Raw genomic sequence first — 55,398 nt, 5'->3', positions numbered from 1 at the left:
GCTGACTAGTATTCTATTGTGTATATATACCACATTTTCTCTGTTAATGGACACCTAGCATGATATCATATCTTGGCTGTGTGAACAATGCTGCAGTGAACATGGGAGTACAGATATCTCTTCAGTGTACTGATTTCAATTCTTTCTAATATATACCCGGAAGTGGGGTTACTGGATCATATGGTATTCTAATTTTAGTTTTTTGAGGAACCTCTGTACTGTTTTCCATAATGGCTGTACTAATTTACATTACAACAGTATACAAGTGGTCCTTTTTCTCCATATTCTTGCCAACACTTGTTATCTTTTGTCTTTTTGATGGCAGTCATTTTAACATGTGTAAGATAATCTCTCATTGTGATTTTAATATGCATTTCCTTGATTATTAGTGATGTTGAGCATTTTTAAATTAATCTGTTGGCTATTTGTATGTCTTCTTTTAAAAAATATCTATTCAAGTCCTTTGTCCATTTAAAAATCAGGTTATTTGTTTTCTTGCTATTGAGTTTCTTATATATTTGGGATATTAACCCCTTATCAGATGTGTGGTATACAGATATTTTCTCCTACTCTGTGAGTTCTCTTCACTCTGTAAATGGTTTTCTTTGCTATGCAGAAGCTTGAGCTCTCCACATTTGTTTCTTTCCCACATTTGTTCCTTCTCATCATTATTAGAGACTACATTGGGGATTTAGAGTGACATCTCATATACACCTAGAAAATCAGTGCAGAATCATTTTAGGGTGTTGTTTCTGGTTAAAAATCAGATATTTGGGGGTCTGAAAAATAGTAGGCTTGCAAAAACCTAACCTTTCAGTCATGGAAAGGGATGAACTGTTGGCATGGAAGGGTGTCTTAAACGGGTCTTATGACAGTGTATTGGAACTGACCCTGGAAACTAATGAAAGAGTAATCCTCCCTAAATCAACCCAAAGCTGGTAATCCCCAAGGCTGCATGTTGGTGATTAAAAAAGAAAGGTAGGAGCAGCTGTCTTTTTGTTCAGTTTAATTATGACCCAGTACCTGGGTGAGTGCTAATTTCCTGGTGGCACTGGAAGTGGGTAGGAAAAGGTGTTAGGTTTCTACAGGCTGCGGGGACTAAATGTGCAGACGTGGATTCTGCCTGGTGTATGTCTAGGGATCCGGCCACAGTTCAGGGGAGCTCAAGCTTGTGAGGTCAGGTTGCATGGCTTTTAATTTCTGCCCTTTAAATTGGAGACATGGGCTGCTGTGTGCCAGAGGACACAGCAGTACTATCAGGTGTCAGCTAGACTGCACGCCTTAATTAATAGCTCTTTTGCCCCCCTCAACAACTAGCTACAGGACAGCTGCTGAGCCTGTGAGATAGAACCTACGTTATTAAGCAGAAGAGAAACATTTAGCCTTCCTAATCATTTCAGCAGGGTTCCAGCCCAGAGGTCACAGCACTGGGCATCTCCTTTCCCTGGGTCCCCGTTCCCAATATTCAAGTTGGTGTCCACGGGTGTGTTTATAGCCAGCCTGTGAACTACAGAATGTTCATCGAAATTAATGCCCCTGCTCATGGTGAACATGCAACATCATTCCTCCTGATTCTTCTTGTGTTCTCTGTCCTGGAGAATGGTCCTGCCGTTTGCCCCCTTGTCCAACTGGATAGCTGAACAGTCATCCTGGATACCTTCTCCCTTAATAGCCATATCCAGTGATGGCCAATTTCTATGGATTCTACCTTCTAAATAGCTCTCACACCTGCTATGCCCTTTCCTGCATTGCACCTGCCTGTTCCTTGCATGGTGCTGAGGTTTGAGGTATGATTGATCCGTCACCCAGGTAGTGAGCTTAGTAATTGATAGTTTTTCAACCTCTGCCCCGCCTTCCTTTCCTCCCTTCCCCTTTCATCTTCCATCTTTTGTGGTTTTCAAGTTTTACCACCACTATTACTTTACAGGCATTTCACACTACTCTCTGTTTAGTTTTACTCTTGTCCTAAGCAACATTCTCCTTAAAGGCATAGGTTTCAAATTCTAGTTGCATTTTTCTGCTGTAACTATTATAGTAACAAATGTTAGTTCATATGCCAACTAAAATTATTTCTTTGTGGGAAATATGGAACATTCCAAGCCCTTAATCATTTCCTCTCTAGTCTGATATTCCACTGGCTGAACTTGCTGCTATTTGAATACTCAATGAGTTAATGCCTCCTGAGCTTTTCCTGGAATAGTCTCCTTTTCCTGGAATGTAGTTCCTCCCTGGCCCAAGGCAGACATCTACTTCAAAACTGAGCTTGTATGTTCCCTCCTCTGTGAAGGTGTCCCTGGTTCCTGCAGAGAATGGCAAGCTTTCTCTGTTCTATGCTTCCTTCCAAACTTCCATTGCAGGAAACTTGTTGGTCTCCTCACTGTAAGCTCCCTGAGGTCCAATACGCCTGGCACAAAGTGAACACTCAGTGGGTGAATGAATGGGTGAAATGATGCCAGGAAAGTCACTCCTATCCTTGTTACCATGAGCCCCATCTCTAAAATCAGAGGATGTTTGGGAGAACTCAAAGATTTCTTTTCAGCTCTTTCTAGTATGTGGAGAAAAAGGTACAGCAAAATTAATTGTCTGCGGACACAGGATTATTTGTGGCAGAATCCAGAACCTGCATTCTTTTACTGTTTCCTGTGGACTTCAACATTTCAGATTCCTTCCGATAAGGTGGCCCACATGGGGAAGGTGGGTACCTGCAGGCCCCAAGCTGAGGAGAAAGTCTCAAGTGAGTGGGGTTCCTGCCTGGGTTCCCGCATGACTCTTCCACTTGCAAGCTGGAGCTCTCTGCATAAGCAACTGAAAATGCATCTCAGATATTTTCATAAATAGCTAGACTTCTATAGGAATAAAACTCAGTTGTCTAACGTGAGACTCAGACATGCTTGTGCTGGGAGAAAAGCAGTTCTAGACCTCATTGTGCCTGGCTATTTGATTCACTCATGTAGATCATTCTTGGGGCCTTCCCAAGTGAAGACTTTACTTCTCCTTCTTGTCCTGCAATGTTTCATTCAAGCCACAATTTTAAGGTGCTCAGAGTTTTGCATGACATCTCAGGTCTTCCATCTCCAACCTAATAGTAAATCACCAGGGCATAGCTTCTTCATAGTCTAAATAGACTGGGAATTGTCAGTATTTTTTTTTTTTTTTGAGATGGAGTATTGTTCTGTCGCCCAGGCTGGAGTGCACTGGCGCAATCTCGGCTCACTGCAAGCTCCGCCTCCCGGGTTCACGCCATTCTCCTGCCTCAGCCTCTCCGAGTAGCTGGGACTACAGGCACCCGCCACCACGCCCGGCTAATTTTTTGTATTTTTAGTAGAGACGGGGTTTCACCGTGGTCTCGATCTCCTGACCTTGTGATCCGCCCGCCTCGGCCTCCCAAAGTGCTGGGATTACAAGCGTGAGCCACCGCGCCCGGCCAGTATTTTTTTTTTTTTTAATTGCATTGATTTTTTGGGGGGGGGATGTCTGTGTGTCTTGTTTTTATTTGATTGGACACTTTGTTGAAAGTGGAACATTCCCAGAGTCTGAGAAGAAGCATGTAACATTTGACTTAAAACATAATAGTTTTATTATTCATTACTGAAAATGTTTTCTGATTTCTGAATGGGAAGTTATCTTTTAATGTTTTCACATTTGGGCTATCTCAAATACAGCAAAGGTGTATAATTTTTTTTTTCAGAGATAGAATCTTGCTTTGTTGCTCAGGCTAGAGTATAGTGGTACAATCATGCCTCACTCTAACCTCTAACTACTGAGCTCAAGGGATCCGTTCCACGCAGCCTCTCAAGTAGCCGGGACTATAGGTATGCACCACTATAAACAGCTAATTTTTCTTTAATTTTTTATAGAGAAAAGGTCTCACTATGTTGCCCATGCTGGTCTTGAATTCCTCAAGTGATCCTCCCGCCTTGGCCTTCCAAAGTGTTTAGATTACAAGGGTGAGCCACCGTGCCTAGTCCCAAAATATTTAAAAATAAAAATGTTCTTGAAGAAATCTTTATAAAATATCAATTTTCTCTTAAAAATGCCTCAATAAATATTATGATGCCTCTAAATGTTAATTTTTTTCTTAACATCAGTTTTTGCCTCATTACACCTTGATAGATTAAGCAATAACAATAAAGGACCTACTATGTGCCAGCTACTGATCTTTTTTTTTTTTTAAAATATGAAAAACTTCATGAATTTGCATGTCATCCTTGTACAGGGGCCATGCTAATCTTCTCTGTATCATTGCAGTTTTAGTAGATTTGCTGCCAAAGCAAGCACAGCTGTTGGGTCTTACAGTTAAAAGTAATATGGGCTTATTATATTGTAGGCAAAACAATTTAGTGATTTAATCCTAAGATGCAGGTATGAGTCTCTATTTTCAAATATTGAAGATATATTGTATAGCACATTGTCTAAGATTTAACTTTGTGTTCCATGGAAGTACTGTGCTGCGAAGACACCTGAAGAGAGAAAAAAATGAGTGACTTGTTCCCTAAGATGCTCAGCCAGGACCTACTTACAAAATATGCCAGGAACACAAATGTGAAGCTCTTAGAAAATAATTCAGAAAGCCAGTAACCCACTATAATAGAAAGCCAGAACATCATATCTGAGGAAGATGAAGCTTCCATGAAATGTTATAAGCTTTTGTTTGTTGAGACTTTGAGACAGGGTCTTGCTCTTTTGCCCAGGCTAGAGTGCAGTAGCGTGATCATAGTTCACTATAGCCTCAAACTTCTGGGCTCAAGTGGTCCTCCTGCCTCAAGCTCCCAAGAAGCTAGGACTACAGGCAGATACCACCATGCCCAGCTAATTTTTAATTTTTCTGTAGTGATGGGATCTTGCTATGTTGCCCAGGCTAATCTTGAACTCCAGGGCTCAAGCGATCTTCCCTCACAGCCTCCCAAAGTGATGAGATTATAGGTGTGACCTACCATGCCTTGCCCACTTAAAAAAATATATATATACAATAATTCGCCCCTCACTAATAAGTGAAGTGGCAACAGTCGTGTAGTACCATCTGTCAGGTTCCAACCTGAGCTGGGGTGTGAAGGGAGTTTGTGGACGGGTGGCAGGTAGTGGAAAGAACAGTCAAGGAACCGTAGGCAGTTGGGACATGGCTTTATTCTCTCCCCTCCTATAGAGTCAGCAGTGCAGTTATATTACAGACGATAATGGCTCAAAGCCTCATATGAGCTCACACAGGCAGGTTACATCAAATGGCTACATAAATGTGATTACGTAATGCACGGGGCTGTGTGCCTGTGCTCCAAACCTGCTGTGTCAGGCTGTACCAGATGTCTACCTCAGCCTACTCCTGATTGCCGCACAGCCATTTACCTTACACTCCACCCTCTAGGCCGAGGGAGTCCTTGTAGTGGGGATACGTGCCCACAGGGTGGAACTTTGGACTCATAGGCCGCAGCAGCAATATAGGGAGCAACAACTCACTACTAATATTCCTGCTATGCTGCCCATAATTATTAGGGTCCAGCATAGGCCAGAGCCTAAAGATGCTCACCATGTCTGTAGGGGGTCATCAGTAAGGCTGTCAACTGCCTTGATTTCCTGAGAAACTCTTGTAAAACTGCTGTTATGTTTTGTTCATTGTCAGGGATGAAGGCACAACATTGTGTTCCCAAAAGAGCACAGGTGCCACCTTGGGCAGCAGTTAATATGTTGAGGGCCACCCAGTTCTGCAGTACCACCTTCCTGGTTTGATCAACCTCATCTGTCAACAGAAGGAGGGCAACTCAGGTGTAATTCAAAGCTCAAGCAGTGTGCTCTGCAAGGGCCATAACTTACATTTCTACAGATGACACCTGCTCCAGGGATGGTTAATGCTAAGGGGTAGAGCCACCAGGGGGTTCGTCGCACTCAAAAAACTGGGAATGTAGTGCTTCCCAGTTAGGTGGGCATCTAGGTAATGTGGGAATAATAGTGGCAGGCACATAAGGGCCCCCCTAGGTACAGCAGCCAGTCCAATTCACTGGCAAAGATGACCATCCCGTGTCTTCATAGGTCTATAAATTTCCAGGGGGCACTAAGTCCACTGGGGCCCAGCATTGATGAGGCCGCCTATTCCACTGCACCTTTGGTGTGGTGACATATGTTATATTTGTGCAGGCTATGGCAGATAACCAACCCATGACGACATTGCCCCAATGCTGCTCTATACATCATGGTACCTGTGGTGGGGGCACCACATGTTCTCCCACTAACCAGCCCCATCCATCATAGTCACTACGGGTCAGCCAGCGGGTGGACATGCTATGGGTTTTGTGGCATCCCCTATCCAAAGCTTGTCATGTTGCATTCCAAACGTTGGCCATGGGACCCCAAATGTCTAACCATGTCCAGTTTTCCATAGAAGCTAGATGTATGTGCCAGGGCACATGGTAGGGGTCCCTGGGCCTGCCATTTGTGGGGCTCCAACAGCTGTTCATGCTCTATTTTCTGGCAGACAACTGGGCGAGCCTGCAACAGGGGTTCTTCCTCCTAGGTATCAGAACAAGCCAGGGTCTCTGGCTGGGATGGTGGGCCCAGGCCCACACTAATGGCAGCTCCTAATTCTCATTCCAAGCTGTGTATCCGGGCCTCCTGGCACTCTGCTTGTGCCTGGAGGTCCCTTTACCTGTGTGCATCCCGCAGGGACCGAGCGTGTGCTTCTCGTAGTACAGTCAAAAACACCCATCCAACTCTGCCGGCAGAGCAGCTCCTTCTCGGTGCTCTGTCCTTCCAGGTGCTTCCGCCCCTTCTCCATGCTCATGGGGGACCTGTCCACCACTGCCCATGTTTCCACTGGGGCCCATCCTAGCAGCACAGCTGCCACCAGGTACCATAACTCATGCTGGGGCCACATGGCCCACCCGGGATCATCGGGGCCAAGGACTCACTCATCTTGGGATCCTGCTGATTAGGCCAATTGTCAGGTTCCAGCCCTAGCTGAGGTCCAAGCGGAGTTGGTGGATTGGTGGTGGGTAGCTGAAAGAACACTCAAGGGACCATAGGCAGTTGGGACATGGCTTTATTCTCTCCCCTCCTACAGAGTCAGCAGTGTAGTTATATTACTCACAACAATAATGGCTCAAAGCCAGGTACGATCTCACACAAACTGGTTACATCAAATGGCTATATACATGTGATTATATAATGCACAGGATTGTGTGCCTGCACTCCAAACCCACCGTACCATGCTGTACTGGATGTCTACCTCGGCCTCGTCCTAACTGAAGCACAGCCATTTTCCTCACACCATCAATACGTATCAGAGGAAATGCTAGATTGTTAGAGTTGGGAAATACCTTAGACATTATTTAGTCCAGAGATTTGGAAACATTTTTAAAAACTTGTATATCTAATTTAAAAAATATGAAAACACTTTCCCACGTATTTTTTCTTCATAACAAAACCTTCCATGGCAGCCCAATATACAACAGGTAGAAAAGAATGTTTACGGTTAAGGGAAATACAGTGGGATGGAGGAGCTCCACCTGCTAGTTTTCTGTTAACCCAGCCTGACAAGGGAATTGAGACCACTAGTGAGAAAGTCTTTCTTGCTGGTTCCCTAAAAGTGACATGATTTGTACACCTTGGTACTCTGTGCTCAGATGGAGATTAATTGGCGGGGGGAGTCATTCTTTTTTTTTTTTTTGAGATGGAGTCTCGCTCTGCCACCCAGAATGGAGTGCAGTACCATGATCTCGGCTCACTGCAAGCCTCCTGGGTTCAAGCTATTCTCCTCCCTCAACCTCCTGAGTAGCTGGGATTACAGGTGCCTGCCATGACGCCAGGCTAATTTTTTTTTGTATTTTTAGTAGAGATGGGGTTTTACCATGTTGGCCAGGCTGGTTTTGAACTCTTGACCTCAAGTGATCCACCTGCCTTGGCCTCCCAAAGTGTTAGGATTACAGGCGTGAGCCACCGCACGTGGCTGAGTCATTCCTTTTCTAACTCTTCTCCTGGTTCATTGAATATTGGACAAGTCCTTTTTTCCTTTCTTACCAGTTTTTTTCATCTATATTATGGAGATAATTAGAATCTCCTGATTTTCTCGTTGTGTCTCTGAATGAATGAATTCCTGGAAATCGAAGGGTTAAAATCAGGTCTATCTGTTTGGACTCCCTGGGCTTAAATGCTTGCCTTAGTAGTCATTGTCTAGATACTTGTGGTCAAGTTACTTAACCACTGTGACCTTCAAGTTTCTCACCTATAAAATGGGTATAATTATACCACTTACCTTATAAGATTGTTATAAATGAGATGTAAATATGGTCAGCATGTTTTATTATTGTCAACACTACTTCGAAAAATATTTATTATCTGGAATTTTAATTGTTTAAACTTATAAAAAAATAAATACATAAGAATATTAGATTGGTTAAAAAATGGCTCATTTATAAGATGGGATAATTTGCAAGTGTCAAAATAATGTAGAAAATTATTTGGTGACATGGGAAAAATATTCTTTATATGTCGTTAAATTTAAAAAATTAGATTATAAAATCTTGTTTTATTTACTCATAGGGCTAAAAGGCAGTCATTTTCTTCGCTTTAAAAAATTGTTTAAAAATATTTTATTTTTAGGCTGGGTGCAGTGGCTCACACCTGTAATCCCAGCACTTTGGGAGGCTGAGGCGGATGGATCACTTGAGGAGAGGAGTTGGAAACCAGCCTGGCCAACATGGTGAAACCCTATTTCCACTAAAAATACAAAAATTAGCCAGGCATGGTGGTGAGCACCTGTAATCCCAGCTACTCGAGAGGCTGAGGCAGGAGAATTGCTTGAACCTGGGAGGTGGAGGTTGCGGTGAGCCAAGATCATGCCACTGCACTCCAGCCTGGGTGACAGAGTAAGACACTGTCTCAAAAAAAAAAAAAAATTAATGTTATGGGTACCTAGTAAGTATATATATTTATGGGGCACATGAGATTTTGATATAGGCGTATAACACCTAAAAATCAAAACAGGGTAAATGGGATATCCATCACCTCAATCAAGCATTTGTCATTTCTTTGTGGTTATAAACATTTCAATTATACTCTTTTAGTTATTTAAAAATATACAATAAATTATTATTGGCTATAGTCAACAATACAACTAGATTTTATTCATTCTATCTAATTATATTTTTGTACCCATTAACCATCTCTACTTCCTACTACTCTCCCACTACACTTCCCAGCCTTTGGTAACCAGCATTCTACTCTCTGAGTTCAATTGTTTTAATTTTTAGCTCTCATACATTAGCGAGAACATGCAAAATTTCTCTTTCTGTGCCTGGCTTAGTTCACTTAACATAATGACCTCCAGTTCCATTTATGTTGTTGCAAATGACAGGCTTTCTTTTTTTTATGGCTGAATAGTACTCCCTTGTGTATATGTACCAGATTTTCTTTATCCATTTGTCTGTTAATGGACACTCAGGTTGCTTCCAAATCTTGGCGATTGTGAAGAGTGCTGCAATAAACATGGGAGTGCAGGTATGTCTTAACAAAACTGATTTCTTTTCTTTGGGGGTATATACCTAGAAGTGGGATTGCTGGATCCTATGTTAATTCTACTTTTAGTTTTTTGAGGAACCTCCGTACTGTTCTCCATAGTGGTTGCACTGATTTATATTCACACCAACAGTGTGTACGGGTTCCCTTTTTTCCACATCCTCGCCAGCATTTGCTATTGCCTGTATTTTGGATAAAAGCCATTTAACTGGGATGAAATGATATCTCATTGCAGTTTTCATTTTCATTTCTCTGATCATCAGTGGTGTCGAGCACTTTTCATCTGCCATTTGTATGTCTTCTTTTGAGAAATGTCTATTCAGATCTTTCACCTATTTTAAAATCAGATTATTAGATTTTTTTTTTCCAATTGAGTTTTTTGAGCTCCTGATATATTCTGGCTATTAATCCCTTAATAATTCTGGTTTGCAAATATTTTCTCCTATTCTGTGGGTTGTCATTTCACTTGGTGGATTATTTCCTTTGCTGTGCAGAGGTTTTTATTAATAACTCAATGTGATCTCATTTATCTATTTTTGCTTTGGTTGTCTGTGGTTTTGTGGTATTACCCAAGAAATCTTTGCTCAGACCAATGTCCTGGAGAGTTTCCCCCATGTTTTCTGTTAGTATTAATAGTTTCATAGTTTGAGGTCTTAGATTTAAGTCTTTAATCCCTTTTGATTTGATTTTTGTATATGGGGAGAGATAGGGGTTTAGTTTCATTCTTCTGCATATGGATATTCAGTTTTCTCAGCATTATGTATTTATTTATCATAACATTCTTTTCTGTTGACCCCACATTTTTATTTTATTTTTTAATTTTTTTCTTTCCAACTTTTAGGCTCAAGGGGTACATGTGCAGGTTTGTTACATGGGTAAATTGCATGTTTCAGGGTTTGGTGTACAGCTAATTTTGTGACCTAGGTAATTAGCATAATGCCTGATAGTAGTTTGTCAATCTGCACCCTCTTCCCACCCTGCAGCCTCAAGTAGGCCCCAGTGTCTATTGTTCCCTTCTTTGTATCTGTGTGTACTCAGTGTTTAGCTCCCTCTTATAAGTGAGAACATGCAGAATCTGATTTTCTGTTCTGTGTTAATTCACTTAGGATAATGACTATCTATGTTGCTGCAAAAGACATGATCTCATTCTTACGGCTGTATAGTATTCCAAGGTGTGTATGTACCACATTTTCTTTATCCAGTCCACGACTAGTGGGAATCCAGGTTGATTCCATGTCTTTGCTATTGTGAATAGTGCTGTGATGAACATTCGTGTGCATGTGTCTTTATGGAGAATGGTTTATATTTCTTTTGGTATACACACAGTAATGAAATTGCTGGGTCTAATGGTAGTTCTATTTTAAGTTCTTTGAGAAATCTCTAGACTGCTTTCCACAGTGACTACACTAATTTACAAAATTCCCACCAGCAGTGTATAAGCATTCTCTTTTCTCCACAATCTCGCTAGCATCTGTTACTTTTTGACTTTTTAGTAACAGCCATTCAGAGTGGTGTGAGATTGTATCTAATTGTGGTTTTGATTTGCATTTCTCTAATGATTAGTGATATTGAGCATTTTTTCATATGCTTGTTGGCTGCTTATATGTCTTCTTTTGAGAAGTGTCTGTTCATGTCCTTTGCGCATTTTTTAATAAAGTTTTTTTTTTTGCTTGTTGATTTATTTAAGTTCTTTATAGATGCTGGATATTAGACCTTTGTCACAAGCATAGTTTGCAAATTATTTTCTCCCATTCTGTAGGTTGCCTGTGTACTCTATTGATAGTTTCTTTTGCTGTGCAGAAGCTCTTAAGTTTAATTAGGTCCTGCTTTTAATCTTTTTTTTTCTTTTTTTGAGACAGGGTCATGCTGTGTCACCCAAGCTGGAGTGCAGTGGCATGACCTTGACTCACTGCAACTTCCACCTCCCAGGCTCAAGCAGTCCTCCCACCTCAGCCTCCTGAGGAGCTGCAAATACAGACATGTACCACCATGCCCAGCTGATTTTTGTATTTTTTGTAGAGATAGGGTTTTACCATGTTGGCCAGGCTAGTCCCGCATTCCTGGGCTCAAATGATCCACCTGCCTTGGCCTCTTAAAGTTGTGGGATTACAAGTGTGAGCCACTGCAGCTGGCCAATTTTTGTTTTTGTTGCAATTGCTTTTGAAATCTTCATCATGAAGTCTTTGACAGCACCAATGTCCAGAATGATATTTCCTAGGTTTTCTTCTAGGGTTTTCATAGTTTTAGGTTTTACCTTTAAGTCTTTAATCCAACGTGAGTTGAATTTTATATTTGGTGATAAATAGTGGTCCAGTTTCAATCTTCTGCATATTGAGAAAATTGAGGTAACTAGCCAGTTATCTCAGTACCATTTATTGAAGAGGGAGTCCTTTCTTCATTGCTTGCTATTGTCAGCTTTGTTGAAGGTCAGATGGTTGTAGGCGTATGGTTTCTGTTTCTGGGTTCTCTAACCTGTACCAGTGATCTCTGTGTCGACTTTTGTACCAGTAACATGCTGTTGTAGTTACTGTTGTAGCCTTGTAGTACAGTTTGAAGTTGTGTGGTGTGATGCCTCAAGCTTAGTTCTTTTTGCTTAGAATTGCTTTGGCTATTTGGGCTCCTTTTTGGTCCCAAATGAATTTTAAAATGATATTTTCAAAATCTGTGAAAAATGTTGGTAGTTTTACAGGAACAGCATTGAATCTGTAAATTGCTTTGGACAGTATGGCCATTTTAACAATATTGATTCTTCTTATTCGTGAGTCTAGACTGTTTTTCCATTTGTTTGGGTCATCTTTGATTTTTTTTTTTTAAGCAGTGTTTTGTAATTCTTGTTGTGATCGTTCACATCCCTGGTTAGCCATATTCCTAGGTGTTTTAGTTTTTTTTTGTGGCTATTGTGAATGGTATTGCATTCATTATTTGGCTCTCAACTTGGACATTGTTGGTGTATAGAAATGCTAGTGACTTTTGTACACTGATTTTGTGTCCTGAAACTTTGCTGAATTTGTTTATCATATCTAGGAGCCTTTGGGCAGAGACTGTAGGGTTTTCTAGGTATAGAATAATATCGTCTGCAAAGAAGGATACTTTGACTTCCTGTCTTCCTATTTGAATACCTTTTATTTTTCTTTTGCCTGATTACCCCAGCTAGAACTTCCAGTACTGTGTTGAATAGGAGTGGTGAGAGTGGGCATCCTTGTCTTGTTCTGGTTCTCAAGGGAAATGCTTTCAGCTTTTGCCTCTTCAGTATGATGTTGGCTGTGGGTTTGCCATAGATGGCTATTATTTTGAGGTATGTTCCTTTTTGATGCCTAGTTTGTTGAGGATTTTTAACATGAAGGGAGGTCGAATTTAATCAAGAGCCTTTTCTGCATCTATTGAGATGATCATGCGGTTTTTGTTTTTAGTTCTATTTATTTGATGAATCACGTGTATTGATTTATGTATGTTGAACCAACCTTGCATCCCAGGAATAAAGGTTTCTTGATTGTGGTGAATTGGATTTGGTTTGCTAGTATTTTGTTAAGGATTTTTGCATGTATGTTCTTCAGGGATATTGGCCTGAAGATTTTTTTTCTGCCAAGTTTTGGTATCAGAATGATGCTGGCCTCGCAGAATGAGTTAGGGAGGAGTTCGTCCTCCTCTATTTTTTGAAATAGTTTCAGTAGGATTGGTACCAGCTCTTTATATGTCTGGTAGAAATCAACTGTAAATCCATCTGGCCCAGGGCTTTTTCTGGTTGGTAATTTTTTTTTATTACTAATTCAATTTCGAAACTTGTTGTTGATCTGTTCAGGCTTTCAATTTCTTCCTGGTTCAATATTGGGAGGTTGTATGTTTTCAGGAATTCAGTCATTTCTTTTAGGTTTTCCAGTTTGTGTCAGCACCATCTATTGAAGAGACTGTCCTTTCTCCAATGTATGTTCTTGGCACCTCTGTCGAAAATGAATTCACTGTAGGATTTATTTCTGTGTTCTCTATTCTGTTCCATTGGTCTATTTGTCTGTTTTTATGCCAGTACCATGCTGTTTTGGTTACTATATCTCTTTAATATAATTTGAAGTCAGGTAATATGATTCCTTCAGTTTTTTTCTTTTTGCTCAGGATGGCTTTGGCTATTCTGCATCTTTTGTGGTTCCATATAAATTTTTAGGATTTTTTTTCTATTTCTGTGAAGAATGTCATTGATATTTTGATTGGGCTTGCATTGAATCTGTAGATTGCTTTGTGTAGTATGGACATTTTAACAATATTGATTCTTCTAGTCCATGAACATGGATTATCTCCCCACTTTTTAATGTACTTTTCTATTTCTTACATCAATGTTTTATAGTTTTCACTGTAGAGATCTTTCACTTCTTTGGTTAAGTTTATTCCTAGATATTTTATTTTATTTGTAGCTGTTGTAAATGGGATTACTTTTTTGATATCTTTTTCAGATTCTTCACTGTTGGCCTATAGAAGTGCTATATTGATTTTCATATGTTGATTTTGTATCCTGCAACTTTATTGAATTTGTTTATAAATTCTAATAGTTTTTTGGCAGAGTCTTCAGTTTTTTCCAAATATAAGATCATATCATCTGCAAACAAGGATAATTTGACCTCCTGCTTTCCAGTTTGGATGTCTTTTACTTCTTTCTCTTGTCTGATTGCTGTAGCTAGAACTTCTAGTATTATGTTGAATAACAGTAGTGTAAGTGGTCATCCTTGTCATATTCCAGTCTTAGTTCTGTTTTTTCTTCATTTCTCCCTTACTGGTGCTTCAGAACACTTCACATTTCTGTATTGGAATTCCTCAAGCATGTCTTTCTGTCCCTTCTAGATTGTAAAACTATTTGAAGGAAGGATTTTTATTTTACTGGTAGACTGTTTGGGGAGACATTGTTCACTGTATCTCACAGTGTTTTCCTCATAAAGATTTATGGGGGAAATTTCTCACAGGTCAAGGCTTGCTTTTATTTTAGGGACACAGTTTAATGTATGCCAGATTATATTCCCCCACTTTGCATTGGCTGCTTGGAAGCTCAGAGCCACAATTGTGTCACAGTTCTAAGCAGTGCCCTCTCAAAATCTCCACTTATATACCTAATAGTCTTTGCATTAGTTTCCTATTGCTGTACCACAAACTTAGTGGCTTAAAACAATGTAAACCTATTATCTTACAGTTTGGGGAATCAGAAGCCCAAAATTAGTTTCACTGGACGACAACCAAGGTGTCGGCAGGACTATGTTCCTTCTGGAGGCTCTAGAGGATAATCTATTTCCTTATCTTTTCCAGCTTCTAGAGACTTCTTACATTCCATGTCTTCTGGCCCCTTTTTCCATCTTCAAAGCCAGGAGTGTAGCATCTTCTCTCCCCTCTGACTTCTACATCTGTCCTTACATCTTCTTCCTCTGACTTTGATCCTCCTGTCTCCCTCTTATTTTTGTGATTGCACTGGGCTCACCAGATAACCCAGGATAATCTCCCCATCTCAAGACCCTTAACTGAATCACATCTGAAAAGTCCCTTTTTCCCATGTGAGGTAATACACTCACAGGTTCTGGGGATTCGGAAATTTTTGCAGAGGGTCCTTATTCAGCCTACCACATTCTTTTCAATGTTAGCTGTATGAAATTGAAATTTTTGAATCTCCTAACCAAATTGTACCTCTGCCTACCCTTCCACCTCCCTCACCTTCCGTATCTCAGTAAATGGCCCTGCCATCTAATAATTGTTCCCATCAGGCACATGGTTCTGTGCTCTCTCTCACCCCCACATCCAATCCCTCATGTTGTTCTGTCATACTGACTTCTAAGGTATATCTAGAACCTATACACTTCATTTTTTGGCCACCGCTACTTCCCTAGGCTAAGCCATCACCAGCTCTTGCCTGAATTGCTATCATAGCCTCTAATTTGTCCTTTACTTCAGCTCTTGCCCTTTCCTAGTCTATTCTTCACAAATCAATTAGATTTTCTGCAAACATAAAGCCAATCATGCTGTTTTCCTACTTAATACTCTCCAATTCTTTCCTATCTCATGCTGAAGAAAATCCAAATTCTTCATCATGACTTCTAAGGCCTCATGGTCTGACCTGGCCCTCTCTCAAAGAACATCTCATTCTGCTCTCTTTACCACCACATTCTGGTCACACTGGCCTCCCTGGAGATTTCTACCTGGCTCAAGCCATGCTTCTCACATGTAATTCTTCTGCTTGGCACTCTGCCAACTCTCCCCCAACTACATCCTTGCTGAGCTTTTGGTCTCATCTGAAATGTCTCCTCAAAGAAGCTGTTGTACACAACTCCATCTAACTGGAGTTCCCTACCCTGCTGTGCACAAATTTTTCTTGACCACTTCACCCTTTTATGTAGTCTTCATAGACTTATCACTATTGATAATTACTTAGTTGTTACTTACTTTATATCATTATTTTCTCCATCAGATTGTTAATTCTGTAAAGGCACAGGCCGTTTCTGTTTGTTCCTTGCTGTATGTGATGCTTCATAGGTATGTAGCATAGGAGGCCCTGAATACATTTTCTGTCATCCTTACCCTGACATTATCTTGCCTTTTTGGGTTTGTTTTCCTTTTTTCTTGTTTTCTTACTTTGTATTGAAATGAGAGAAAAACTCACAACTCCCAGGCTCTCCTCAAGGTTGGGGGCTAGAGAAGTTAGAGCTTCCTCTGCTCCTGTCCCTTCCACCCGCCATCCACTCACTCGCCATTAGTACTGTGTGTTGTGGGCAAAAGAAAAGCTTTCTACTAGTGTTTCTTGCCAGGGAATGTGAGATTCATCCTGGAATGCCAAAATAAGGATGAATTGTCTAAAGAGAAAACCAGAATGCCTTTCTGGACCAAAGATTGAAATTGCTCTACATAATAATGTAAACAGTTTATTTTCACTGACTGGGGGCAGAGTGTTCCTTGGAGAGATTAATATGATACTACCTGCTTTTCTTTCTCCCTCTGGCAAAGGCTAGAGATAAGAAAAATTGGGGTTCTAGACTCTAGGGAGGAAGGACAACATTTGGAGCTCCATTTGTAGGAGGTGAGGAGGGCGCTTGAGATAAGTGGGGTGTGAGCAAGTATGGGACACTCAGGAGAGAGATGATCAGTAGGGGACACCCTGGGCGAAAGAGGTCCTGAGCTCTTTTCTTTTCTCCCAAGCCCTGATCCTTGAGCAGTGGCACACAGAGTGTCTTCCTTTATTCTCTGGTACAGTAGTCATGTTTCTTGGCACAGTGCCTTGGACCTTCCATATATGCTTTCTTCCCTCCAGAGCCTTTGTCTAAGATGCTGGAGAGTAGCTTATAGCCTGGGCATCAAGTTTGTTGATTCTCCCCAGGACCCTTTTCTTTATAGGTGCCACACGTCATGATTTATGCACAAACATGATTTGCCTGACAGTGCAGTCTGGGCCTGGAATAATTTTAATTAATGGGAAAATGGTCCTCAATACACCGATTAGACCTCTTCAGGTACAACAAGATAAAAGCCTGATAATTTGGATGGAGTACTCTTCTTAAATATCTACTCTGTGCACAGCAGCCAATGGGAAAGCCAGGCTCTCTCCCACCTGATCCAATGAGTAATTAAGAGAAGGCTTTTTTTCCCTACCTCTCCCCTGCCTCCATCCCGCTCTCCAACTAAAGCTTAACAGGTTGGTGGTATAATGTGGAGACTTTTAAGGGGTGTCATCCTAGGAGCTTAGGCAAGAGCCAGGGTATCTTCTCTCCGCTCCCCAAGCACTGTTCAAGTGGGTTTGAAAAGCAGGCAAGTGAGGGAAGGAAGAAGCTAGAAGCAGGCAAGGTAGGTAACGGCTCTCGGCAAAGTTCAAGAAGTGCCTATGGCCATGAGTGAGCTGGGCACTCGGAAGCCCAGCGATGGCACTGTTTCTCATCTGCTCAATGTGGTGGAGAGCGAGCTTCAGGCAGGGAGGGAAAAAGGCGACCCTACGGAGAAGCAACTTCAGATCATCCTGGAGGATGCACCTCTCTGGCAGAGATTCAAGGAAGTCACTAATGAGATGATTGTGACCAAGAATGGCAGGTGAGTTTATCTGCTGCCCCGCGTGGGCTGGCAGGGCTTGGCAGGAGAGATGAGACCCCTTGAATATTGAAGAGGCTGCCGCTCTTCACTCAGAGGCGGCGGGATCTGATTAAACATGCTTACAGGAACGACTGTCTTCAATGGCTTTCCTCCAGCCAACTTAATTAATTTCTCTGAAATCATCAGAGGATGAAGCCACCTGTCTTATGTGCATTTTAAATGGAGAAATTCTGGGAAATTACCATAAAGTGGGGGGCATGCCCCATTAGGATGGGAAAATGGACTCAAATGTCAGAAAATAATATTAATTTGTGACTAGCTGCATACCCTATTGCAGACCTGAGCCTGAACTCCGTCCAGATAAGGTGAAAGGCAACTTTATTTGGAAGCTGGATGATCTCCTCCTAAGTATAGCAAACTTGCCAGAAATGTTTGACTAGTTGAAGATTGGAAGCAAAAGGGCAAATGTAAACTCATTGCCTATCACTTCACCTGCTTCCCCGTGTGTGTTTGTGGTGAGTGTTCATTTGAGATTGTGTGTGTTTGTGATGATGTGAAAGCTGTTGCAGTAATAGTGAATGAAAACATATTATACTGCTTTAGAGAAGGGAAGATGCCTTCTTTCTTCTCAGTGCAACAAATTTAGGGATTAACTGAAACTGATCTCTGCTGGCATTTCTCAGATTCTATTAAACCTAGTCTGCTAAGGGGCTGTCAAGGTAATATTAGAAGATTTCACTTCTTAGAGGAGACACAAATATTTTGAAACAAAATCTCACCGCTTGCAGCTTGGCCAAACTAGCTCCAACATTCAGCTGATGTTCACATATCTTTTCATACACATGGTCACAAAAGTACAAAATGCTGAAAGGCATTTTCAGTAGGCTTAGTTTTGGCTGAACTCTAATTATGACACCCTCGAGAGAATTCTGATAATAGAGAAGAGCCAAGGCCATCTGAACTTCTTTCTGTCAGGCTTTTGTCCTTGTGCAAAATGCTTCCATTCCTGATGTCTCGGTTTTCTATATTTTAATAAAGCACAGTATAGAAAATGAACTATTTCTTGTCAATCTTGGAGAGTTATCAACTCAAGAGCTGTCACATGGCATTAAAGTGCTTTCTAAAATGAAAGCCATACCTGAATTAGGGCATTTCAAGAAATTGCGATTATACCAGTAGCAGGAATATCAACCTTGCTTGATTTTTATATTTTCTTTCTCAAAATGGGTTCCATACTTATTTCATATAGATTTATTGCTTTTAATATTTGTTACCGTAATTATAATTCCTTCTCTTGACCTGTATTTACACATTATTTTTAGCTTCTTTCATAGAAGAAAACATAAAACATATTTTTAATTTCACAGAATTACCCCAAATTCTTAATTGGATTTAGTCTTTTACCCTTTAAAAATGGGCAAAGATGCAACTGTAAAAATTTTATTATATCTGATTATAGGTAGAACATTCTGCTTATTGTTCTTTGTATTATTGGATACGAATTACACTAATACCTAGTCTTATGCTATTGATTTGGCTGTCAAATTGGCCATATATTAAAGTAAAAATAAGTACAATCACCAAGTAAATATATGGTTCATCTATTTCAATAAGGAATAAATAATAAAAGTTTCTGAAACCATTATAAATTCCAATTTAATAATGTGTTACATTGGAATGTACTTTTACCATTTAAGAAAAGTTTTATCTTGCCTTTTATTGCCTATATAATTTTCCCCTATATTTAAAATGTAATATTCTTCACATCAACTCAGCATGGTGGTGTGCTCCTGTTGTCCCAGCTATGCAGGAGGCTGAGGCAAGGGATCCTTGAGCCCAGGAGCAGTCTGGGCAACGTGGTGAGACCCTGTCTTTAAAAAGCAAAACAAAATCCTTCATCTTTAAAGTCATTTAATATTAGCTACATGAACAGTATTCTTGTAGAAAAAGTCTAATTGCAGTGAACTTGGTGGTTCTTAACTACTGATGTCCTGCTGTGTTCCTCCTCTTCCTATAAATGAAATCTTTTTCTTAAATTCTCCTAAGATCTCTGAGCCCTTTAGGGTCAAGATTTTGCCAGAAGATAGAAAGTTCCCTTTATACTTTGATTAAAGAAGGGAAGACAAGTCCATAAGAAATTGATGTACTTAATAATGAATGAACTTGTTCTGAAATTACTCCCAGCCTCTTAGTTTCTCAGATTAAACCATTAGTCACACTTTACCTTTGTTAATATAGACATCTTTCTTGCTTCATCTTCTTTACTCCCTTCTTCCTTCTCTCTTTTCTCCCTATTTATTCCTCTATGCCTCCTTTCTACCCATTCTCTTATGTCTATAGACTCTCTGTGTCTCCTTCAAATCCTTGCCCTCCACACCAACTCCCGCACCTGGGGCACGAAGAATTGTGGCCCTTCCCTGTGGAGAAGAATGTTCCTGGTATGATTACCTAGTCCTAGCCTTTTTCATTCATAATGTCACCTGGGCCCTTTTTCATTGACATTGTCACCTTGACTTTTTAAAAAAGCATCATTTGGGGTGATAACTCCTGTACAATTGAGGTCTCATTGTTCTGCATTAAAATAGCAAATCTTGAAATAGCATAAGATGGGCTGATGAAAGAGTGAAAAGACTCATTGTCAAGTGGAGATCTACTTTCACATATATAAATAGGAAGCTTGCCTCTGACATTGATCAGAAGCTGTAAAGAGAAAGGCTTTTCCCTGAAAAACATGGAATTATCTCCAGAAACTGGGATCCTGATATTGGCTTCCCTTCTTTTGTTCCTTCCTTTCTCTCTCTCCCTTCCTCCTTTTCTTTCTCTCTCTCCCCTCCCCCATTCTACTACTTCTTTTCTCTTTCCTCCTATTCTTCCTCTCTCTCTTTTTAAAATTGAAAACTTTTAGTTATTCATAGTTAATAGTCCTTTAGATATAACAGTAATAAGTATAATACCTCCTTAGAGCTCATTTGAGTCATCTCTAGTGTATCCAGCCAGTATTCCCTTTCACGTCCATCCTTTAAGCTGGAAACTTATGCTTTAGTTTGCAGAAAGAATTCATTTCAGACTTCAGAGGTAAATAAATTAAATTGCTTGCTAGCATGGCAGCTCATGTCTGTAATCCCAGCACTTTGGGAGGCTGAAGTGGGAGGATTGCTTGAGCCCAGGAGTTTGAGACCAGACTGGATGATATAGGGAGACCTCTTCTCTACAAAAAATTTAAACGATTAGCCAGGAGGCCCAGGTAGGTGGATCACTTGAGCTCAGAAGTTTAAGAACAGCCTGGGCAACATGGAGAAACCCTGTCTCTCCAAAAAATACAAAAAATTAGCTGGGCATGGTGACACCTACCTGTAGTCCCAGCTACTTGGGAGGCTGAGGTGGGAGATCGCCTGACCCTGGGGAGGTCAAGATTGCGGTGATCACACCACTGCACCCGAGCCTGGGCAACAGAGTGAGACCGTGTCTCAAAAAAAAAAAAAAAAAAAAATCAAATCCCTTGCTTTTGTTTTCTTTACTTGTAACATTTTCACCCAAGGGGAAAATGCTGTATTTCTTGTTATCATAGAATAAGAGGTGGGAATTACTAACTTTAAATTTGCTGATTAGTTTCGATGATTCACCAATGCTCGATGATTAAGGGGTATTGGTGCAGTGCCACTGAGTTGATGTTCACAGTCTCCAGTAAGGGCAGTAGTACAAGAGAGGAGAAAAGTAAGGTTGCACATCAGGCCAATACATTTCCATGTCCCTATAGCCCATGGGTATTTTTCTCTGAACTTTAAAATTACAACTCAAGAAGATCATATGCATTTATGTAATCTGCCTCTAACCAGGCCACCTTACTTCCCTAATGCTGTTCTTTTTTTCCCTTCATTTATTTATCTTTAATTGACACCTGTTGCCATTCTTATGCCTGCTCACCTTCACATAAATGTCAGCATCCATGCGCCATGTGTGTCTCACACACACACACACACACATACACACCCCTCTGAAAGTTCTTATGAGTATTTGATAAATAGTAGAGTTTTGTGGAGAGATGGAGGAAAGTGTTTACAAGTTTAACTTTTTGAATTTGCTTTTAATTCTCTGCTGTTCCCTCATCTCTGTAAATTCTGCCTCATCTCTGCCCCCCTTTCTTCCTGCAAACCTCACTTCTCATAGCCTCCTCCAGCAACACTGGCTTCTGGAGATTCCCTGTCAGTGAAATGAAACTGGAAAGCTGGTCTCATAATAAAAGCCAAACAGTTTACGGGCAAAGCCCATCCGCCTGTGGTTCTTCAGATGTAGTTTTCTTGAGGAGTGCTTATTTACCCTGCCACATTTTCCTCTCTTTCTCTCCAAGGAGGCTTTCTCTCCAGGGTGGATTAAGTGAAGTTATGCTGTTAGTTAGGGACTGATTTACATATTTCTTATCCCTCAGACTCTGGGTTTCTCTATATTAGCTACATCTAGGAAAAATGGGGAAAAAAATCACCTTGATTGGAAATGCAGTTCATTCCTGAAAATAAAGCCTGATCACGAGTGGTAATCACAGATCAATTAGTTACTGGATCCCTAGATAATGCATCCCTGTCATTGTGAGACAAAAGAGGGGAAAGTGGGGTGGGAGGAGGGGAACTTGGCTTGGAGGCAGGGTGAGTTCCAGTCCCAGTTATAAGACCTTAGCCAAGTTGACTGACTTTTATTTATTCCTCATTGCCATAATAGGGAATGTATTAAAAAATGTATTAAAATAGGGAATGGATTAAAAAATAGTCATTTCTCAGTTTATTTATGTAGTGATAAAAACAAAAAATAATTATAAAGTTCTTGGCAAATGCAATGCTAAAGAAAATAGAGCAATTAATCATTCTACCGTTTCCCAGATATGTCCTCCTTCTAAGAGACAAGACACTGTGACTTCTTTGTTTTTATTAACAGCTTTATGATGATATAATTCACATGCCATACAGCTCATCCATTTGAAGTGTATAGTTCAGTGGTTCTCAGTAATTCACAGAGTTGTGCATCCATCTCCACAATTAATTTTAGAACATTTTTATTTCTTCAAAAGGAAGCCCTGCACCCTTAGCCGTCACCTCCTCAGCCCCTGGCAACCACTAATCTACTTTCTGTTTCTATAGAGTTACCTATTTCATATCATGGACATTTGACATCCTGGGAATCATACAATATGTGGTCCTTTGTGAACAACTTCTTTTACTTAGTGTAATGTTGTCAAGGTTCATCAATGTTGTAGCATGTATCAGCACTTCATCTTTTTTATTGACAAATACTCCATTGCATGGATATAACACATTTTATTTATCCTTCATCAGTTCATGGACATTTGTGTTTTTCTACATCTTGGCTATTATGCATAATGCCGCTATGTACCTCTGTGTACAAATGTTTGCATGGAACTTTGTTTTCATTTTTATTGTGTACATACCTAGGAGTGGAATTTCTGGATTATTGAGAAACTGTATATTTAACCAGGTGAGGAACTGCCAGACTATTTTCCAAAGTGGCTGCATCATTTTACATTTCTGCCAGAAATGTATGAGGATTCCAATTTCTCTACATCTTCACCAATGCTTTTTATTGTCTGCTTTTCATATTGCAGCCATCCTAGTGGCCATGAAGTGGCATCTCACTGTAGTTTGGATTTTGCATTTCTCTGATGGCTAATGATGTTAAGCATCTTTTGATTGATCATGGCTTCTTTGAAACATCAGGTACAGCTCTGACCATAGCATGAAAGATGGAAAGCCATTACACGTTTTCTTATTCTGGAATGAAAAGTCATGCTACACTCTTTATGAGACCTCACATAATATAGTTGAGAGAGTTAAGAGGAGGGCACTCTAACCTATTAGCAGTGAGGATAATAATTGGAATTTTCCCTTCACTTTGCCTCAGCCACTTTGGTCTTCTCTTTTAGTTTCTGAATAGAGCGGGGCTATTTAAATCTAAGGGCCATTGTACTTGCTATTTCTTTTGCCTCTAAGTGCACCTCCTCTAACATTTTGCATGAGTCATTCCTTCTCATTATTTAGGTCTTAGCTCAAATGTTACTTCCTGTTCAGATCCGGCTAAAGTAGCTTCTCATCCTTTAGTCTCCTTCTGTGACATCATGCATTTTAGTTCCTTCATGGCACTCTTGCAATTTAAAATGATTTTTTTTTTAATAGAGATGGGGTCTCGCTAAATTGACCAGACTGGTCTCGAACTCTGGGCCTCAAGTGATCCTCCCATCTTGGCCTCTCAAAGTGCTGGGATTATTGGTGTGAGCCATCACACCCAGCCCCAAATGATCTTATATGTTAAAGAAACAACAAAGATTTATTGACATTTTTGTTGCCTGACTTCTTTGTTAGAATGTAAGCTTCATGAACAAGAAGATACTGGGTCTGCAATTTTTGTCATTGAATCCCCACCTAGAACAGTTCCCGGGATAGAGCAGGCACTAAAAAACCATTTGTCAATGGGCGAATAAATCTCTAAGTAGGTATTAAGATTTGGGAAAACGTTGAGGAGGACTTTTCCTTTCACTGTGGCTCAACCATGTTAGCTTTTGAGAAGCTAATAAGAAAGGAAAAGAGAGTAAAAAAAAAAAAAAAAAGAGAAGTGAATGAAATGTAATGTGTGCTTTCTGAGTCCCAGTTTCCTCATCTATAAAATTGGCATAATAACCTCCTTGTGGGTGAAGTAAGACTTAAGTTGTATTTCACTTGAGTGAAATATTCACCTACGCAAAGTCCTAGGTGCAGAGTAAAACTCAGTACAGCCATCCCTTGGCATCCACAGAGGCTTGGTTCCAGGCCCCTGCAAACATCAAAATCTGAGGATGCTGAAGTTCCTTATATAAATGGACTAGAATATTTTGCATATAACCTATGCACACCCTCCCATATACTTAAGTTCTTTCTGGGTTATTTATAATACCTAATACAATGTTAATGCTATGTAAATAGTTATGCCATATTGTTTTTATTTGTATTATTTTTTATTGTTGTATTATTTCTTTTCAAATTTTTCAATTTGCATTTGGTTGAATCTACAGATACAGACCCTGGGAATGTGGAGGCCTGACTGTACATGATAACTATTATCATTAGAAAAACAATCTTATGGTTAGGCACTGTGGCTTATACCTGTAGTCCCAGCACTTTGGGAGGCTGAGGTAGGAGTTGAGCCCAGGAATTTGAAAGCAGCCTGGGCAACACAGTCAGACACTTTTTCAATAAAAATAAAACAAACAAAAGTGTCTTTCATTAAGTCATTTCTTAAATCATAAGTCAGAAATTTATGAATCATCCTGACATTTCTTATCATGAAGACACCAGCCATGCTCTCATGCTTGAACAATTGCATCATTACTCTGGCAGTTTAGTGCATGAGTAATATATTATATGTTTTATAAGTTTTTTTTTCTTACCTTTATGTGTACAATATAGTCTTATTGAGAAAAGCTTTGGTACTTTTTTTTTTTTTTGAGACACATTCTCACTCTGTCACCCAGCCTGGAGTACAGTGGTGTAATAATAGCTCACTGCAGCCTCGACCTTCCATGCTCAGGTGATCCTCCTGCTTCAGCCTCCCCAGTAGCTGGAACTACAGGTGTGCACCACCATGCCTGGCTAAATTTTGTATTTTTTATAAAGATGGGGTTTTGCCATGTTGCCCAGGCTGGACTTAAACTCCTTTGGTACTTTTTAACTTTAGTATGCAAAATGACAATTATACACATGCCACTTTTGTGTTTTCTTTAAAATAAAATAAAAAGTAAACCTTAGTACTTCAGAAGAAGCACTGGACCAGAACACAGAGACCATGTCTCCATATACCTCATATAAACAGGTCTGACTGCTGGCTGTCAGAATAACCCTATGTGATCCCTAGAATCATTTCTGATGTCCACTTTTATGATTCTTTGCAAATGGCGTTTGTGTTCTCAGGATCCTTCTGTTTTTTACACTCGGCCAATATTATTAAGATAATTGAAAACATTAAAATATATCATAAAAGGGAATCGTTTAATCTGATAGTAGGAGAAAATAAAAGACAATAATCCTTCTATTGAAGAAAGAACAAAAGAAAATGCAACATGAAGATTTTACATCACACAGGCAGCTGCCCTAGAGGAGGTGTATCATTTTAGTTAATGTAAAAGTGTAATCATCTCACTAAGGGACGAGGAGTGTTGAGGTGGATAATGCAGTTCTCAGCGAAGACCTGGATTTGGAATGCATCGTCTGACGCATTTTTCTCCATAGAAATTTTACTTAATGTATATACTTGTCCTAGCCTCCCATTTAAATTAATTTTCTCTCCTTGAACACACCAACACATCCTCATAAAGTTGTTGTGAAGAACTCACTGAGTTAGTTCATGTAAAGTGCTTATTCCCATGCCTGGCATCTAGTGAGTGCTCTGGGGTAAGTGTTGGCTGTATTACCATTACACCCAAGCCCTTCGGCAGGCCTGGCCTTGCTTTGGCTCCAGAATCTTACCTTAGGCAGTGACTTTGGAGTTGGAAGCACAAAGGACATCAACTCTGCCTCTCTCCTACCTAGCGGGCAGAAGCTACTTCTCTCTGCTTTTTTTCTGGTGATATGAAGTCTAAATAGAGACCGGGCGTGGTGGCCCACACCTGTAATCCCAGCACTTTGGGAGTCTGGGGCAGGTGGATCGCCTGAGGTTGAGAGTTTGAGACCAGCCTGGCCAACATGGTGAAACCCTGTCTCTACTAAAAATACAAAAATTAGTCAGGTGTGGTGGCACACATCTGTAATCCCAGCTACTCTCCTGGAGGCTGAGGCAGGAGAATCACTTGAACCCAGGAGGCAGAGACACCGTCTGAAAAAAAAAGAAGTCTAAATGGAATAGGGAGTAACTGCTAATGGCCATGGGGTTTCTTTTTGGGATGATGAAAATGTTTTAGACTTATAAGCCAGCTACTTGGATAGTTTCTCCAAATATTTGTGAGAGTAAACTTGTTATTATTCTAGCATGTAGAAGAAGGATTGATGAATCTAGATCTGCATGTCTCAAAGTGTGTTCTTTGGACAAAAATTCTCATAAAATGCTTAGTTAAATGATGATCCCACTGTCACATACATTTAGGGTGTGCACATTCCCATGCTTTCTTCAAAAAGTCCCATGGTGTACATGGGTATATTAAAGGCCCTGAGGCATCCTGGAGGAAAGAACTGGTCTCACTTTGTACAGTTAAGAGTTCCTCTCACTTATTTAACATGTAACTCTGTTTTTGTTCTTTTGAGACAGTCTCACTCTCACCCAGGCTGGAGTGCAGTGGCACCATCACAGCTCACTGCAGCCTCTAACTCCTGTGCTCAAGCAATCCTCCTACCTCAGCCTCCCGAATAACTGGGACTACCATGCCCAGCTAATTTTTTTTTTTGAGATGGGGGTGTCTCACTATGTTGCCCAGGCTGGCATGTTTTGCTATAAATGCTATTACTATTATTCAGGAATAGTGTTCTTTGTGAGGTTGGGAAGGGCTGGTCAGTGGCATCAGTGTGCCAGTGGGAAATCTTTGAAGAAAGCTTTCTGGGGGGATGTGGCATTTGATACATCTTGGGCTTCAGGTTCCTATTGTGTCAAATGACTCCATCAGTGGTTTTCAGACTTTAAAATGGAGTATGTTTTAAAGTGAAACCCTAGTATTAAATTCATTTATAAAAAGAAGCTCCAGTAGAATTGGGGTTGTGGACTTGGGCCCTGTTTATTTGGCCTCCTCACAGGGCATTCCGTGGAAGGTCTCAGTATTGAGAGGCCCCTGGACAAGGTGAGAGTTCCTCTAACGTCCCTCCTGTGGCTAAGTTTCTGCCTTTCCTTTTAGACGGATGTTTCCAGTCCTAAAGATCAGTGTCACAGGGTTGGACCCCAATGCCATGTACTCCCTCCTGCTGGACTTTGTCCCTACGGACAGTCACCGCTGGAAGTACGTCAACGGGGAGTGGGTGCCCGCCGGCAAGCCAGAGGTCTCCAGCCACAGCTGCGTCTACATTCACCCGGACTCCCCCAACTTTGGGGCCCACTGGATGAAAGCTCCCATCTCCTTCAGCAAAGTGAAGCTGACCAACAAGCTCAATGGAGGCGGGCAGGTATGAATGAGGCGGGCAGGCCTGGCCACCCGCTCCGGCCTCCCCACACCACCAATCAAGAAATATCAAGGGTGCATTTAGGCAATTAGAGGTGTCCTTACCAGCCTCTTCTCCCACAGAAGCCAATTATTCCCCGGAGTCCAAATGTAAACAAGAATAAACAGCTCTTAATTGGTGCTTTCAGTTTTTAATGGACTTCCTGATGTTAAGAGAGTGAGAGAGCAGTGGTTTACTTAATCACTGGGGCCCTTTTCATAGTTTTGTCTTGTGTGCTGTGCTTTTTACCCAGCTCTGGGAGGGAGATGTTTGTGGGTACCAGGGTTTTGTGAGTCCCTTTCCCCTTTTTTAGTATAAGTGGCATGCTGGCAATAGACAAATACCTTCATAAAAAGCTGCTTCTAAATGAAATAATTACTACCTCCACTTGGGCATTATGATAATTATCAATAGAATATTGAATCAGCTTTGGTTTTTCAGAAAAAAAAAAAATCCAAACAAACCTTCCTTAAACAAGGAAGGTTTTATTTCAGGTCTCCAATTAGAGTAAACAAGCATTTGGGCTTTTTCCTCTTGTTTTCTGTGTTAGGATTGTGAATACTAGTCTGCTATAGAAGGTTGCTAGTTACTTTCTATAATGTAGGCAGTTTCTGGGGATTGGAGACACAGATGAGAGTAAAGGGTCTGGATTCTTCTCTTTCCCACCTGCGTGTTTGGCTTTCCCTCAGCCTCCCACCCTGTGCCCATGTGCCCCTTCTCTGATCTCTGTGCTCAGGTGGCAGGGACCATAGGAGTTCATGTGTCCAGAGGTAACACTTTCCGAGTCTGTGATACTCAGAAGCTTCCAGTTCCTTATTAAAACGGGAAATTGAACAGTAAATTGTTACTGCCTACCAGATTTCACAGCAGGAGACTGTCATTACACCTTTCATTTGACTCAGAGAGAGTGTAGCCATCAGACGCCAGATTTCGCTATTCTTTAGTCACTTGGAAAATGCACCCATTGTCAGCATTTTGAGTTATTAGGATTCCTCAAATGAAAAAAAAGGGCAAACAATATATTTTGATGGATTAAAATCCACATTGTTGTGCTGAAAATAGGGGAAGGTAAAAAGGAAGCCAAGATTTTGGCAGAAAACTGAACACTCTTAACTCCTTGGCCAGGCGTGGTGGCTCACGCCTGTAATCCCAGCACTATGGGAGGCCGAGGCGGGCGGATCACGAGGTCAGGAGATCGAGACCATCCTGGCTAACATGTTGAAACCCCGTCTCTACTAAAAATACAAAAAGCCGGGCATGGTGGCGGGCGCCTGTAGTCCCAGCTGCTCGGCTGAGGCAGCAGAATGGCGTGAACCCGGGAGGCGGAGCTTGCAGTGAGCTGAGATAGCGCCACTGCACTCCAGCCTGGGCAACAGAGAGAGACTCCGTCTCAAAAAAAAAAAAAAAAAGAAAAAAAAAGACTCCTCTCTGACAACCCACCCCTCACCCTTGTAAAGGCTTCAATGTTATGCTTCCTGGAGCTTCTGGAAAATTCCCTTCATTTGTTTCTTAGAGGTGTGGTGGCAGCTCAGGTGGCCTAGGATTTGAAATATGTGTCCCTAACCGGGGTGGTGCTGAGCTTGGGACCAACTGGAGATGCTGGCTCGTTTATCACCTGTGATACACGGGGCTTTGCTTTTCTCTTCTTTCTCTTCTGCCTCGACAGATAATGTTGAATTCTCTGCATAAATATGAACCCCAGGTTCACATAGTGCGTGTTGGAAGTGCCCATCGAATGGTAACAAACTGCTCCTTCCCTGAAACCCAGTTCATAGCTGTGACTGCCTATCAGAATGAGGAGGTAAGAGTGTGTGTGTGTGTGTGTGTGTGTGTGTGTGTGTGTGTGTGTGTGTGTAACTGTCACCTGGGAGATCATGGCAGGATGGGAGTGGGGGTCCTTTTAGATGGAAGGTAGGTTTTCCAGGATTTGGATACACTCAGCAGACATGAAGTTAAACAATGGAGTAGCTGCTCTCCCTCCCTCTTGCCTGTTTGCTAAAGGCTCACCAGCATGTGCTCTCCTGGTGCCAACAAGGCACAGCTGTGCATTGTCATGAAACTCCTGAGTTCTGTTGAAACTCTGGAGTCTTTGTTGTCAGGACCCTATGTGTCCTTGGCCTGCTCAGAGCTGAGTGTGTCTTGAGTGGGTACAATTGGGCAGGAGCTGTTGGGTCTCCTGCTCTAGAAGCAAGTCTGTAGCAAGTGATCCAAACGTGCACCCTCCCTTGGGTTTTATTATGCTATCAGTCCTGCTTGTTAATGTTCAATATCTGAACACAGTTAGTCTGCTGCTGCCCAGTGACTTGAGCTGCCTGGCTGTGAGGGCTGAGTGGTTAGCGCCTGGTCTGTCTGTGAGCTGCTTTGGGTCTGTTCACATGATCTGCTGATAATCAGAAGAACCCAGGAAGGTTGAATTCTTTTTGATTAAACTTAAAAAAAATTTTTAAAGACAATATTTATTTATTTAAAAATACATAATAAACTGACAGTACAGAAGTATATAAAGTAAACATGAAGACTACAAGGGAAAGCTGTACTCGTTTCTTCTGCTTTTGGAAACTCACTCCCCATGGACACGACGAAGAATAACTTACAGTGTGTTTCTTTGACAAATTTTCTAAGTATATGTAAATATATATGTGAATGTAGATTTCCTCACATAAATTGGCTCATGTTGTATATATTATTAATCTGCAAATTTCTTTTTCCTCAGTTTAACAGTGTATTATGATTACCTTTCTATATAATTATACCTGGGTATATCTCCTTTTCTGTAGTGCCTGCAGAATATTTCATTGTATGAATACACTATTTCACATAATCAGCCCCCCACCAATGGACATTTAAGTTGTTTCCAACTGTTTTCTTTTCTTTTTTTTTTTTTTTGAGACAGAGTTTTACTCTTGTTGCGCAGGCTGGAGTGCAGTGGTGTGATCTCGGCTCACTGCAACCTCTGCCTCCTAGGTTCAAGCTATTCTCCTGCCTCAGCCTCCCGAGTAACTAGGATTACAGGCACCTGCCACTATGCCTGGCTAATTTTTTTTTTTTTTTTTGAGATAGAGTCTCGCTCTGTCACCCAGGTTGGAGTGCAGTGGTGTGATCTCAGCTCACTGCAACCTCCGCCTCCCAGGTTCAAGCGATTCTCCTGCCTCAGCCTCCCAAGTAGGTGGGACTACAGGCATGCGCCACCACTCTTGGGTAATTTTTGTATTTTTGGTAGAGATGGGGTTTCACTATATTGGCCAGGCAGGTCTTGAACTCCTGACCTCAGGTGATCTGTCCACCTTGGCTTCCCAAAGTGTTGGGATTACAGGTGTGAACCACCATGCCCGGCCCTTTATTTTCTATTATAGATAATGCTGCAGTGAATATCCTGGTGCATCTGTCATTCGCTTGCATGGGTGAACACCTAGAAATGGATAGACATGGCCAAATTGCTTCCCTCAAAATGGCATCTCTATTTGTAGCCCCCACACCATGATCAACACTATTATCAATCTTTGTCATCTTTGACACTCTAATAGGTTAAAAAAATAAGATCTTGGCCGGGCGTGGTGGCTCACGTCTGTAATCCCAGCACTTTGGGAGGCCAAGGCAGGCAGATCATGAGGTCAGGAGTTCCAGACCAGCCTGGCCAACCTGGTGAAACCCCATCTCCACTAAAAATACAAAAATTAGCTGGGTGCAGTGGCGGGCGCCTGTAATCCCAGCTACTCGGGAGGCTGAGGCAGGAGAATTGCTTGAACCTGGGAGGCGGAGGTTGCAGTGAGCCGAGATTGTGCTACTGCACTCCATCCTGGGTGACAGAGCAAGACTCTGTCTCAGAAAAAAAAAAAAAAAGATCTTGTTGTTGCTTTCATCTATATTTATTTGGAAGCTTTAAAGATAGATTTTGGGCTGCCACTCAGCCAACTGAGTCAGAATCTCCAAGGGTGATGCTCAGAATCCGTAGATTTTAAAGTCTCCCCAGAGGATTCTACTGATCATCCAGGTTTGGAAACTACTGTCTTAGTGCCTACAGGTGAAATGCAAGTTGCAGATTTAACTCACATCACAGATGTGCAGAGAAAATGTCATTTCTATAAGGAAACTGGCCTCTTGGCAGAGCCCCTGCAGCTGGCCAATGGGAACAGAAATGAACTAGCTAATAATGTAAACAGTCCCTCAGCTGGTGGCCAGTCTTTCGATGACAAAGTAATTCCATTTTGCAGATAGCCCTCTCTCCCAGCTTTTCTCCCTGGGCTGGAGTCTGGGTCTATGAGGGGAGGTATGGCCTTTGTAACTCTGGGAAGTGGGGTGGTGGGGGGTGCATATGGAATTGGAGACCATGTCCTAACCTCCTCTGGTCTTCAGGCAAGGCTCCTGCCCACTTGTGTGCTGTTGGTTTAGTTGGTGGTGTGCAGAACTTGTCATTTGGCTGCTGACTTGGTAAACCCTCAGAAGCTCTTCCTGGCTGCAGGTGCTGGACAGTTCTCTTTGAACCACCTGACTGGTCGTTTTTGACCTATCCAGCAATCTCCCAGCCTGACCCGCTACTCCTGGGTCTTGAACATGCTCCATGGCAATCAAGCTCCGGAAAGCCTAGCCCCAGTGCCTCCCTCTGCCAACAAAGCTTCCCTGCCAAGTCCATGCAGATGCACCCCGAGTGGCGAGTGGGCGTGGGGGTGGGTGAAGGAGGCCAATGTCTCGTTTGCACCCCCTGCTAGCTTCTTGTATGCTTTTCTACCTCTCCAGGTTTAAGCCAAGAGAAAGACCAGGTTGCACCTATCTGACCCCACACCTCTTTTTCCTCTTTCTCCTGATTTCTTCTCACAAGTTCTGGGCCAGAAGGAGTTGGGCTCTATATAAGTCCATTTTCACCTGCTAATAAAGACATACCTGAGACTGGGTAATTTATAAAGAAAAAGAGGTTTAATGGACTCTAAGTTCCACATGGCTGGGGAAGTCTCACAATCATGGTGGAAGGCAAAAGACACATCTTACATGGTGACAGGCAAAGAGAATGAGAGCCAAGAGAAAGGGGAAACCCCTTATAAAACCATCAGATCTCGTGAGACTTATTCAACTACCACGAGAACAGTATGGGGGAAACTGCCCTCATGGTTCAGTTATCTCCCACCAGGTCCGTCCCACAACACATGGGAATTATGGGAGCTACAATTCAAGATGAAATTTGGGTGGGGACACAGCCAAACCATATCTGGGTCTTATTTTGCTTTCCTTCTTCCATCAAGTCTCAGATCCCTGCTGACATAAATATTCTGTGAGCTGGGTGTGGTGGCTCATGCCTGTAATCCCAGCACTTTGGGAAGCTGAGGCAGGTGGATCGCCTGAGGTCAGGAGTTCTAGACCAACATGGCCAACATGGCGAAACCCTGTCTGTACTAAAAATATAAAAATCAGCCGGGCGTGGTGGCAGGCACCTCTAATCCCACCTACTCAGGAGGCTGAGGCAGGAAAATTGCTTGAACCCAGGTGGCGGAGGTTGAAGTGAGCCAAGATTGAGCTACTGCACTCCAGCCTGGGAGTAAGACTCCCTTCTAAAATATATATATATATATTTATTTATTCTGTAAATGTTTATTTACTCAACAAATATTTGCTGGGCATTACTGCATGCTGGATATTGTTCTAGATGCTGGAAATACTGCAATGAATAAAACAGATGAATACCCTGTCTTCAAGGCACTTACGTCCCAGTGGGGAGAGATGAAAAATAAATATTTCTTTGTCTCTATCTCTTTTATCTCTATCACGATCACTATCTATCTATATGTCAGATGTCTCTAATGAGAAATGAAGCAGGCTCAGGCTAAGGCAGATAAAGAGAGTGACAGTGAATGGGAGTGATAGTTTGCTTTTTGCATTGACATGGCCCCATGTGCAAGTGATTATTTATGAATGAGGGACTCTCCCAGAGGGGCAGGTTCACACCTGTGCTGCTCTCCACTGTGTACCAAGTGACTAGAAGAGTAAATCACATGTAGTAGGGGATCAAGGATTGTTGAAAAACATAAATACATGAGTAAAAAAAAATGAACGCTAGGCTTCGCACATCAGGGCTTTGCTCATTTCCAGTGTTTTGCCCTTTCTTTTCTCACTTTACATGGCATTAGCATTTTCACCACATGCAATGATAAAATGTCCTTTGTCAGAGACATTGCGCTCAATGGTGATTAAGTGCTGGAGTAAGCAAAGATGGAAAGGGCCTCTGCCTCTCAGAGTGCTGGGATTACAGGCATAAGCCACCATGCCTGGCAGGAAAGGGAAGGAAAAGAGAGGGAATTAAACTGGTTTTATAGAAGACAAAGGGTTCTGTTTGCCTATGTGTATCCTACTTTTACTAACACTTCTTGTCTTGTAAATGCAAGATAACAGCTCTCAAAATCAAGTACAATCCTTTTGCCAAAGCCTTCTTGGATGCCAAGGAAAGGTAAGTAAAGAAATTTTAGTGAAATCTTCTAATGAATGATTTATGCAAATACAAATGTGGAATTTATGATTATCTTGAAAGGAACTAGACTAGTAGCACTTTCATTACCTTTTATAGAAATAGGCTTTCGGCCAGGCGTGGTGGCTCATGCCTGTAATCCCAGCACTTTGGGAGGCCGAGGCGGGCGGATCACAAGGTCAGGAGATCGAGACCATCCTGGCTAACATGGTGAAACCCCATCTCTACTAAAAATGCAAAAAATTAGCCGGGTGTGGTGGCGGGCACCTGTAGTCCCAGCTACTCAGGAGGCTGAGGCAGGAGAATGGCATGAACCCAGGAGGCAGAGCTTGCAGTGAGCCGAGATGGCGCCACTGCACTCTAGCCTGGGTGACAGAGTGAGACTCCATCTAAAAAAAAAAAAAAAAGAAATAGGCTTTCAATATTCAATTCAATATTCAATAACATCTAGAAGATTCAAATCAAAATTATCTATTCCTTATAATAGGGATCCAGGAGAACTGTTAACTAACAGTGTTTTTTTTAAAGACCTGTTTTACTATGAATTCTTGAAAGTAGCACAATCACATTAAAAAAATTAAATGATTTAGATTTATAATAATTCACTCTGCCTTTTTCCTAATTACTTCTGAGTAGCATGGCTTTAATAAATTGCTTTTTAAAAACTATACTTAGCCTAGGAAAAGCAAAAAATGGAGAGAGGTTCACATTTCCTCTGCTGAGAAAAGAAGTCGGAGACTTCTGGGGGTATGAGTGATGATTCTGGTACTTTGGGGCAGTGACCTGCCATCTCTATATCTTTTCTTTCTTCCTTCCTTTCTCTCTTTTTTCCTTTCTTTCTTTCCCTTTCTTTCTTTTCCTTCCTTCCTTTGCTTCCTGCCTTGCCTTGCCTTGCCTCCCTCTCCTTCCTTCCTTCCTTCCTTCCTTCCTTCCTTCCTTCCTTCCTTCCTTCCTTCCTTCCTTCCTTCCTTCTTTCTTTTTTGAGACAGAGTCAGGCTGGAGTGCAGTGGCACTATCTTGGCTCACTGCAACTTCTGCTTCCTGGGTGCAAGCGATTCTCATGTCTCAGCCTCCCTAGTAGCTGGGATTACAGGTGCCCACAACCATGCTCAGCTAATTTTTTATTTTTTATTTTTAGTGGAGACAGGGTTTTGCCATGTTGGCCAGGCTGGTCTTGAACTCCTGACCTCAGGTGATCCACCCGCCTCGGCCTCCCAAATTGCTGAGATGGCAGGCTTGAGCCATCGTGCCCAGCCTCTATGTCTTTTTCATTCCAGGAAAAAGAAGATGATGGTGCTTGTCACTGACTTTTTAATTGAAAAAGCCTACAGTATAATATGATTATCTTTTTAATGTTCAGATTTTATTGCTTGAGTTTCAAATCTTTTAAATAGTTTTTATAACTCTCTAATCTTTCCTGTTCACCTTAAAGGCTCTGATAAGGCTCTAGATTAATGGACAGATGTTCATAATGATGCATCACACAACCCTGTCCTGTCCAATATTTGAATATATTATTATTATTATTATTTTAGAGATGGGGTCTTGCTCTATCACGCAGGCTGGAGTACAGTGGTGTGATATAGCTCACTACAGCCTTAAATTCCTGGGCTCAAGCTATCCTCCTGCTTCAGCCTCCCAAGTAGTGGGGACTACAGGCATGTGCCACCATGCCTGGCTATGTGTTTTTTTTTAAAGAGACAGGGGGTCTCAGTATGTTGCCCAAACAGTCTCAAACTCCTGGCCTCAAGTGATCCTCCTGCCTCCGCCTTCTTAGTTGCTGAGACTGCAGGAGTGAGCTACTGTGCCTAGCTCCAATATTGGAATAAATTATGATGATATACAAGACACACTTATAACGTTTTCAGTTAACAGAAGGCCTAAAGGATAAACTGATATGTGAGATAACAGAATCTAGATTCAAAGTGACAGTAGCATGGTATAATACAAAGAATTTAGGACTTTGAGTAAGAGATCCTGACTGAATCCTTGCTCTGTAATTTACTGGCTGTTTGTTCTTGCATAAGTCAGTTTACCTCCTCAAGATCCACTTTTCTAATCTACAAAATTAGAAAAATATGCTAATATTTCCCTCACAGGGTCATTGGTGGATCTAGCATATCACATATGTAATTGTGCCCTGGAATTGTGCTGTTATTATTGCTTGAATCTTGTCAGTCAGGAGCAATATCCCCAAATTATTCAGATCAAAATAAACAGGGATAGCTGTAAATGTGGTAAAGAGGGGTAAACAGTAAAACTGCAACTCCGAGAGCAATTGCACAAGTAGAGACAGCATCCCGAAGGAAGGAGAATGGGGAAGGACAGGAGCTTAGGAAAAAAGGTGTTTGGTTTTCTTATTCTAAGAAATTGATCGCTCTTCAAGGAGAATTTTGGATACGCTTTATAGTGGACATACATAAAAAGTTGGACAGCCATGGTGCATTTTCTTTACTCTTTCAGAAATCACCTAAGAGACGTACCGGAGGCTATCTCTGAGAGCCAGCACGTGACCTATTCTCACTGTGAGTTGGGTGTACACGAGGCGGGAGGTGCGTGGGGCTGTACTTGGAGCCAACTCCCTCCACACTCAGACTCTTTGCCTGTCAGAACTGCTTAACGACTTCCAGATCAAAACCCAACACACTGTTTATTCTATTAAGGACAAATTTGGGCCCTTTCCAGAATTTCCAGAGAGCCAATGGTCCTAGGCTTAAGAGGCTTAAAAAAATCTTAGGCAGGAGATAAGAATGAAAATGATGAATTTCTTAGACTCTGGTTTTCGTGTCAGTAAGGCGCTGAGCCCTCAACAGTGTGTTCTTGGCTTGCCTCCTAACTTTATGCTCGCCACTCTGGTCTCTCTGTTTTGGAGTTTTCCTGTTCTTAGTGTTTGCTAATTTTGGAGTTGGTCCTCATAGCAATGTGTCATGCAGGCCATAGCCTCCATGGGGAAGAGTCTTTATTTGTGGGCTGGAAGGCTGTAGAAAGAGGTGGAGTAATACAGCTGGGATTCTGAAGGTAGTGTTGGATGTTTCCATCAGGGTGTTACCTTGTCCATGTCCCAGGATGGTGGAGGGAATCCTCTGCAGCTGCAATGCAACCCACGATCAGTGACATCAGAGTAGGAAAGTTAACCCTGATGTCTGAAACCCTCTTTAATTTGGATTATATTGGCTTGCAAAGATCCCTTATGCAGTTTGCCAGCTGCAGAGTTCTTTACTTCTTCCTTCCCTTCAATCTTAATACACCTTCCACACCAGACCCGGGAGTATAGCCGCATAAAGAGAAGCAGCTCTCAGAAAAGCACTCTTTTTTTTTTTTTTTGAGACGGAGTCTTGCTCTGTCACCCAGGCTGGAGTGCAATGGCCCAATCTTGGCTCACTGCAACCTCCCGGGTTCAAGTGACTCCTCTGCCTCAGCCTCTCGAGCAGCTGGGCCCACAGGCATGCGCCCCCACGCCTGGCTAATTTTTGTATTTTTGGTAGAGACGGGGTTTCACCATATAGGCCAGGCTGGTCTTGAACTCCTGACCTTGTGATCCGCCTGCCTCGGCCTCCCAAAGTGCTGGGATTACAGGCGTGAGCCGTTGTGCCCGGCTGAAAAGCACTCTAAAAACGACTGTCAACCTAAATGAAAAAACTGAGGCAACATTAATATAAGTAGAAAGTTTATTTGGGCCAAGTTTGAGGACTACAACTTGGGAGCATAGATTCAAGTTCCCCTGAATATATACTTGGGTTAGCAGCAGTTACAAGTGGATTTTTAAAGGGAAAAAGAAGAGGCGATTCATAAACTGTTTACTGTAACATGAGCTATTGATTGGTTATATATTGTTCTTTGTATCACATATTCCAGGAACGTGAAGATAATGGGTGAGGCAGCTAGTCAGGAACAAAAATGCCTTTAAACAATTGCCCCTGGGCATGGGTGCAGGGGGTGCCCTTGACTGAAGGTGCTCCTCACACTCATCCCTCTGGGCCTGATAAATTTTGCATGCCTCACATAACTCAGACTATTCTGAGCTATTTTTCTTTTATCATTTCCCCCTCAGTTTTTTCCTTTAGGTGGAATGAACTGGAATAAAAACCTCGTTGTGTAGGTTAGGGCCATGTGCAGAACCATAGGAGTTCAAAGTTCATGTGTTGCAATCTTCTCAGCAAACTTCTTGAGGTGTGTACATTATATGTGGCAAAGTCTGGTTCTGCGGGGCCACTTGCCTGGTTTTGCCCGCTGGGTGCCTGAATCTTGATTCTGTTAGTCAGATAGGGACCCCTTGGGCCATAAGTTTGTGCAACTCTGGGAAAATGAAGATGACAAGAGGATTTGTTGAGAATGATTGTAATATGAACTTTGTACAATTTGCTTACTTGTACTTAAAAAGTATTAAGCAAAGGCAGTGGGTTCTAATATCAGGCTCCATTTCCTCATTGCCGAAGCCCAGGTGACAATCCTTAGTCAATGTTCTTAAGGAACAGCTCTATTCCTATCTGAATCCCCATCCACTGATCCCTTAGCTGAGGCATGGTCAGCGGGAGAACAAGCTTCTTGTTTTGGGGCCTGCAGTACTAAGTCTCAGTCTCTGCCCGTGAACTCACTCGAAATAGTCTTCTGTTCAGAATCTTTCTACAAAACATTTTGCATTCGTCCAAAATATTCTGCGAAATGCTTGCTGCCTGCCAGTAAATAAGTGGAATGAAAAAGAAGAAAAAAGGAAAAAAACCCAAAAACCAAAAAGCAAACCAAAATGCTTGCTGTCAGGGTGTGCTAGGCCAGCTCTCCCTTTCAGTGCTGTCAGAATTCTCTTTGTGGGGTGGGGTTGGAAGGCATCATGATATCTCTTGCTTAGAGTAAGAACTGAAGGCACCTTCCCACTTGGCAGAAATAGGCTTTCACTCTTCCTGCGTAACCACATTAATCATTCTCTACCTCCCCTGGTAGCTGAAGGTCCATGAGTTACATATACGTGTAATGCCTCCTAGACTGACTTTTATTTTAATTAAGCCAGAAGCACCTTAACTTTGCATTTCTATTAACTTCTGCATTCAGATCGTATTTCTTTTTATTTATTTATTTCTTTTTTCTTTTTTTTTTTATTATACTTTAAGTTCTAGGGTACATGTTCACAATGCGCAGGTTTGTTACATATGTATACATGTGCCATGTTGGTGTGCTGCAACCATTAACTCGTCATTTACATTAGGTCTATCTCCTAATGCTGTCCCTCCCAATTCCCCCTACCCCACGACAGGCCCCGGTGTGTGATGTTCCCTTTCCTGTGTCCAAGTGTTCTCATTGTTCAGTTCCCACCTATGAGTGAGAACATGCGGGTGTTTGGTTTTTTGTCCTTGTGATAGTTTGCTGAGAGTGATGGTTTCCAGCTTCATCCATGTCCCCACAAAGGACATGAACTCATTGTATTTCATATTGTTATATTCCAGTGTTGCTTTAGAGGTTTTCCACCCTTTGATAGAGTCCTTTGATAGGACTGTAACAATCTGATAGGTTCTTCCTGCTGGTTGCACAGAAAGATGTTACTGGGAAGGGGTCCTGATCCAGACCCCAAAAGAGGGTTCTTGGATGTCATGCAAGAAAGAATTCGGGGCGAGTCCACAGAGTAAAGTGAAAGCAAGTTTATTAAGAAAGTAAAGGAATAAAAGAATGGCTACTTCATAGGCAGAACAGAGGCATGGGCTGCTCAACTGAGTATACTTATAGTTATTTCTTGATTATATGCTATACAGGGGGTGGATTATTCATGAGTTTTTCCGGAAAGGAGTGGGCAATTCCCACAGCTGAGGGTTGATTTCTCCCCTTTTTAGACCATATAGGGTAACTTCCTGACATTGCCATGGCATTTGTTTTTTTTTTTTTTTTTTGGTGAATGTTAGTTTTTTTTTTTCTTTTTTTAATTAATTTTTGCACACAAAACAAAAACGTTTTCTAAAAGTACATACAAACAAAAAGATGCATTTCAAACATATTAGGAAGGTTGCACATGGGAAGACGGGGAATAGAAATGGGGGGAATTAAAGAAAATAAATGAGAGAGGGACTTTGTATGGATCAATGATAATAACTCAATCCTCTATTTGACAAAGAAGAAGGAGAAGGAAGAGGAAGAAAAAGCAAGTGGGATAAAGGATCAGAAAGGGAGGAAAATAGAAAAAATTAGAGTATGACTCCAGGGTAGACCTGTTTTGTTGTCGCTGGGTTGGTTGGTTGGTTTGTCTGTTGTATTTTTCATATGTTTCGCCATGTTGGCCAGGCTGGTGTCGAACTCCTAGCCTCAAGTGATCAACTCGCCTCGGCCTCCCAGAGTACTGGGACTACAGGCATGAGCCACCACGTCCAGCCCCCACATTGCTTCTGGCCTCTGTGGTAGACCTCCCAGACGGGGTGGCCGGGCAGAGACGCTCCTCACTTCCTAGACGGGGTGGTGGCCGGGCAGAGACGCTCCTCACTTCCTAGACGGGGTGGTGGCCGGGCAGAGGGGCTCCTCACTTCCCGGACGGGGTGGCCGGGCAGAGGCGCTCCTCACATCCCAGACGGGCGGCCGGGCAGAGGCGCTCCTCACTTCTTCCCAGACAGGGCGGCTGGGCAGAGACGTTCCTCACTTCCTAGACGGGGTGGCAGCTAGGCAGAGGCGCTCCTCACCTCCCAGACGGGGCGGCCGGGCAGAGGAGCTCCTCACAACCCAGACGATGGGCGGCCAGGCAGAGACGCTCCCCACCTCCCAGACACGGCGAAACTGCGCCTCCAGCCAAAGGAGAAAAACCAGGGAGGGGTGGTGGCGCGCGCCGGCAATCCCAGGCAGCCCGCAGGCCGAGGCAGGAGAATAACGGGAGCCGGACACAGGGATTCTGCAGCCAGTCGACTGTACTCCAGCCTGGGCCACAGAGGGAAGAAAAGAAAGAAGACAGCAAGGAAGGAAGCAAGGAAGGAAGGAAGGAAGGAAGGAAGGAAGGAAGGAAGGAAGGTGCTATGGCATTTGTAAACTATCATGGTACTTGTAGGAGTGTCTTTTAGCATTCTAATGCATTATGATTCACATATAAATAGCAGTGAGGATAACCAGAGGTCACTTTCATTGCCATCTTGGTTTTGGTGGGTTTTGGCCAGCTTATTTACTGCATACTGTTTTATCAGCAAGGTCTTTGTTGTATGTTGTGCTCACCTCCTATCTTATCCTGTAACTAAGAATTCCTAACCGCCTGGGAATGCAGCCCAGTAGGTCTCAGCCTCACTTTACCCAGCCCCTATTCAAGATGGAGTCACTCTGGTTCAAACACCTCTGACACAAAGACAACAGCATTGCAATAAAGAAAGAGTTTAATAGACATGAGTCTGGCCATGCCATGTTGGGGACAGAGCTCTTACTCAAATCAATCTCATCAAAAACTTGTAGGTTAGGTTACCTTTTTCAGAGGCAATTTCAGGGAAGAAGTAGGGGGTAGCTAGGCAATAGGTGCTTGCTACTGATTGGTTGGATCAGAGATGAAATCACAGAGAATTGAAGCTGTCCTCTGGTGCTGAGTCACTTCTGGGTGGGGCCACAGGTGGGGTTGGTGGGTCCAGGTGGAGCCACTGGTGTCAGATATGCCAAAAACCTGAAAAGATATGTCTAAAGGCCTATCTTAGGTTCTACAATTGTGATGTTATCTGCAGCAGTAATTGGGAAAGTTGCATATCTTGTAAAGTCTGGAGTAAGGGCTGGCAATCATTTGTGTCTACACCTTAGCAGAATTCAGGCTCCTCTATGCTCCTAGCCTGGTAGTCTTTCATTAGCTTTACAAAGGCAGTTGAGTTTTAGAGAAGGGTTACTGTTATTTAAACTATAAGCTAAATGTCTCCCAAAGCTAGCTTGGCAGCTTGAAGGCTAAAGGCAAGAGGGAGATTGGGTAGATCAGATCTCTGTGACTGCCATAATTTTCTCACTGATAGACTTTTTGCAAAGGCAGTTTCAGGACTGGTCATGCATTTCCAGAGAAGCCAAGTAGCTGCTCATGGGCAAGGGCAGTGGCAGCCAGGGGATGATACCACCACACAGGCTGGCATCAGTGTCATTTACACGAACTGTAGCTGTGTAAAGTAGCTGGTCACCTGATTTTTGGTGTGGGAGTTCACAGACTCAGTCTTGGTGTCTTCCTCTTGTCCATTTTAGTGGGAGGCTGGATCTTTTCCAATCCGGACGGAGTGTGCACAGCAGGAAACTCCAATTACCAGTATGCCGCTCCTCTGCCTCTGCCTGCTCCCCACACCCACCATGGCTGTGAGCACTATTCGGGTCTCCGAGGACACCGGCAGGCTCCCTACCCTTCTGCGTACATGCACAGAAACCATTCTCCCTCAGGTCTGTGACTCTGCTGATTAAACCCTTGGGGTATGGGCTGGGGTGGGGGCAGTCAGGAGAAATGGATAAACAGCTAGGAAAAGGAGTAGCTAAAGATGGAACCCCTGTCATCTCATATACATCTATGATACTATTGTTTTTGTGTTTTATTTTATTATTTTATGTACAAATATTTGATTAATTAGGTATAACAATCTTAGTTTTTTTTTTTTTTAATTATTTCATAAAACCCCCAGTCTCCTGGTTTCTAATGGGCGTGAAAGGCCAGGACACTGATGTTCTGAGCAGTCCAGGCAGATCTCTAAAAGCCATGTCAAGTTGCGTGGGTCTGAAACACTCAGCTCATCACCTTCACATGGCTCTTTTCTATGGCTGCATTCATGGCTCAGTTCAGGGAATACTGGGTCTAGCATTAGGGAACTATTAGGAAGGTCTCTGGGGAGCTGGATCCCTGCCTGTTCAGTTTGATTCAGTTGGAGACATGTAAACCCAACCTTAATATTTTAAAATAATTTTTGCTGTCTGACTGTTTTTTTTTGAAGTTAGCAGTATAGTTTGTGTGCTTTTTTCTCATTGACTACTGCCTTTTCCACCTTTGCCTTATGTAGGCCCAGACCTTGCCTGATTATTAGATTTGTAGAAAGAAGGGAGAAATGAAAACAATGGTTACTTTTTCATTAAATTATTCATGCAACAAATATTTATTGAGGATCGACTATATGCTAGGCTCTGTTTCAAGCACAGGAATGAAATGGACAAATGCCCTGCCCTTATGGAGATTCTATACTAATACGAAGAGACTGACAATAAAACAAGTCAAGTTCACGGCATGGGAGATAGTGGAGAGTATTTGGATTCCATCCTCCTTCCTTCCTCGGTGACATCCTGAGCTCTGCATTTGTAGAGGGTCCTCCTGGTCACCAGCTACCTGTCCCTGTGTCCCTTAGCCTGCTATTCTTGGCAATCTCAACAGTTCCTGCCAGGAGGGGAGATTATGTAGCTTACCAATAGCAGAAACTGAGCAGTGGCTCGCTCTCCTTCCTCATTCTTTCCTGCAGTCAGCATCAAATCACATCTTCTGAGCACCTACTGTGTACCACGTTCTTCTAGGCAGTGGGATAGGAAAGTGATTAAGACATAGCTTCAGGGCCGGGAGCGGTGGCTCACGCCTGTAATCCCAGCACTTTGGGAGGCTGAGGCGGGGAGATCACAAGGTCAGGAGTTCGACAGCAGCCTGGCCAACATGGCAAAACCCCGTCTCTACTAAAAATACAAAAACTAGCCAGGCGTGGTAGCGGGCGCCTGTAATCCCAGTTACTTGGGAGGCTGAGGCAGGAGAATTGCTTGAATCCGGGAGGCAGAGGCTGCAGTGAGCCAAGATTGTGTCACTGTACTCTAGCCTGGGCAACAAGAGCAAGGCACCATCTCAAAAAAAAAAAAAAAAAGATATAGCCTCTTCCCTGGAGGAGCTCGGGGTTACACAAATACATAAATAATGAATCCTAATATAATGCAGAAGCATCACCTGGGAACTTGTTAGAAATGTAGACTTTCAGGCTCTACTCCTGAGTCAGGGTCTGCATTTTAACAAGATCAGCAGGGGATTCATAAGCGCTCTAGAGTTTGAGAAACAGTCTGTAAAACACATAAGTCAGGGTGCCATGGGAATGAAGGAAAAAGAGCAGCTAGATATGCCTGGTGGGGCAGCAAACGCTGCCCAGAGGGGTTAACATTTAAATGGAGCCTTGAAAAATGAATAGAAAAAGACAGAGTGGGAGTGGGCAGGGGTAAAAGGTGGAGGATGACATGTGCCACAGGCAGAGGTGCAGGGCATTCCAGGTAGAGAAAGTGAGCTGAGCAAAGATACAGAAGAGGGAAAGACCCTAGGTTGTCTGGGAACAGCTTTGGAGCAGAGTGTAGGGGGAGTGGGGACAGATGGAAGATGCAAGAGTTAGGGCTGGAGAGCTTGGAAGTGTCAGATCATAAAAAGAAGAGACATGGCCAGGTGTCTTAGTCCCCTTTGTGGTGCTATAACAAAATACTTGAGATTGGGTAATTTATAAGCAATAGAAATTTATTTTCTCATAGTCCTGGAGGCTGGGGAGTTTAAGATTAAGGTGCCAGCATATGGTAAGGGTCTTCTGGCTGTATCATAACATTGCAGAAGGCATCACACGGATGGTGGCGGAAAGAGCGGGGAGAGGGCAGGAGGCCAAACCCATCCTTTTATCAGAAACCCATTCCTGCAATATTGACATTAACGTATTCATGAGGGTAGAGCCCCCATGGCCTAGTCACCTCTTAAAGGCCCCACCTGTCGACACTCTTGCATTGGGAATTAAGTTCCCATCAGATGAACCTTGGGGGACACATTCAAACCATAGCACCAGAGATAGACGTTGGAATCTTCCTTCTCTCTCTCCTTTCTCCCTCTTTTCCCTTCCTTCCTCCCTCCTTCTGCCTTCTTCCTATCTCTTATTTGCATACTATTTATGCAAATAGAGATTCAAAGAAATGGAAGACATTATTCTTCCCCCACCCCCATAAAAACTGTATATATTCAAGGTGTACAACGTGATGTTTTGATATACATATGCATAGTGAAGTGATTACTGCTGTCAAGCAAATTAACATGTCCATCTCCTCACACAGTTACTTTTTTTCATGATGAGAGCACCTGAAATCTACTCTCTTAGCCAATTTCCAGTACACAGTACAATATTATTAACTATAGTCTTCAGATTGTAAGTTAGATCTCTAGACTTATTCATCCCACATAAGTGCAACTTTATGTCCTTTGACCAATATCTCATTTCCCCAGCTTCCCACCCCTGGTAACCACTGTTGTACTCTCTGCTTCTGTGTATTCAACTTTCTTAGAGTCCACATATAAGTGAGATCATACTATCTACTTCTTTTTGTAAAAAGGTATGATTTTTTTTCTTATTTTTTTTTTTTTTAATTTTAGGGATGGTGTCTCTCTGTGTTGCCTAGAAAGGTCTCAAATTCCTGGGCTCAAAGGATTCCCCTGCCTTGGACTCCCAAAGTGCCAGGATTACAGGTGTGAGCACCATGCCTGGCCAAAAGGCACTGTGCTTGAGATATTTAAACCTACTCAGGGATGGCTGAAAAGAATAAGTTCCTGGACCTCAGAAATCTCAACTGGGGCACTGGTGGCCCTTAGGCTTAGTTTGAGGGGAGGCTGGTATGGTCCCTTCTTAAAAGAGGGTGACTGTGGTGAAATGAGTTAGACAGATCGTTGTTACCCAGGGCAAATCATTCTACCACCCTGAGGCTTATCTGTAAGATGGAGTTAAGGAGTCACTGGTGTGAAGATTAAACTATGAATGACACCTGGCATATGGTTGACATTCAAGAAACCTACATTTCTTTTTATTTTCTATTTCCCTGAGAAAGAACTAACTGTTGGTGCCTGTAGTGCAAGCCATGGTTATATTTTGCCCTAGGATGTCACTGGTCACCATCTTTATGTCTTCTACATTTGCTATCAATTCAACTGTTGTTATTTCCCCAAGTGAATTTGATAGAAAGCTCAAGCAATAATCTGCAAGTTTTCTCGGGACCTGACAGCTGGACTTCCTTATCCTCCACACCCCATGCCAGCATCCTGTCTGTACCCCACACCAATGGACCAATCAATCCAGGGCCCAGGTAAGACTAACACCATCAACTCGCTCATTGGTCGTCTTGGGGGTTTACTTTAGCACTGGGGCCTCAAGTTCATTCTTTTTCCTAGGGTGGCTTGGTCTAACCTATTGTCCTGACTTCTGAAACACTAAGAAGTCAAGGTGGCAACAGGATGGAGTTCTTTCATAACTGGAGAAACAGCTCAGTCATATACCGTTTCTTTTATTTAAAAGGATAGGCCGGGTGCAGTGGCTCACATCTGTAATCCCAGCACTTTAGGAGGCCGAGGCAGGCGGATCACCTGAGCTCAAAAGTCCGAGACCAGCCTGGCCAACACAGTGAAACCCCATCTCTACTAAAAATACAAAAATTAGCTGGGCATGGTGGCACATGCCTGTAATCCTAGCTACTCGGGAGGCTGAGGCAGGAGAATCGCTTGAACCCGGGAGGTGGAGGTTGCAGTGAGCTGAGATTGCGCCATTGCACTCCAGCTTGGGCAACAAGAGTGAAACTCTGTCTCAAAAAATAAATAAATAAATAAATAAAAGGATAAAGACATTATGACCTGGGATCATTTGTCTTAAACCAGTCAGAAATACTTTAAACTATGGTGGTAGCAAATAGATACTGACTGTAGACGAACTGAAGAGGAAAAGTATAAATATACACTGAGAAGTCAAGACCTATGATTGTCCATTTTCCCATGAGTCACCCATCCTAAAAGGGGGACATATTGTGGATGCCTGGCCTCACGACCCTGGTAACAGAGCTAAGTGTAGCATGGGGGACCCCATGGTTTAATCCTCACACTAGCGACCTGCATTAAGTTCTGACTTCTAGAAATCTGAGTGGTGAAGTGGGAAGAGAAGGCCTTTGAGTCTGACAGGCAGGGGTTTGAGTCCCAGTTCTACCTCTTAGTAGTGACTTTGTGGCTTTGGGCAATTTTCTTAGCCTTACTGAGCCTCACCTTTCTTATCGGTATCATGGAAATAATATGAGCTACTTTGCAGAGTTACTGTGACCATCAAATGCAGAAATGAGAAAATGCATTAGCATGCTTTGTAAGCAGTAACATTCGTGTAAATGTCAGCTATTATGTTCAATATGGTTATGCAGAATTTTGAGAAGGTCCAAAGTGGATTCAAAATTAAAAGATGAGACTTGGCTGGGTGCGGTGGCTAACACCTGTAATCCCAGCACTTTGGGAGGCCGAGGCGGGTAGATCCCCTTAGGTCGGGAGTTTGAGACCAGCCTGGCCAACATGGTGAAACCCCGTCTCTACTAAAAATACAAAAATTAGCCAGGCATGGTGGTACATGCCTGCAATCCCAGCTACTTGGGAAGCTGAGACAGGAGAATCACTTGAACTCAGGAGGCGGAGGTTGCAGTGAGCTGAGGCACTGCACTGTAGCCTGGGCAACAAGAGCGAAACTCTGTCGCCAGAAAAAAAAAAAAAGGATGGGACTTGGGAAGACGTCAGATGACTTGTGATTTGTAAGTCTAGAAAAAGTTAGGAAAGGTGAGGAGAATGTGGTGGCTTAGAATCACCTGGGGTTGTTGTTAAAATGCAGAATCTGATTGGTAGGTCTGGGTGGGGGCCTGAGATTCTGCATTTCTACCAAGTTTCTGGGTGTTGCTGATATTGCTGTGGCCCACAGGGGTGTAGAGCTGTGCTGTCCAGTGCAGCAGCCACCAGCCACCTGTGGTTGTCAAACACTTGAAATGCAGCTAGTCCAAGTTGAGTGTAATACTCACATAGGATTTTGAAGATTTAGTGTGAGACAAAGAATAAAAATCCCAGTTTTTTTATATATATATAAAAAATATATATACTACTATATTACATATATTTTTATATTTTAAAATATGATATAGACTTATATAAAATAGATAAGATATATTTTAATATATATTTATAATTTATATAAAAATATATATATTTTAATATCTATAAAATATATATTTAAAAATATATAAATATATAAAAGTATAATAGTATATGTAAATATAGATGTTATTATGTAAATATTATGTAAATATATACATATATAATAAATATATATATTTACATCAAATGCATGTTGAAATGATAATATTTTGAATATTTTTGTTAAATAAAATATTAACAATAAATTAATTTTTTTCTAAATGTGACTACTAGAAAATTTAAACTTACATATGTAGCTGGCATTTATGGTTTGCATTTTGATGCTGATGTAGAGGATCATTTGCATTTGACACTGATCTAGAGGATCTGAGGGAAAAGCATTGATTTGGGCTGTGGTAGGAAGTGAGAAAGAGAGTGAAGATGAGGTTCCCTGAAGATATTAAACAATCATGTGCCAAGTTGTATACTAGATACTTACATATATATAAGTCATCCATATATAAGTCATCTATAGTACTCAAAGACAACTATAAGGCAGGTATTAAAATTCCTATTTTGCTGATGAGGAAACTGAAGCTCAGAGGCCTTAAAAACTTCCTGAAGTTTCTGCAGTAAGCAGTACAGCTCAGAGCCTATGGTTCTCCCACAGGCCCAGGAGGCATCAGAAAGGGTCTGTAAGAGATAATGTAGAATAGCTTCTTCTGAAGATTGGGGCCAGAATCCCCATAAGCTGAGCTAGCTCAGAGAGAGCTCAGAGGATGGGCTTCTGCAGGTTTCATATGGTCCAAGGAGATCTGTAGCATTGAAAAATGGCACCAGGTGAAGGATGGCATTGCCAACTCTGGTTTCCCTGTTGGTGTGTTAAACTCATTCCCGACTCCATGAATATTTTGTTAGAAACAAAACAAAACAACTGTCTTCAATATTGCCATTGGATAATAAGCCAATTATCAAGCAGTACAGTGTTGGGCAATGCAGAAACTCTAAAATGTAAGAAACATAGTGATGACTACAGGCTGAAAACATTGGGTTCATTGCACCTGTTCCAACTGCTTCTATATTGAGGTGCAAGCTTGGCTGTATATTACAATCACCTGGGAAACTTAAAAAAATCCTCATACTCAGGCTGCATGCCAGATCAGTTCAATCAGGGGCAGGGGAGTGGGGTGAGAGTGGGATCCAGGCACCAATATTACTTTAAAAACCCCCAGTAGTGACTCCAATGTGCTGAATGTGCAACCAAGTGTGTGAACCAGTGCTATCGAACTAGAGAAGGCAAAGAAAATGTTGTAGCTCCCAGCCTTTCTGCCAGGCACCAGAGCTCACAGGTGGAGACCAGGAATGGAAGAATTAATGATAACAACCACCATTTACTGAGTACTACATGCTAACGACCATATACTCCTCTTATTTAATCCTTGTAGCAATCTCTGTAAGGTAGGTAAAATTATGAATCCACATCTTGAAGATGAGAAATTGACCCTCAGAGATATTAAATTATTTAGCCAAGGCCACAGAGCTAATAAGGGGTAGAGGTGGGATTTAAACTTAAGTCTTCTGACAGTGATGTTTCCTGGTTATTATGCCACATTGGCCAGGGAGAGATCATATGCAGAAATCATACAGTTTTAATACCTTTTTTTCTACTGCCCTGCCAATTTTGCATAGGCTGCAAGGGAGCCCAGATAAATGAAATTCTGTCTAAAACCAAATAATTCTCTGGTGGCCGGGCCAGTACCAGAATACTTAATCTTATCATTATTCCACCATACTTTGCTGCTTCTCTTAGCTTTTCTGCAGAAACAGGACCAATCTGTGTCATAGCTAGAAATAAAGCCATGGCCAGAAGCCCTCTTGTAACCATGCCCTTCTCAGCACTGTGTACGTGCTTGTCAGGTGGCACTCCTTCCTTGGAGTGCCATTGAACGTTCCCTTCCCCTCTTTCTCTGTCTCTGCAGCCCTTACCCGTGCCTGTGGACCATCAGCAATGGTGCCGGAGGCCCCACTGGGCCAGGCCCGGAGGTGCACGCCAGCGCCCCAGGAGCATTTCTCCTCGGAAACCCAGCTGTGACTTCACCCCCTTCTGTGCTCTCCACCCAAGCACCCACTTCGGCTGGTGTGGAGGTTCTGGGGGAGCCCTCGCTAACCAGCATTGCTGTGTCCACCTGGACAGCAGTGGCCTCGCATCCCTTCGCGGGCTGGGGTGGCCCAGGAGCGGGTGGGCACCATTCTCCTTCCTCACTGGATGGTTAAGCAGGATCCTGGGAGCCTCTATCCCCAGAGATCCTTCTATGTGTAGAGTGCTTAGAAACCCCATCAACTGATCTAGTAAGTCAGACTGTGGAATCTTCCTTCCCACTAGCTGGAGGCGGAGGTGGGTTATTACAGAAGTCATACTGGGAGAGGGTTCAGTTTAGATGATGCTAGTTAGATCATTTGCATCTCTCCACCATTTTCTTCTGCACTCCCCTTTTCTCTGCAACTTATTCTTGCCATGCTTAGGTGACAGAAGTTTGTTAAGTACCGTCCTTGTGCCCTGCCACTTATTCTCAAATCGTTCTGGAAAGCCTCACTTCTTTTTCTGTGGAGAAGGTGCAAAGCTGTTTAATGAGCTCAAAGTTTACCTAGCTAAAGGCCACTGCTTCCTGCTTTGTGCAGCTGGGAAAGTATGTGTGGCTACAGGGCTCAGGTTCGCACTTCTGCCTTGAGACCAGGACGGGGTGTAAGCCATAGAGTAAGGTTAACAAAAAGAATAAAACTAATCATGTATTACTCACAGCAGTGTGCCCAGACTTGTGGAAATGAAGTGATGTCACTCCTCTGCTCAGAAACCTTCAATGGTTCACCATTACCAATGGAATGAAGTCAATTCTCCTCACTATAGCTGGGTGTGGTAGCTTAAGCCTATAATCTCAGCCCTTTTGGAGGCCAAGGTAAGAGGATCGCTTGAGGTCAGGAGTTTGAGACCAACCTGTGCAACAAAGTGAGAGCCTGTGTCTACAAAAAATACACCTACCCACAAAATTAGCTGGGCATGGTGGCATGTGCCTATAGTCCCAACTACTTGGAGGAGGATCGCTTGATCTCAGGAGGTTGAGGCTGCAGTGAACTATGATTGTGGCGTTGCACTCCACCCTGGGTGATAGATCAAGACTTTGTCTCATTTGAAGAAAGAAAGAAAGAAAGAAAGAAAGAAAGAAAGAAAGAAAGAAAGAAAGAAAGAAAGAAATCCTACTATGAGCAATGACACCATCTGGGCTGAAACCACTTCCCCAGCTTAGGTCCCTCTGTTTTCCTGTTGGCCTCCTATGTATTGGTCAAGGCAGGCATCTCTGTTCTCTGAACATTCATTGCACTTTCCCACCTCTATACCTTGCCTGTGCCTTAGTGTCCTTTTTTCTCCAGTTCATCTGTGTGAATCCGACCCATCTCCCAGAGCCTGGCTGAAACATCACTCCCTGCATCCAACATCTGGTCTGCTGAGATATGTTTGATCTATCTCTGCTTGCTGTTCTCATTGTTTTTGCCTCTGCCACAGAGCTCACCTCATTTTGCCTTGTATTTTTGTTACCTGTGAGTGTGTCTCTCCCTATTAGACTGTAAGCCTCTCGAGGGTGAGGCCTAACCTTGTTGTCTTTGTAACCCACAGCAGCTGGTACTGTGCCTTGCCTATTTGTAGGTGCCCAATAAACATTTGCTGAACTGAATTGGTGTAATGTGCATGTGTGCTACAAGGACGGTGTGAAGTGGCTGGGGGGCAGATCTCAGAGACACATGCCCCATGACACATAGGTGCGTCCCTGTGGGAGCCTAGGAACATGCTGGCTGTTAGTTACATGGGCTCCTCATCTGAGGCACCACCAATTCTCAGTGAATGACAATCATATATGGAGATGAGGTGTGTTAGAGTGGTTATTCCCAAATACCAGTTCTTGGATCCCCTAAGTCAGGATCACCTGGAACAGGGGGCCCTTGATAGACATACAGATTCGTGGGTATACCCCACACCTGTTGGATCAGAATTTTGGGGGCTGGTGTTCAGGAATCTGCATTTCAAACAATAGCTCCAGGCATTGGCCCTGGGCTAGGTTTGGAAACTCCTTACCTAGAAGAGAGAAATAGAATGATAAATACTCCAGCAACCTTATTTCAGATGAGTTTTTACCTCTGCCCCAGCCAAGGTCATTGCTGTAACCATTGAGCAGAATCAGTTTCATGAGTCTTCCTCTTCTTTTTCTACCTACTACTGGATGTGCTAATAACCTTGGGAGTGAGGTTTCCAGACCTGGGTGATGAGCAGTTCTCCAAACATCGACTTTAGACTGCACTGGCTGAGCAGCCCTTCTCAGGGCCACCACTTGAGGAGTCTAAGTTTCCACTTGGAGCCTAGCATTGGCTCAGCTGCTTCCACCACTCTTCCATCAGCTGAACCCGTGCAAACCCAGCCCACTCCAAGGCTTAGTCTGAGGGGTCCAAACATGGTACTATTGAGTCCTTGGCTCTTTCTACAGCGAAAGGTCTTTTGACATGCTATGGTGTCACAGCTGGTGTTACTGCCCAATATTTCTGTGCTGTACTGTTTTTTGCATCTCAGGAAGCAATACTACTCCAGCTACATGGTGTCCAGGGAAGACACATTGCCTGACTTTGGGTTGCCTGGCCAGAGCTCTGGGCCACTATTGGCGTTTGAGTGGCCAAGGCACAATGGATCCATGCATTTAGAAAGCTGTCTGGTCAGCATGCCCCCAAGGCAGCGTTGTTCCTGTTTCCCAGTCCCTTTACAATACCATTAGAGGTCACTAAGGTATTAATATATTAGTATCTCTGCAAGACAGTACTTTGGTAAGTTATAACAGGTGGTCATTTCTTAATCTGCTAGAACTTTAGGCTATTGTGGCCTGTAATTGCCCCAGCAGGTCTGGCCAAGGCCTCTTCACCGGTCACTGCAGCAAGTCCTGGCACCAAATCCTTCACATGTCCTGTACCAAGAGCTCAGCAAGTGTAATTAGGGAATAAAAACCCACATTGAGTCTCACCCTGCCTGCACCTCCCCTAGCCTGGAGCAGACAGAAGACCTGGCCCAGGGGCACAGAACAGAAAGAAGCTCATAGCCTCCATTATATTTGCATTTATATTGCTCAGGTGAATGGGGTCCTCTGCAGCGTGATAACATGAGCATTAGCTGAGTTTGGGGTGATCACATCTCTCAGTCTTGTAGGATACTCAGCTTGGAACCTGCTGTGATTCTTAAACACACACGCCATGATAGCTGATTCCACAAATAGGATCTCTATTTGCTGTTAGCTATCTAGCCAGAGACACTTTCTATTTTTTTCTTTAAATAGTCTAGGGCTAATTTCTGATCAGAAGAAACAACACTAGTTACATAAGTCAGTTTAGTAAGTGACAGATTAGCTTCTGTAATGTGTTAGACAAACTTTGGAGTTTTGTATACCATTTCCTTGCTCATGTATCTTCTCTACTCAGCTCACTATAAAACAAAAACAGTGCCTTTCAGGTTTTCTGGACTATTTCATGAAATTTAAGAGGAACTAAAATCCCACCTGAATAGAAGAGTTATGCAGTACTTTTAGCCAGATGGTAGAGATTCTAACTCTCCCTGAAGCCTGGCCTATTGGAAAGTTTCCCCTACTGTGGGGCCTTTATTTGAGTCTGTGTGACCTCACCAGTCCTCCCTTCCCTGGATGAGTCAGCCTCATTACCAACCACCTCTGTCCACCATGCTTAGCCAGATGCTTATGGGAAACTGCCGATTCCCTTTGTGTCACTTGGTGGACACCCCCCAGAACTGGATGGTGGTCAAATTAGGGGAGGAATGTTTTCATCACCTAAGTTATTAAGAAAAAAACTCAATAAAGGATATTCAAAGCTTGGTAGGTCTTCACCACTTTCTCCAAGACTAGAATAAATTTGAGTGAATATCAGCAAGTTAAAATATCACATTTGTGAAGAATATGAATTCTCTTTTATGGAAATTTGGGTCAGCCAAAGTAGGGGATGGCAACTGGGGCATTTAAGTGGCACTTCTTTCAACTCCTTCCTTTTTATTTTCTCCACCCATTCCCACTTTATTGAGCCACTTGTTGGCTACTGGCCAGGTTGGTGAACAGAGAGAGTATGGGTATCCTGGAACAGAGGTTAAGGTAGGGATATGTGGTGCCAAAAAAGATATAAAGGAACAGCCTCTGTGGTCTGAAGACACCAAAACTTTTCCATCATTATCATTGTAGACATATCTATGGTGTAGTCTGTCCAACCCCCCAACCTTCTAGGAATAGAACCCCCAAACTCTTGGTGAAACTACCTTTTTGGAATAAGTAATGAGAGAAATCTAACGTGACTGACTCCATCTTGCCTCTAACCTCACAGGCTAAATTGCTTTTTTTTTTGTAGACTGAAGCTGCATTCATAAGACAAGGCTAAAATTGTGGTAGGGCCTTGAACTTTGCTCTAGAATAGGCATAGTTAAACCATGAACTGCCATTGCTTAGTTTGTTTTTCTATAAGTTGTTTACTGCCCCAGAATCACAAAACTGGGGGTCACATGATTTATAATTCCCGCATCTACTCCTATAGCTAACATCACTATTGTGAAACCTAAAGAACTGGTCTTTGAGATATCTTTCAGATTTAGCATTGTGGCAAAACAAGAGATGCCACCTGGTCCTGAGGCCCCCTTCCAGGAACTGACTCAGCCACACGAAGACAGTTTTAGATGTCCCTGTGATTTCATCTCCAGCCAATCAGTTGTTTCATTTCTCCAGCCCCCTTCCTGTCAAAGTACCTAGGCTACTGAAATAAAACTGGAGTCTGGGAAACCCGGAGGCCAGAGCAACTGGTTAGGCCCAGATGAGGACTTAGAATTCAACTAGTTGGGAGTGAGAAGTTGGTCAAACTCTCATTCTCAACATGGAAACATCGGAAATTCACATTTTCTGGTCATGACGGAGCACTTTGTAGGAGTAACTGTGTGTGTGTGTGTGTGTGTGTGTGTGTATACACAAGTATGTCTATTTAGTGATGAGTTTCCTGTCCCTAGAGAAGAAGTCAATAAACCTTTGGGATAGATTCACTTTGTTCTGAAAGAGCACTTTTTGGGGGGTGGAGTTTGGGGAAGAGTGTAACAAGGAGTTTTGGGTTAACCAGGGCTGGTTCTGGAGGATGGAGCTGTGGTATCCCTCCTACATACCTATTAGATGGGGAGGGCTTGGAGCTTGGAGGTTGCTGAGGAGGAATCAGACATATTTAGGTGGGAACATAGTAATCTCTTAGAAGGAAAGACCTTTTCTGTTTGTGGTTAAAATGTAGTGAAATATATTGGATGGCTTGGGTTAGCCCAGACCAAG

The 55,398-nt window shown here is 42.5% G+C and overlaps 1 protein-coding gene and 1 non-coding gene across 2 annotated transcripts; one reads left to right on the top strand and one right to left on the bottom strand.

The window, feature by feature from the left end:
• Nucleotides 1-4,171: 4,171 nt before the first annotated feature.
• Nucleotides 4,172-4,274, bottom strand: LOC115837697. The gene has a single exon (XR_004032757.1). It is a non-coding gene; the product is annotated as a U6 spliceosomal RNA (small nuclear RNA).
• A 13,036-nt stretch (nt 4,275-17,310) lies between these two features.
• Nucleotides 17,311-51,198, top strand: TBX19 (T-box transcription factor 19). The gene is made up of 8 exons (XM_003258831.4): nt 17,311-17,541; nt 27,395-27,659; nt 29,362-29,496; nt 34,067-34,128; nt 36,610-36,671; nt 42,307-42,495; nt 46,032-46,167; nt 49,990-51,198. The coding sequence occupies exons 1-8, from the start codon at nt 17,339-17,341 to the stop codon at nt 50,282-50,284; spliced, it is 1,347 nt and encodes a 448-aa protein (XP_003258879.1). The 5' UTR covers nt 17,311-17,338; the 3' UTR covers nt 50,285-51,198.
• The last annotated feature ends 4,200 nt before the right edge of the window (nt 51,199-55,398 follow it).

This window comes from Nomascus leucogenys, chromosome 12 (genome assembly GCF_006542625.1).
Source record: "Nomascus leucogenys isolate Asia chromosome 12, Asia_NLE_v1, whole genome shotgun sequence".
Taxonomy (NCBI): domain Eukaryota; kingdom Metazoa; phylum Chordata; class Mammalia; order Primates; family Hylobatidae; genus Nomascus; species Nomascus leucogenys.
The sequence above is the reverse complement of the archived record's forward strand: the minus strand, read 5'-3'. Positions and strand labels throughout refer to the sequence as shown.

Coding starts and splice junctions, on each gene's coding strand:
- TBX19 (XM_003258831.4), top strand. CDS start 17,339: ATGGCCATGAGTGAGCTGGGCACTCGGAAGCCCAGCGATGGCACTGTT. Junction 29,497..34,066: donor CTGCCTATCAGAATGAGGAG/GTAAGAGTGTGT, acceptor TGTAAATGCAAG/ATAACAGCTCTCAAAATCAA. Junction 36,672..42,306: donor GCACGTGACCTATTCTCACT/GTGAGTTGGGTG, acceptor TGTCCATTTTAG/TGGGAGGCTGGATCTTTTCC.